Source organism: Ursus arctos, unplaced genomic scaffold (genome assembly GCF_023065955.2).
Source record: "Ursus arctos isolate Adak ecotype North America unplaced genomic scaffold, UrsArc2.0 scaffold_14, whole genome shotgun sequence".
Lineage (NCBI taxonomy): Eukaryota > Metazoa > Chordata > Mammalia > Carnivora > Ursidae > Ursus > Ursus arctos.
The window spans coordinates 18,863,391-18,932,027 of NW_026622808.1; the positions used below are offsets into that span (position 1 = coordinate 18,863,391).

Genomic DNA, 68,637 nt, shown 5'->3' on the forward strand with positions numbered 1-68,637 from the left:
ATACTGAAAACCATTTAATTGTATACTTTAAATGGGTGAATTACATGGTAAGTGAATTACATCTCAATAAATCTATTTAAAAGAAAACCTCAACCCAACATCTAACCCCCAATTCAAGCCACCTCAAACCCAAGTCTCATCTTAACTGATGCCATCTTGACTTACCAAACTGCCAATCCCCACTCCCCATTCATAGCAACCCATACTTACCTCTACTCCATTCATCCTACTTCCCAAGTCAACCCTCGTTCATGTCAATCCAACATCTAATTCCAAATCCCGACCTCAATCCACTGATTGCCCAACCTCCAACTCAGTAGATCCCATCATTAATCCACAACCTCGAACTCTTTCAACTCACTTCAAACCAACCTCCAATCGACTCATCTTCAGTCCGTTTTTAACATAACTCACCCAACCCATACCCCCCAATATCCAGCTCACCTCAAGGCTCCCCTTCTGAGTTCTCCCTACTCCCAATTCATCTCCTGAACTGCCACCCAGAAGTTTCACCTCTAGTCATTTTATCTCAAACCCAAACCATGTCCCATATCACCTCTTGATCCATTCCTTCATCCTCAGCTCAGCCAATGACTCCAGGACTAATCAAGGTCAGCATGGAGATCTAGCTATTCTCTCTCCCTCTTCTTCTCCCTCCCTCCCTCTTTCTTTTTCAAAGTTTGAGGTCTTCCTAAAAGGTTCACAATTTTTTCCAGCTTTATTAACGTAGAATTGACATATGATATCGTGTAAGTCTAAGACATACAACCTGTTGATTTGATACACTTGTATATTGCAAAATGATTACCACCATAGCATTAGCTAACACCTGCATCACATCACATAATTACCATTTCTTTTTTATGGCGAAAACATTTAAGATCTCTCTTAGCGATCTGGTGATTTTCAACTTTTCTTCTAGGGGCCTGAATTGGTTTAAACAGACCCAACGTCTCCAGTGAGTACCATTATAATTGGATGCCCCCACCTCCCAAAGCCACCTCTACCAAAAGACACAATTAAGACAGGTGGTGGCAGATACCTCAGGTGAGACAAGAGCCTGACCTTAAGAAAGATTTAGCCAGCACTAGATGAAAGACACATGGACACAGTTCACTGGTTTATTCTCAGACTTGAGATGCCAAATATGCCCTATGGCCCTGGAGGGGTAGTGATCATGCTAGAATTTCTCTTATCATATCCCAGCCTTCCCTAAGGAGGAAGCAGATTAAATATACAACAGAGGGGATTTTCCCTTTTAATCCAGACCCAGGTATAAATAGGGCAGCACCATTAGGATCCTGATTCACCCCCACCATCTTGGCCCCCATCCCACCTGGCATGGCAAGGTGCATTTGGGGAGATATGGGTGGGAGGCAGTATTCAGAGCTGGGCTGAGGCAGCAGAAGGAGTACACAGCTCAGTCCAGGGAAGTCCCACTTCCCTCTGTAGTCTGACTTCAGTTCCTTCACTGTGAACCCACCTGAAAATAGGAATGAGTGAAGGGGTCCCAGCCTGGGATCAGGAGACATCCAGTGCTTAACTATTGGAAAGGGGAGCACCACAGGGTGCTGAGAGCACTGCCCAGGGAATGGGGAGGCAAGTGTGGGGCCATTCATCAGCTCTGAGTTAGAAGTTCACTGCATGGGGCACCAGGGGTGGGGAGTTGAGGGTTGGGTGGGCATAGAGGGGAGAAAGAGCCAGACTACAGTATGTCAGCTGTGGTGCAATGAGGAGGAAGCCGGACTCTTGGGCCAGGGGTGTGCAGCTCCCAGCCCCCTGGAATGGAGAAGGAATATTGCTTGACCATGAGGAGCAGACTCTCCCCTGGCTCCACAGTCACAGGAGACGATAAATATGATGGCTTCAAAGCCTCAGCACCAAAAGTGCCCCGTCTGGGGCTCCCTCAATGTCCCTCCCACCCCGAGACTCTCAGCTGCTAAAGCAGACAGGGCCCAGTTCAAACCCAAACTTCTGGTTGGTCTGGCCAAAGTCAGTAGCAGCCACGTCCCACAGAGGCAGAAAGCCCACTCGGGAAGAGCTGAACTCCAAGAGGGTCTTCGTCTGTCCCTTCCGGAGCTGACCGCAGGAAGACAGAATGGCGAGTTAGTAGGAGGACAGCCAAGGCCTCTCCCCACTCTGGCCAGCCCGTGCCCCTCCCCTTACCCGGCAGCCATCATAGGGGACAGTGATGGTGGCTGCTGCCATCTGGTTGAAAGACAGCTCTTCTCCGTTGGCCCCAAGGAAGCGGAGGGAGCGGCTGTGGTCCCCTGCAGCTTCGTCCAACCAGGCGGCAGAGTTCTGGCAGGAGTAGGTGAAGCTCTGGCGGGCCGTGGCACTCAGCAACTTCAGGAAGGTCATCTGGACCACACTCACCGGGGACCCATCAGCATCCACGTAGGAGAACTGGGGGTGGAACAAAGCAGGAGATGAGAGTGCCCCATTCACCCCTACTCTCCCAGGCTCTAAATCCCCTGGCGGACCTGCCACCCCTGTCTCGTCCCCTTCTTTGGGTGGCCCCACCAGCCATCCAGCACCCATGGATCCCTTGCGACTCCTAGGCACCCGGGGCTACTGAGCACTTGAAATGCACTCAAGGAGGTAGAAACTGCTTAAAATTTTAATTAATTGTTTAATTTAAAATTATTTGATTATTTTGTTTTACTTTATTTAAGTCATAACTAATAATTGAACCTCAATCCAGTTATCAGGAAACTTAGGTGTGGAACAACTTGTGTGTGTCAATCTACCTTTTCAGCTGCAGATTTTATGAAATCTAAGTATGGATCAAGAACTTCCAATGAAATTTAGTATCCAAATTACGACGTGCTATAAATGTAAAATATGCATCAGACTCTGCAGAATTCGTAGGGAAGAAATTTAAAATGCCTCAGTAACCTTTATATTGCTATGACATTCTTTAAGATGCACTGGGTCAAACGGTCAAATAAAATATATTATTAACATATCATGGGCTTGAGATAACTGGCTGGGTAATACGTCTCTTCTGGCTTTCTTCTCTTCTCTTCTCTGTATCACTTGCATGTTCCCCAATTGATGTTTTCTGGAATCACCTCCCAGATAAAATACCTGCAACTGAGTCTTTGTTGAAGGGTCTGTTTTGGGGGAACCCAAGCCAAGATACCCCCACATGATATTATAGTTTTGTTTCTTTGGTTATTGTCTGCCTGTTTCCTTGGTTATGTTCCTGGTAGAGTATCAACTTCATGAAGTCAGGAGCTGTGTTTTATTTGCTGCTACATTCCCGGTGCTGGGCACATACAAATATGTTACATAAACAAATTCCAAACTGAACCCAAGATACCCCACCCATCAAGGCTGTTCTCATTTACATATCTCAGAATCCCCCCCAGGAACCAGCCCACCAACACTCTCCTCCCTGCGCTCCATCTCATCAATGACTAGGTCCTACTGACTTCGTTCCTAGATATTCCATGCCATGCCCTCCTCCCCACCCCCACAGCACCAGCCCCAACCTGGACCACCTCTTCACTCTCCTGGGCCAACATACCAGTCTCTTCCACCCCACCCCACCTCACCAGTCCTGGAGGCACCTTTCTAACAGAGAAATTAGAATCGGGTCTTTCCCTCACTTAAACACATTCCATGGCTCCCCGCTGCTCACAAGTCTTTCTGTGGGAGGTAGGTCTAGCCCTCACTTAACTCCCCTGCCCCCTTTCTTACCATATTCCCCTTCAACACTTACTAGAGCAGAGCAAGTGGCTTTCTCTTGAAATTCACCAGACCCTCTTTTAACTCTGGGCCTTTGTGTATGCGGTTCCCTCTGCCTGCAACACTTTTCCTTGTCCTCCCTTACTTGCTGACCCAGCTCACTGTTCACACCTCAGCAGATCTGTGACTGCTACCAGGAAGCCTCTGATACAGCCAGCACTGCCTCTGGATTTCCACCAAACCCTGCACCTCCCCCATCACACATCTGATGCTGCACCCTCCCCCCAACCCCCCCCCCCAAGCCTGCAATCACCATGAAGGCAGGGGTGAGTCTCCCCTGTTCCTTTCACCCCTCGGAGCCCCTCCTCCCACTCCCCTGCACCAGTTCCCACCAGTTTTCATACTATCCCCTAACTCAGCTTCCAGCAACTCACCTTCTTCCCTCGGCGAAATGTGCTATACCAGTTTCCTGGCTTTTCCCTGGACCAGGAGGCCATTTTTACCTGGGGATGGGAGGGGGTAGTCAAGCGTGGAAGATGCCTGGGTGCCTGCAAGGTCTTTCCTGCATTTACCTCCCCACACTGGAAGTTGTAGACTGTATACCCAGGACTCTTGGGCTGGTCTCTGGCCATGGAGGTGAGTCCAACGAGGGACTGGGGGTCCCCGCCCTCTGAGGCAGCCCTCAACCAATGACTGACAAGAGTTGGTGGAGAAATGCCCAGCTTCCTCTCCTGCTGGGCGGGACAACTGGGCGGGACAACCGCAGCTCCACACAGTCTCCGGTGTCCTGGATGTCCCCCAGTAGAATTGAGCCTTTAGTGCCCAATGGTGATATTTTAATCCTCATTGGCCACCTCCCCTCTCACCTCCTCCCTCTGCTCTCCTGGTGCCTCATGAGATCACCTCCTAAATCAATGACCTGCCCTCAAATCCTTGTCTCAGGGTCTGTGTCTGGGGAACCCACACCTGGGTCACTCCTCAGTCCCCTCCCCAGGGCCTCTGGGCAGGAGGAAGGTTAGCTGGTGAGAGCAGCTCAGGCTTCGGGTACCAGCAACTGTTTCGAGGTCAAGTCCTCCAAGACTTGGGGGTCTGAGCTTGTTTAAATTCCCATCGGGGCTGGAGGGTTGAGCTCCCACTAAACCAGGGCTCTGACCAGTCAAAAACAACAATCAGCAGCAAGAAGGACATCACCGTGCATTTCTGCAGGCTCTGTGCGGGCAGCAGTCTCACCGGCGGTGGAGGACTTAGCACAGCACCGCACACAGTCAGTGTTTTGTCAGTGCCCCCAACACCCGCATCAATGCCTCCACTGCACAACCATCCCAAGGCAGATACTTTCTTGGGCCCCATTTTACAGATGAGCAAAACTGAGGTGACATCTCTATTCCAACCCAGGGTTCTAGAGCTGGCGCTGTTGGCCCGCTGCCTTCCGCTGCTGAGCCTGGTGCTTGGTGGGGGAGGCTGGGAGGCTTAAGGCCCCCTGACGGAGGACCCCAGTATTCCTGGGAAGCTAGGTGGTCTCACCTCCCAACCTACAGCCTGGAAGGCAATGAGTCCGTGGGCCGATGAGACAGAGGGCAGAGGCTGGTTAAGGGCTGGGTCTCTGGAGCCAGCCGGCCTTGGGGTAATGCCATCACTTCTCTGTGCCTTAGTTTCCCTCTCTGGGGATGACGGCACCTGCACCCCACACCAGGTGGCTGGGACTCAGTGCTAATGCAGCTAAGTGCTTAGAACAGCCTGGCACGCTACACCCTATTTGAAGGTTTGCCACCATTTCCGCTTTCTTTACTAGATTTTTTGGTCCACCTTGCCTCATAGGCTCCACAAAAGCAGAGTTTTGTTTCATTTTGTTTCTCAATTCTCTGCTGGAGTCCTAGCCCTTCACAGGACTTGGCATACAGCAGGTGCTCAACAAATGTTGGTTGAAGGAGGGTAAAGTCCCAGACAAAGCCTGGTGTGTGCATTGTGCGGGGAGGGGAGGCAGGGGATAACCTTTGGTGGCACAGGGGGTGGGGTGGGGTTGAGATGGTTTCGCAAACCCCCTCTCTCCCTCTTCCTCCAGGCACTCACCATCTCAAACTTCTTGTCAGGATAGAGGCAGGTCTCTCCTCCCGCCGTGAAGTTGCAGAAAACCCTGAGCGAGTCCCTCGCACAGCCCTGGTTGGGGTCAATCCAGTACTCCCCTGCGGCAGGGTCAGGTGGGTGAGTGAGCGGGGGCCGGGACTCCACAGGCTTCCTGCCCACCCGGCCAGGGAAGGACCTCACCATCAGGCAGGTGTGGGTGGTTGCGGTGCAGCTCACTGCACACGAGGCCCGGGCGCTCAGCCGTGCCCGGGGGGCGCCGCATCTGCTCCAGCTCAAAGCTCAGCGACGTGAGTGAGGCCAGCACCTCCTCCAGGCCGCCCTCCGGGGCCTCTAGCGCCCCTGGGCCTGGGAGAGAGCGCCGGCGCCTGCGCAGCCCGTGCAGCTCAGTGGAGGGACCCTGAGCAGGGGTGGGGACGGAGGAGAGGAGAGCAGAGATGCAGGAGGAGAGACAGGAAGAGAGACAAGCAAAGATGAGAGAGACATGGGAGGTAAAGAGACACGGGATGGGGGGTGGGAGTGATAAGAAAGGGGAGAGAGAGATACATGAAGGGGCGGGGGAGATAGAGAGGCAGACAGAGACAGAGACACACAGGAGGGAGAGACAGAAAGACCCAGAGATGGGGAAAAGCCGAAGTAATAACACAACGAAAGAGAGATCCACGGGTGAGGCAAGGAAAGCAGAGAGAGAGAGAGAGAGAGAGAAACGGAGACAAAACAGTGGAACAAGTATTTGGAATAGAGACAGCAAAGGGCCAGGAGAGATGAAGAGATGGAGAGAGACAGGGAGAGAGAGAGAGACAGGCAGAGACAGAGACGAACAAGACAAGACCCAGTCAGAGCCCCCTGGGTGTCCCCCTAAACCCCCAACACAGCCCAGACCCTCCTTCAGCTTTCAAGGCACCCCCCACCCCACCTGCATGCCCTGAACACCTACTGTGTGCCCGACCCAGTTCTGGGCACTAGGGGACCCAGTGGGACACTCCAAAATACTCCCTGGGGAACTTACCGGGGGGCCGGGGGGGCCAGGGGGGCCAGCGTCACCACGGGGACCAAAAGATCCCTGTAGGGAGAAGTCACTTGGGAGTGAACTCTGTCTATGGAGACCCCTTCCTGCCAACACACTCACACACTCATACTCTCACACTCAGACACACTCACACACAGCACTGGGGAGAGACATGGACTGTTTAGCACCAAGTATAAAACGCACATTTTCTTTCCATATTTTAACATCTCTGAAATCAACATCTTAACATCTTTGGCAAATCTTAGCTTCCTTGTCAAAACTGCTTTCGTTCATAGTCGTTTCTAAAATAATGGCGCATCTTACAATTGATGGCATCTTAGATTTGATAAAATACAATGGTAGGTGTTGAATAAATATCCATTGAATGTGTGTTGATTGAAAAAATAAACGAATGAGTGCAAAGGCACAGAGGGTGTGGTGAAGTTGAAGGGGGTGGGAAGGCGGGATGTGGGAGCCCAAGGGACAGCATATACTCACCGGGGACCCCTTGGAGCCTTTCTGTCCCAGAGGACCCTGTGGGGTGGAGACAGGGAGGGCTGGAGTCCCAGCTGGCCCAGCACGGTGACCCCACCCCACAAACCCCTCTTACTCACCGCCACACCTGGGGGCCCAGGGTGGCCCAGAGAGCCGATGGGACCGGGGGGACCCTGAAGAAAGGACATCAAGGTCATCATTGATGGGGTTCATTCCCAAACAAGCCTCTAGTCCCCTCAAAAGAACAAGCCACAGACACAGCCTCCAACCTGCAAATCCCCAGATAGAGCCCCCCATTTTCCCCAGACACAATCCCTACCACTCTAGACCCGGGCTTCCCAAATGCACACAGTCTCCAAATAAGCCCCAGTTCTGCCTACCCACCCATCCCTTCCTCTGAACATTCTTCCCACTGGGGATAGAACTCACAGGTTCTCCCTGGGGGCCAGGGGGGCCCTGCACGCCTGGCAACCCCTGATCCCCTTTCTCACCAGCTTCCCCAGGGGGGCCAATGAGGCCAATTAATCCAATGTGGCCCTAGAAGACAAGAGAGGCACATATGGGGAAAGAAATATGGTGGGGGGAATGTTGGTGGACTTCTCTTCTAGAGCCTTGGGGTAATAAGTATGTGAGCAGAGGAAACCCCAACCTGCCAGCCCTCTGGCCAGGGAGGGAGGTAAAGGTGGAGGAGAGGGAGATAATTGGGGGAGAATAATGGAAGGACATATCCTTACCTTTTCCCCCTTGAGGCCAGCATCTCCCTTCAATCCTGGAAGGCCAGAGGGCCCCTGGAAGGAGGGTGAGGCTCAGTGAGTGAGTCTCAAATATGAAATCTCAAGGTTCATGTGGGTGACTTGGGGGATGGTCAAATGGGAAATTACCCAGATTTCAAGTTGGACCTACCAGGGATATGGTCATGGGGATGGTCAGGAGAGAGGAGAGATGACAAGGGATACCAAAGGGGTTGGAGCATGGCCAATAGGAATGGTCAGTGGTCAGGATCAGTGTCGGGGGGGGGTCAGTGTCGACTAGCAAGATAGATGCTCAGTTTGGCCTATCAAGATGGAGGGTCCCTGTGGTCAGTATAAGCCACCAAGAGGGAGGGTCGGTGTGGATGATCAGTGTAGACCATCAGGATGGAGGGTCAGGGTGGTTAGTCAGTGTAGACCATCAGGATAAGCAGTCAGAAGAGATGGGGAGCACAGACGGTCAGGGTGGACTGTCAGATGGACAGTCAGTGAGGGGTCAGCCTGCGCCAGCACCCACGGTCACCAGACAGCCCTGGACGCCCAGTGTGGTTCTCAGTGCCAGGGTATCAGGGACAAAGAAGTCTCTTACCAGGGGTCCAGGAGGGCCCATCTGTCCAGGAGGTCCCAGCAGGCCTGGTTCACCCTAGGACGAGGTAGAGCATGGGGAGGCTGCCCTCAGCCAGAACTCAGTGTGGATACTGCCAACCCCGGCCCCAGGGTCAGCCACTCCAGATTTGGGTGAGAAAGTATAAGGTAGGAGCTCACCGCCAGGGCCTGATCCCACCCCGCCCCGTCCTTGTTCCCACCCCACTCACCACAGGGCCAGGGATCCCTCGAAGACCCTCAGGCCCCACACGTCCAGGGGGTCCTCGAGCCCCCACTGGGCCTGTCATTCCTGGGGGTCCATCAGGACCTGGCTCCCCCTGACAGACCAGGGCAAGGGAAGACCAGAGTCAGAGGGAAGCTTTCTCCTGACCTCCAAGTCAAGAACCATCAGGGAGGGGGAGGGAATTGGGACACCCATTTTGATGGCCCAACTGCTGGTCAAACATCAGCACAGGGACCCTTCCCCGGGCAGGGGGTACTCACTTTAGCCCCTTTCTCCCCTTCTCTGCCTTCTTGACCCATGCGGCCTGAGGGACCCTGAGGAGGGAAAGAGTATGTGTGTGTGTGGGGGGGTCTTTGGGGGTGAGGGGGGTACCTGTTGAGGTGAAGGGGTCTTTGGGGGTTATGGAGGCTTATGGGGGTTAGGGGGGGCCTGTGGGGGTTGGGAGGCCTGTGGAGGTTAGGAGGGCTTGTAGGGTTAGGGAGGCCTGTGGGGGTTGGGGGGCCTATGGAGGTGAATGGGGGCCTGTGGAGATGGGTGGGGCAAGGATGGAGCCAGGACAGCCAGAAGGCAGGTCTCACTTACCCTCTTGCCAGGAGGCCCAGGGGGGCCAGGTTCCCCAGAAGCTCCAGGTGGACCCTATGGATATATAACAGCACCAGGACAGTATTAGTTCGTGTTGGTCGAGCATGACTGTGCTTCAGGATGCCTCTGATCCAGACAGCCTTCCCCAGACATCATGCCAACACCAGCCATCTCCCACCTCCTCACTGAAGCCGCTCACGTTCACGGTGAAGCCCCAGAAGGCAAAGCAAGTGCATCTACGGGGGTCCTGCACACCTCATCCACCAACTCCGCTGGCCCCCCAGCTCCCCCAGTTCACCCACTCACCCGCCCTAACCCCCCTGCCAGCACCGCGTCCTCTGCTCCCCCACTCACCGGTCCCCCCACATCACCAGGGTCTCCCTTCTCTCCTGGGGAGCCATCGATACCCTGTGGGGCGGGCAGGGGTCATGGAGGCACTCGAGAATTTGGGGAGAAACATGGGGAAATGTGCCCACCTTGCCCAAGTCTGTGGAGGGTGGGGAGATGGGGACAGAATTAGGAATATGTGGGGGCTTGTGGAGGGGGTCACACCCACCGAAACTCCAGGATCTCCGGGGGGTCCTAGATCTCCTGGGAGCCCAGTGGGGCCCTGGAAGATAGAATGAGGAATAGTCACCTCTCTGAATTATCGGGCATTCATTCATTTGACAAATGAACTGCCCCAGGGCACAGCTTGGGCTGCTGAGGTTACACTAGTGAACAAAACACAAGATCCGTGCCCTGGGCAAGTGAACGTTCTAGAGTCTGATGTGTACAGGTGCTGAGCTAAGCACAGGACATGCATCATCTCACTTTGTCCTCCAGGCGCCTCCCAGCTCAGGACTCACAGATAGGACTGACCCTCAGAAAAGCGGTCAGATCCAACTTGAGATTCCATAGACCCTGAAGCCCTCCCACCCCACCCCAAGCCCCACCGCGATGGTGGGAGGGTCTCAACCTCCGCCCTAAGGCCAATCCCACATCAGCCCCAACTCTGGGCATCAATCTCAACCACTGCAACATTTTCAGATTGATTCGTGTGGGAGCAAGCTGCACCCCATACAGTGACAGGCCACCATCCACTCGTTCAGTGTTCAGCCACGTTCTGGGTTGCTCGGGGAATCAGCACATTGGAGGAGGAACCCCTCACTAAATGTTGGGGAGCAGGTTCAAGTGGACACAAGTGTCCCTCCCCGATCTCTGCCTCCACTTCTCCTGGGACTCACCACGTTCCCTTTGGCTCCATCCTCTCCAGGGGGGCCTTTCTTGCCCGGGGGTCCAGCAGCCCCAGATGGGCCTGAGTCACCCTTTTCACCAATTTCTCCCTTGGGCCCCTTTGCAGAAACAGAGGTCAGAGGTAAGAATAGCCTGGACTCTTCAAAGGTCAAGAGCTAGTATCCCTGGCCTCAGGAATCTGGGTGGTCTTCTGGGACTTTCCTGGGGTCAGGGGCCAGAGGAGCCTAGACTGTCCAAGGGTCAGAGGTCGAAGGGATCTAGGATTTATTGGAGTCAGGGGCCAGGATGTTCCAGTTGCTCAGAGATCATGACCAAGGTTGGTCTAGCCCAGATACCACACTGGAGTGAATTAGGAAAGGGGATCCCTCTGGGAAATTCATGCCCCACTCCGGGTTCATGGTTTGGATCTGAACCCCCACCTGCACCCTCAGCTGCACACCCTCCTGTAGGGGTACAACCAGAAGAACTCTATGTAGCACCCCTATCTGAGACCTTCCAGGGCTCTGTCATCAAGATAACTGAGGACACCCATAGGTCCTGGGTCAATGGCTTACACAGGCCTGCCCAGAGTCAGGGTGCCCTGAGATGCCCAGGGGTTATGGGTTCCCTGAGATGGGTGCAGGGGTAGGACACAGTCACTCACAGGGATGCCTGGGGTTCCTGGGGGTCCTGGGTCTCCAGCCTCCCCTGGCTCACCCTGCAGGAGGCAAAGTCAGGGTAGGGATAGGTCCAATTATGAAGGACAGGGAGGAGCTCCCAGAACAGCCACCCCCAAGCAGGACTGGCTGTGCCTCCCCCACCCTAGGCAGCCCCCTGCCCCCTTTCTCTCACCTTCTCGCCCACAGCACCCGGCTGACCAACTCCCCCAGGCAGCCCTGGAGGACCCTGGAGAGACAGCAAGGGGTAGAAGTGGGACTGTGTGATCCCAACAGCCCCTTTTTGGGAAATGGAGGTTCCTACCTCTCAGGCATCCTGCCCCACCCCCCACCAAGTCCTCACCTCTGATCCACTGGGGCCATGGGGGCCCCTAGGTCCTGGAGCTCCATGGGGACCCTGTGGGACAGTCAGAATAGCATCCAGTGACCTCATGACTCCCCAAAGGCATCACTAACCACAAACACCATCCTTAATGCTGGTGACCGGCATCACTAAGGACAGTGTGCCCTGTGACACTGCTCCCCCAAAACTGATGTAATGGCCACCATCACTCTGCTATCCTCTTCCCCCTCCCACCTTCCCTAGGTTGTCCATACCATGGACCCTACGTCTCCAACCTCCCCTTTCTCTCCAGGAGGGCCTGGCAGCCCCTGTGGAAAAAAGAAGAAAGATTGGCGCACAGAGTGAAGGGAAAGAGGCCAACCCCCAAACTCAGGCACCCACCTGCAGGCCAGGAGGGCCAATCACCCCCACGAAGCCTCTCACTCCGTCATCTCCTTTCTGCCCAAAGAGGCCTGGTGGTCCCCGGCGTCCCTGAGCCCCGTCTGCTCCCTGGGAGAAGGACAGAAGCGGGGCACAGTTAGGGTCTGGGTCAAGGGTTGGAGATAGGCTCAGGGTCAAAGTCAGGACTGAGGTTAAGGATTACAGTCAGGGTTGGGATTAAATTTGGAAAGGGTCAGGGTTGGACTTGGCACTGGGGGTGCAGGTTAAGGGTCAGAGTTTGGGAATTAAGTCAAGGGTTGAGTCAAAATTTTCATATGGGCATTGGGTGGTGAGTTGAGGTCAAGGTCATGATGGGGTTCAGATGGAATTTTGGGTTGAGTTTGAGGTTGGGACCAAGGTCATATTCAAAGTTTGAGTTCAGGTTTGGGGTCAGCACTGGAGGGTGAGTCAGAGTTGGGGTTAGGGTAGGATGGGGTCAAGGTTCAGATTTGAAGATAAAGTTTGAATTGGGATTAAGGTTAAGGTCATGAGTAGGGTTAAGACTGGGCCTGTGAGGGCATTCAAGATTCAGAATGAGATTGGGATTGAGTCAGATTCTGGGGTGAGTTCCCGTTGGATGCCAGCATGGAGGGGTAGATCAGGGTTGGGGTTGAGTTTGGGTCTGGGTCATGGTGGAGAACACTGTCCCTTCCCATCTGGGATCTAGGGGATGGTCACAAAGCCAGGAGCACTCACCGGGGAGCCTGGGTGTCCCACAGGACCCCGTATGCCTGTTGGTCCAGGTGGGCCCTGGGGGAGGGAGCACAGCCAAAAAACACCTCAAGCTCAAGATTAGGAGGGCACTCAAGATGACAATCACTGCCTCCCACTCCACCCACCAGGAGGCAACAGCTGCTTTCCCCACAACCCTGTCTTCCTAGCAACCAACTGATGGGATCAGACACAGACATCGTCCTGAGCTTGGCTCGTCAGGACTTTTCCCCAGAAGTCCCTCCAGGGACTGAGCTGGCTGACAGACACTAGGCACTGTGGCTGAAGTCCTAGGGGGGAGCTGGGGATGTGATGCCTCAGAGCCATGCAGAGTCACAGACAGAGAAAATGATGCCACCAGGGAAAGGGAGAGAAGGGTGTAACCACCTCAGGACCCTCCCCATTTTCTCGGGGCCCCAGCTACCCACCCCATCCTTCACATCCTTCTGCCTTCCCCAGGACCACCTCCCTCCCTGGGGCCCCACACTCACCGCATCCCCTTTGTCGCCCTTGCTCCCTTTGTTACCAGGGGCACCCACTTCCCCCTGCAGAGGAAATAGGATGAGGGAGGACCAACTTGGACTCTCCTTACCCTGTGCCCCCCGAGTCCCTCTCTCTCCATGAACGCTCACCTTGTCCCCATCCTCGCCAGAAGGCCCAACAGCTCCAGGGGGTCCAGGAAGCCCCAGGGGCCCTGGGATCCCATCTTTGCCTGTGGGGCCAGGGGAGCCACGTTCGCCCTGATGGGGGAGTAGAAGGGGGGATGTCAGGGGCCAGGGCAGAGGGAAGGTCCTGGTATGGGGGTCCTAAGGATGCTTGAGGAATGTAGTGGGCAGGCACTCACCGGGGACCCCTTCTCGCCTGCAGGGCCAACAGGGCCTTGGCCTCCACTTTGGCCAGGAAGCCCAATGCCTCCTGCCGGGCCCAGTGGACCCCGCTCCCCAGGGGAGCCCTGAAAACAGGGGTGAAGGGTCAGGAAAAATAGCAGAAGTAGTTCTCACTGATAGAGGCCTTTCAAGCTGCCAGGCACTGAGCTGGGCAGATACCGGCATCTTATCCACTCTATTCCCTTCCCCACAGCAGCCGGAGGGAGACCTGAGTCAGGACACACACGTCCCCCTGCTCACAGCCTTCCATTCCAGCTCACTCAGGAAATGGGAAATCCTCCTGGTAGCCCACAGGCCCTGCACGACCTGCCCCATTACTTTCTGCCCTCTCTGCCTCCCACTCATACCCTTGCTCCCTTCCTTCCAGCCACAGAGGTCTCACTGCTTCCTCCAACATGCAGTGTACACTCCAGCCCCAGGGCCTTTGCACATGCTATCCCTCTGCCTGAAACAATCTTCCCCTATATATCCACATGGCTCCTTCTTCGGCTCCCTCGGGTCTCAGCTCAAATGTCACCTTCTCAGGAGGCCTTCCTTGACCAGCTCATTTCAACGGCTCTCTCCCTACTCTTCCTTCTCTGTGCTATTCATCACCACTGATTCCTTATCTCCCCAGCTAGAACATAAGCACCAGGAGAAAGAAGACATCATGCCATGATGTCTGGCATGCAGGTAAGTAAGTGTGGGACAGATCATCTCACAGATGGGGCCATGTTACAGATGAGAAAACAGGTCATGGGTGTGACCCAGGCCTGTTTGACACCCAAAATAGTGGACTTAATTATGGCAATGCCTAGCTTCCCAGATGCCCCAAGGCCCCTCCACCCTGCTTCCCACCCAGCAGATGGGGTTACACTTACGTTGGCTCCAACAGGGCCCAGGGGGCCTTTGTCACCCTTTAAACCAATAGGTCCCTGAGGGAGGAGATAATTCAGTCAAGAGATACCCAAGGGTGTGCCCAGGTCCTATCTTCCTCCTGGGGGCTCACAGTTCCCCCTTCTTCCTGGGCATTGAGAGTCAGGGGTCTATCTCCTCCAGGTCCCTCCTGCTGTCATTCCTTTACTTTCACGGTTGTCCCCACCCAGGATGCCAACACCATGTCCCTTCCCAGAGCCCCCCCCCCTCCTTCTCTGCTTCACAGCCCAGACAGGTACATTGCTCCAAAGGATACTCACTGGGTCCCCAGGGGCTCCTTGGGGGCCAGGGAATCCCCTGGGTCCAGGTGGTCCTTCCTTTCCAAGGGGTCCCGGTGGTCCCAGGTCCCCCTGTAGGAGTGCAGAGGAGGAAGGTCAGGCTCCAGAGAAGGGGTGTTTCCTCCTAGTCTGTGAATCTGGGCCCCCTCCCCCATGGGGCTGATTCTGAGCCTCGGGGTAGCATGGGGTCATTGAGGAACCTTTAGGGCCACTCAGCTGAGATTTCCGAGGGGTCAGGGTCTCACCTTGACACCCTCTCTGCCTTCCAGGCCTGGAAGACCTTGTTCACCAGGAGGTCCAGGAGGGCCTGGGGGGCCCCTCTCACCCAGAGGTCCTGCTTCTCCTGTCTTTCCCTGAAGAGGAAGGAAGCTTATCTTGAATGGAGGTGGCCCTTTTGGCGGGGGGGGGGGGGGGGGGGGGCGCTATCTGAGATGCGCTTCCCTCCAAATATCTCCCAACTGGTGCAAAACTGGGAAGACCTGTGGGGTCCACTCTGACCTGAGGACCCACAACGCCAGCTGGTCCAGGTGGGCCTGTCTGACCTTGGAAGCCCTGGGGAGAAAAATTAAAAAGGGTGTCACACGAGAGGAAGAACTAGAGAGCCTAATGGGGTCAGGGGTCAGAAGTCAAGAGGCCACTCACCAATTCTCCTCTCTGTCCAGGGTGCCCAGGACGCCCGTCTTTCCCCTGGGGGCCCTGGGGGACAAGGTGGGAGAGAGATGAGGCATGACTAAGAAATCTCCCCACTCCCTGGCTTCCCTCCAGGCCACCCCAAATCAGGGTGCACTCACTTACAGGGGGACCCTTCGGCCCAGGAAATCCAGGAGGGCCTTGCAGACCTCCAAGGCCCTGAAATGGGACCAGAAACCATGGCTTCATCGCTCCTGCCTGGCCGCCTGAGCCCCACATAAGGACAAGCGTACTGAGCACTTTCTGCACCCCGGGCGTGGGGCCAGACACATGACACACAGTCAGTCATTTCCTGTGTCACTGCAGCCCTCTGTGGCAGGGACTGTGGTTATTCCCATCACATAAAGGGGGAAAACGAGGCCCAGAGAGGTTGAGTGACTTGCCCAAGCTTACACAGCAGGCAAGTGGCAGAGCTGGGACTTGAACTCACTCACAGCTCCTGACTTTAGAGGCTGTGTTCCTTCTACCACATCATAATGCCTCCCTACCTCCTGGGTTTGTCTCCCATCCAGAAACACACACACTCACCTTTTCTCCAGGGATCCCAGCGGCCCCATCCTGGCCCACATCGCCCTAAGACACAGTGGATAAGATTCAGGCTGCAGGACAAACCCAACTGGGAGGGCTTCCGGAAGGCCCTGGGGAGCCTGGGCCGGGGCAGGGGGGCTTCATGGGGGCCTGATCACCCACCCAGCCCGTACCTTGGGGCCTGGTTGCCCAGTGGCACCTGGCTGCCCCCTCTCTCCACGGGAGCCCTGAGTAGAAAAGAAGCAAAGATTAGAAGTGAGAGGGTAGGAGAAGCTAGGAGATGAGCCCGAGTCCTCTGGCCCCCTCCCTCTGTGATGCCTCTTTGCCCTACCAGGGACACCTACGTAACCCAAACCCTCTGCCCTCCCCACGCACGACCTCCCCCCTGCCTCTCCTCCTGCAGCCCCTCCTTCCAGCCCTGCTCCCCCCCTCCAGTCCCGGCAGAATGGGGGAACCATCTTCTTACTGGTGGTCCCCGCTCTCCTTCCAGGCCTGGCTGCCCCGCCTTCCCCTGGAAAATAAGTCAGATGAGGGGGAAGCAGAAGAAAGTTCTGATGCAAAGATCTGACACACACAAACGCATCCAGACGCAGACCCAGAAAGATGTCTGCTGCACATTTATTCACAAGCTTTCCCCTCTCTCTCTCTCTCTCTCTCACACACACACACACACACACACACCGTGCAAAGATCACAGACACCCCATTACACCTATGATTGCACCTACAGGGTCCAAACACAAGTGTGTTTGCCCACACGGATGCCCACTTACGCACACTGCAGGCTACAGCAGCACACATTGGGTGACCCGCAGCCTCAGGCCCACACCCGGAGCTCCACATGCAGTCTGTCCCTTGCACGCATGCACACTCAACGCAAACACACACACGCATGGACTCACAGGAGGACACGGTCCTCATAAGCACAGCAGTGCACAGACTTGTGTGTGTATACACCGCGTCCACTGACCCGGCGACAGTGCAGCACGCACAAGCACACACTCCTGGACACAGACACACACGCACCTGTGTGCCTATCCGCACCCTTCCACACACACGTTTACATCCACAGTCACACACTGCACGCAGGCCCGTGTCCTTGCTTACCACAGGCCCACAGGGGGCAGCACCCAGACCCCACCCAATCTATACTGAGAGGCACGTGCACACTTGCACGCACAGGCACACGTGCACGCACAGGCACACATGTAGGAATGCCAGCTGGGGACACCTACATGGGCTCTGTGCTGTGTCTGGGGGTATGTGCGCAGACAAGTGTTTCCAGGCTTAGACACAGCCACCCAGGGGCCTCCCCACTGTCCTGCAGAGCCGTACATGTCATTCTCCCAGCCAAGCTCCACCCTCTCCCCAACCTCTGGATCATGACTCACCCGCTTCCCTTTTTCTCCTAATGGTCCCGGGGGCCCGGGAAAGCCAGTAGATCCCTGAATTCAGAGAATCAGAGAGAAAAGATAGGGGTGAGAAGTGGGTGGTGAGTAAAGTTGACCCCTCACCCTTCAGCCACTCCATCCTTTCCAGAAGCTTCTTTGGTCCCTCCAGCCCCATCCTCCTCCAAGGCAGCCGTCTGTCCTCTTCCCCCTCCCTCAGCCCTTGCTCACTCCAGTCCAGCCACACTGGCCCCTCAACGCTACTCAGGCACACTGTTCACTCCTGCCTCAGGGCCTTTGCACTGGCTGCTTCCTTTGCCTAAACTGCTCTTCTCTCAGGTCCCCACAGAGGCAGCTATTCCTCATCCTTTGGGTCTCACTTAGATGTCAACTCCTTAGAGAAGTCTTCTGCCACCATCCTGACCACCACATCCTCCAAGTCACTCTCCGTCTATCACATTGTCCTATTTTGTTTTCCCAAAATATTTATCTTGAAATGACCTAGTTCATTTGCTTACTTATTCATTGTCTGTTTTCTCTGCTAGGACATGGTGCTCTGGTCTTATTCCCTTATTCCCCTCAACCTGGTATACAGTTGGAGGTTACTTGATATTTGCTAACTACCTAACTCCAGTCCATGCTGTCCTGCCTATCTTGGAGGCAACCTCCCTTCACCCAGGGGAAGACATCACCGGCTCAGCTATCCCCTCCCACCCCTCACCATGTTTTGAATCCCAGACCTACCACTAGACTAGCTGTGTGACCCTGGACAAGTGGCTTACTCTCTCTGAGCATCAGTTTCCTTATTTGTAGCCTGGGAATACCAACAATACCCCCCTCACAAGCTTTTGGTGAGGATTAAATAGGATAATGTATAGAAGGTATTTTATACAGTGTGTCACACATAGTAAGTGCTTATGACTTGTTAGCTGTCATTATTCATTCTGATAATTACTGACTGCTATGGACCAAATGTTTGTGTCCCCTCAGATTCATATGTTGAAGAATGGTATTTGGAGGTAGGACCTTTGGGAGGTAAGTAGGTCATAATGGTGGAGCCTTCACAAAGGGGATCAATGCCTTTATAAGACAGGGAGACTAGATCTCTCTCCTTCCTGTCCCTGTCTCTCTCTCCCTCCCTGTCTTCTCTCTCTCTGTCCCCCCTCCCCCGCACCCCGCCATGTGAGGACACAGAGAGAAGACAGATGTCTGCAAACCAGAGAGTCCTTACCAGAATCCAACCATGCTAGCACTCTGATCTCAGACTTCCAGCATCCAAAACAGTGAGAAATAAATTTCTGTTGTCTAGGCCACCCTGTCTAAAGTGTTTTTGTTATAACAGCTAAGACACAAACCTCAACTTAACCAACACACCATGTTTTCTGTCGTGTATTGCTTGCTGCCCAAAACACATGGACTAGTCTTGGCTAAGAGGCTTTGCTCTAACTCCCGTGAGCTCCTGCTCCAATCGACTGCGTTCTATTCTTAGGTATGGTGCCTTGAGTTTATTCCCAAATCTGTTTATGTCAGTTGCCCTCGCTATTGGAGTCATGTGATTTAATGAAAGTTTACAACAACTGATGGAATGCAGAAAGGAAAAGAAAGACGTCTACCAAACCTTAGTTAAATGGAAAAGACTCAATAAAAAGGGAAGTCACTAAAAAAAGTCACGTCAAATGAAGCATGCACAAGATAACTGCCAGATGGAGATGACAAAAGTGTGGGACTCTGGAAGGATTCTGCACTCCAATTTCTTCCCAAGTGTCTAAGTTTCTGTTCCACTTATATAAACCCAAACTATAAATCTTCAGTGATGTAATGTGGGTGTGGTTTAGGCAGAAAGACATATCTAATCAGCAGCTTCATCCACCAAAAAATTGGCAAATAAATGTACATTTTTATATAAGTACATTTTATTGTAAGTTATAATTCAAGATATGTAAGATATGCATTTTTTGTGATTCTCCTCCTTACTTGGCTTGATCTGAACCACCTCAATCACACCAAATAAGAAGGATCCTATAGTTTTATTATCAAAATTATCCATGTTATTATAATCAAATTGATGAGATAAAGACTACTGGTATCTCCACTTTACAACAAAGCAAGAGAGCTCACGAGACTTGTCCAAGGTTACTTAGCAGGTAAGGAGTGGGTATTTGAACCCAAGTCTGATACCAAAGCTCACATCTTATGCTGTTTCTTAGTGACCAGGGGGTGGACAGCTCACTCCCCTAGACCACAACCTGGACTTCCAGATGTTAATCAATCTCTGAATGCTGACTTTGCCCACCCCCAACCCCTTAGCTTCTTACCTTAGGGCCTGGACGTCCTGGGTAACCTGGGAGACCTGGCACCCCAAGCTTGCCCTGCAGAGAAATTATGGGACAGACATCAGAAATTACAACCTGAAGAACAGAAAAGAAAGGGCAGGATGACTGGGGCATGATGACGGGGGCAACAGGGTGAGATTCAGGGAAACACGAGTTTAAGTCTTGGCTTTTGCCTGCTAGGGGTATGTCTCTGGGCAACTCGTTCTATTTTATTCTGTCCCAAATCTCAGTTTCCTTGTCTGTAAAATGGGGATAAAAATGCCTGCTGCCTGTGGTGGTTATGGGGATAAAAATCAGATACTGTGTGTGAGATTGCTCCATAATGCTGAGTTAAGGAATTAGAGATGCTAAGTGTGGTAGCAGCCTCCTGAGGTTGGAGATTAAAGAGCCAAGGGCAGAAGGCAAAGGGCCAGGGAACATCTTGGCTGCAGGATGGGAAGTTGTAGAGTTGACTGGAGAGGGTGACCAAGGTCCATTCACCTTCTCCCCAGCTGAGCCTGGGGGACCCTCCTTGCCAGCCAGCCCCTCCTGCCCCTTCAGCCCTTCCGGACCATCCTCTCCCCGGGGACCGGGGGGGCCGGGGAGCCCCTGGAATAGAAAGGAGGTATCAGACCCTGTGTCACTCCTGTTCCCTCCAGCTCCCTGTCTTAGCCCCGGCGCCCTCCCCTCCCCCACTGCCTTCCCCAAGCGCCCCAGAACCACTAGATCCCTCATCTGGAAGTTATCTTACCCGATCTCCTTTAAGCCCCCCATCGCCCTTGAAGCCAGGGAAGCCATCCTCTCCCTGCGTGGGAGAGAGTGCAGAGGTCAGAGGTCAGGGCTTCTGGGAAGGGATACAAAGTCCCATTACTAGGGTTCCCCCTAACCAGGAACCTCCGCCCTTCTCACCTTCTCTCCTTTCTCCCCCTGGTGGCCCCGGTTGCCAGAGGTGCCCTGAAAAATAAAAAAGATCTCAAGTCCCTCCCCTGCTTAAGGAGAGCCCTCTGAATCAGTCCCCTGCCTCGAAACAGTCAGGACAGTCCCAAAAGGATACTGAACAAGAGTGGAAGGGGACAGCCTTAGAGGAAATGACCTTTCTCCAAAGCCTGCTAGAGTGGTGTGCAAGAGGCTGCCTCCCCACCCCTCTTCCCACTGGCAGCCTCCCAGGGTCATCTGTGTGGGGGTGTGCAGGGAAGGCCAAATTTCCGAGTAATTGATTCCAATCTCCCGGGGACACTGTGTCCACAGTTCCTTCTGGCAGGAGAAAGTGGATGAACATTCCAGGCCCCAGTCTCATTCTAAAGGCAAAGGAATGTTCCCCATTGTGCTGGCTACAATGCGACTCTGTGCCTGGCAACAAGGCGAGTCTGTGCTTAGCTACAGCAAGGCTGCTCAGTCCAAGCCCAGGTGCCCAAACCCTGCGCTTGGTTGCAATGAAAAGTGCACTTGGCTACAATGTGACTGAGCCCAGAGACGATAATGAAATTGCATTTGGATACAACATAACTGTGTTTTGAGAATCGCACAACTGTCTCCAGCCACAGAGAGACACAATGTAACTGAGCTCAATGACTATAATGAAGTTGTACTTAAATACAACATAACTGTTTTGACAATAGCATGACTATCTCCAGCCACAAGGGGATTCACTTGACCACAATGTAACCAAGCGAGGGCTACCATGATTCTCTGACCCTGGATACAATGCTACAATGTAACAGGACTCAGTTACAACATAGGCTTCAACTATATAACTATGCCTGGTTACAACGTAACTCTGAGTTTGGCCACCCCCAGGACTCAGTGGCCAACCACAAGATAGCCACCTCCTTGGTTATAGTATAACTGAGCTTGCCCGCAATGCAAAATGTGACGAGCTGCCTCTTGGATACCACCAAACTCTGTTCTTAGACCACAGGTACCATTCTTGGCTACAATGTAACTGGACTCATATTAGATGTGAATTCCAATGTCCCTGCCCTTGGTCAACAGTATAGCTCTTGGCTTATCCCAGCATTTCTGTGCTTAAGGATCACAGGGCTCTGGGTTTGGGTGAAAACCCAACTGTCTGCTTCACCATGGTGTGCTGACCTGGACTGTGTTTACAATGAAATGGGTCCAGCCTCTGATGGGCCTAACCATTCTCAACTACAGGCGACAATTACACTGCAATACTTCCCTTTGGCTGATCAGCTCCAAGTAACGCACACACGTCTACATATTGTCACTCAGATTGAAACCCCATTCCCACCACACCTCTCCTGGCAGACTGATACCTCTCACCACACATGCACACGTTTCTCACAAATCTGGTTCCCCAGATCCAATGCCAAAGACTCATCCTATTTGAAGGCTCCAAGCATCACGTACCTTCACACCCCGAGGTCCAGGATAGCCCGGAGGTCCTGCTGACCCTTGTGGACCCTGAGACGGAGATCAGATCAGTGCCATCCTGTTCTTCCCCCTCCGTGTTCCCAGTGCCCTCATCTCTCTCTTCATGAACCCTGACTATCAACCCTCATCCCCAACCCAGTCTCTCTGCAGGCCACTCACCTGGGCCCCCTTCTCCCCCGTGGGGCCCTCATGGCCTGGGTGACCCTGGGGAAAGAAGTTGTCAGAGACTGAGATTTGCCATCCAAATTCCCAAGCCTCCCACTTCTCCTTCCTCCTTCTGCCGGCACCCAGCTCTCACCGGAGGGCCATCAGATCCTGGAATGCCTGGAATTCCTGGGTTTCCAGGGGGACCCTGAAAGAAGATGAACAGTAGGCAGAGACGGAGGGTCTCAGAGTCTAGTATCCCACCAGGAACAGCCTTACTTAGACAAGCAGCTACTCAAGGTCACAGGACAAGCATATCCCACAGGCTAGGAAATCTTTCCCTATTTCTGCCCAGACTTGCTGTGTGACCCTGGGCAAGCCCCCTTCCCTCTCTGAGCCTCAGAAATCCTCCATCTCTGGGAGATTTGAGACAAGGGAGTGTGTGGGACAACTCCCCAGCCACATTCTTTTCTTCAGAAGTGCCTTGTCTTCATCTGAAGAGAGGTGGGCCCAGGCAGGCATGAGGTGACCCCCTATGTTCTACAAATAGTGGATAGGTCTGGAAGTGGGCACTGTGACTCAACTAAGCCAATCAGATTTCCTTCCGAAATTCTGAGGTAAGCAACAACTCACTTTGTAGAAACTATGATCAGATGAATTTGGGTAAAGAAACTATAAGGTCAAGAGGAGCTGGGGACTGAAATTGTGATTAAAGCAGCACAAAATCATGTAGAAATGGAACTTGGGGGTGAGGACAGACTAGGATATGTGCAGAAAGAAGCCTATCTGCTGGGGAGATGGAACAGATGTGCCCAGGAATAAAGATGTCACCACAGGGCCCCAGAGAAAGGGCTTTCCTGGACCATGGGTCCTGCTAATATTTCCGATGACTGGCACCTGTGGGTTCCCCTACATCCTGAGAATATCCCCTTATGTGATCTAGCTTCGGAGGATTTCGGTTTCTCCCAACCAACCCTTCCCCAACAATGATATTTTTTAAACTCTGGGCTTATTTAAGGAATGTTGCAATTTACTATTACCCAGGGCTAATAAAAGGGTCCTGGTGGGAAGCTTTTCCTGCAGACAGAGTTGAAGGAAGAAGACAGGAGAGGGTGGTGGTACGTGGGGCTGTCACTCACCTTCTCCCCAGGAGTGCCAATGGGTCCCTGAGGGCCAGGGATTCCCTGGGGACATAAAAAAGAAGGTGAAGGTGGGGCGTCCGGGTGGCTCAGTTGGTTAGGCGACCAACTCTTGACTTTGGTTCAGGTCATGATCTCAGGGTTATGGGATTGAGTCCTGCATCAGGCTCCATGCTACTTAAGATTGTCTCTCTCTCTCTCTCTCTCCCTCTCTGCCCCTCCCCTGCTTGCTCTCTCTCTTTAAGGAAAGGGATGGAGAAAGGCATGAGAAATGGGTAGTGAGCTGGGAAGTGGAAAGGCTGGGAGTGGTCTATGACCTTGGCTGACTACTGCCACCCCCCCAGTTATTGAAAATGATAGCTCAAACCTGGGACCCGGGATTTCCCTGCTGTCCTGGAGGGCCTGGTTCTCCTGGAGGACCCTGGGGAGAAAGGGGAGGTGCTGTGAAGCTGGAAGGGATCACGGTGTTGAAGTGTCAGCGAAGTTGAAATGGGGGTCATGGGAGTGGACAGGGACGTGGATGGATGATCAGAGGGTCAGGGCACCAGAAAGCGTTAGGGGTCAGAAGGCAGAACACGTACCACATTTCCTTTGGCCCCTGGAGCACCATCAATTCCAACTACACCCTGGGGGAGGAGAGGGTGTGAGACCCGGGCAGAGACCACACAGGAGCCTGAGTCTGAGACACCGAGAGGCACAGGTGGAAAGATGAGGGGGCAGAGAAACCAGGTAACGGAAATGGACACGCAGAGGGGACAGAGGTGAGAAAAGGACAAGTAGGGATGTGGACAGATAGTGACATTCTCACCGGACGTCCCAGGGGACCAGGGGAGCCTCTAGGGCCGATCAGTCCTCGGGGGCCCTGCAAGGAGGTAGGAGCATTATTCCAGCATCGCTGTTCTGAGGCCCCATGAATTGTGACTCCCTCCCCTGTTCCAGGTAAATGGTCCAGAGGTCCCTGATACTCACTGGCTCCCCAGCCTGGCCAGTGGGCCCCGGAGGTCCTTCTGCTCCCTGTGGGAAAGCGTTCATCACTTGGTGAGGGGGGAGAAGAAACACGCAGGAAACCACCTTCCCTCATCTGGACAGACTCTTCCAGGGGATCCCAGAGTCAGAGCTTGAGGCAGTAACCAACAGACTGAGCACACGTGATTCAGTCCAGGCCCCTGACCCCAATCCTGGGCCTGCAATCCTGAGTCTCACCTACTAATTCTGGTATGAGCCCCCAGCTCTCAGTCTATCTTTTGGAGCCCCACCGAGGTTCCTGACCCTCCAGCACAGACTCTCGCCTCTCATCCTGTCCCCTGAATACTCTATTCCTCTCTAACCCTCATTCTGGCTTTCTAGCTTCTAGACCATTCTCTCTCTTCCAAACTTACCTTCTCACCATCCTCTCCTGGGGGGCCAGGTTGCCCCACATGGCCAAAGTCACCCTGGAGTTGGGAACAGAGGGGAGTTCAGAGTGGAAATGTGGGGATAGAGACCAGCCCCCAAGGAAAGGAAATGAGTCACAAGGGATGAGGGCTCACACAGGGATGGAGGCTCTGATGCTGGGGGTGGAGAGGGTGCTATGAATATCAGGAGGCTTGATGTGGGGGAGAGGCCTCACACACTCACCCTTTGGCCCTTCTCTCCAGGCAGTCCTGGCAGGCCATCAAAACCCCGATCACCCTGCACAAAGAGACACCACCTGAGCCCTGAATCCTTGACCTAACAGTCCCTCCAAGTCCCAATCCTGACCCTATCACCTACCTTAGGTCCTGTGTCCCCTGGGAGGCCCCGAGCCCCATCTGCTCCAGAGCGGCCCTATCAGGGAGGTGACAGCATCAAGATACCTATTACTATTTGTTGAGTACTTTTCTCATGCAGAATCCTGGGGGATTCTCTGTGTACCAGTTTAATCTCCCAAATACATCTGAAACCTCTCCGTTATTCTTTATCTCCAGGCCCTTTGTTCTAGTCCATGTCACCACCATCACAAAAATCAAAATCCTCAGTCTCCATTAAACGTCCAGCTTGTGTTCCTCATTGCATTTAGAACTGTCCGGAATTATCTTGTTCATCATCTCCCTCAGTGCACCAGTCTTTTCTTCTGCACGTGCTGTTCCCTCTACTTAGAATACCATTCCTCTCCTGTTTACCCGGTTATACCTCAAATCTCAGCTCAAGCATCATTCCATCTAGAAAGTCCTCCTTGACTCTGTGACCTAGCCAGATACTTTTGTGCGACTCTCAGTAGAGCTGCCATTCTCTGTCCTCAGTGCTCTTATTCCACCAATGACACCAGCAGACCCTGGGGGCATGGAGCCAAGGCTCATGGTGCATGTTGAGGGATGGATGAGAGATGACCTAAAGACCTACAACTTACTTACCATCTTTCCTTCCCGGCCAGGGGGCCCAAGAGGTCCCTGAAGGCCTCGGGGACCCTAAAAGAGAAAAAAAAAGGAGGAAGAAAAAGGAGAATAAGAAGGAGGAAGGACTTATTTTAAATCATTCTCTAGGGAGAGCAGTAATTGCAAAGGTATCCTCAGCCCCTTTGTCATTGTCCTCAAATAGCACTTTATCCTGTGGCTCTGGGAGAAGACCCTTCCCATCCAATCCCGTCCCCATCCCCACCAGTCTCACCTGTGGCCCCATTTCTCCCATCTCTCCTTTCTGACCCGGATACCCAGGAAGACCCTTGGAGGAAAGAGAGATGAGGTAATGGAGTTGGAGGGAGGTTCCCCCCTCCACTGAGGTATCGCCCCTCCTCCATACAGACTCCTTACTCACCACAGGGCCTGGGCGCCCAGTGAGCCCTACTGGGCCAGGGGGACCTTTCATAGACAGCTGGAAAGATGGAGGGGAACAGAACTTCAGGTCTCCCAAAAATCCCAACACCCTCCCAAAAGGCATCTTCAGGAGACAAATATCCACTGCCACCTGACTAGCCTTCATTATCTCCCACCTCTGTCTCTCTCTCAATGTCCTCCCATTACCCCCTGTTGGTTCTTGATTATCCTCTACTTACCTGAGCCTGTTGCAGTACTGCCTGAGCCTGGGCTTGCTGGAAGGAGACTGGGGGTCCTTTGAGGGAGCTGCTTGCAAACTGGAACTAGGGGGCAGCTACTCATGAGAGGAGTCCAAGGAGAGGCCCCCTCCTGGGTCAGGACTGAACCCCCAAGGATATGCCACCCTATCTCCCTCTTACCGGCATCATGATTACAGTGCCTGGTAGACCCCGGATCCCATCGATGCCAGGGACTCCTGGAAGGCCAGCAGGACCCTGAGAGAGGCAAAGACATAGAGGGGGATGGACACAGAGAGATAGACAGAGACAGAGATGAGAGAGATAGAGAGGGAGAGGGGAGAGAGACACAGAAAGATGGAGGCAGGGAGAGTGAGAAAGAGAGTAGGCAAAAGAAAGACAGAAAGAGGGAGGGAGAGTCATAAAAAGTGGCAGAAATGGAAAGACAGAGAAGACAGAGGTAGAGAGATGGAGAGAAAAAGGCAGGGAAAGACAGACAGAGAGAAGAAAGAAAGATGGGGAGGTAGAGGAATGGCAGCAGGTGAAAGAGAGAGAGACAGAGACAGAGGGAGAAAGACAGAAATTAAAGACACTCAGGGACAGAGACAGATGGAAGAGAAAACCAGGTGAAGGCCCCCAGAGAAAGAAGACAGGTGACAATTCACAGATGGGGAGAGAGATGAGCAGGTAAGGTCAATGCCAGCTTCAGCATGATGTCCTCAGTCCCTGCCTCTCAGATCCATGTTCAGACATACAAGTTCCCAACTTCCGCTTCACAGCCTGAAACCTCACACCCCCAGAAGGATATAACCCAGAGGGAGTTTCTTACCGGTAGGCCAGGGTCTCCAGGGAATCCTGGGGGGCCAGGAGGGCCTGAGGGGCCAACCACCCCCTGTTGGGGACAGAGGAACAGAAGTCATAAGACGTGCAAAGCTTGAGCCAAGACAACTTCTAACCCACCACTGACCCTGACCCCATACAGATCTCCTTACCCATCACTGAGCCATCCCTGGCCCCTCAATACCATACTGACCCACATCAACCCTCCCACCTTACATCCCCACCCCCATTTTGACTCATCCTATGAGCTGCAAACCATATCTAATGATATGACAACGTTATACCCCAACCCTCCACCAGGGGTTCAAACACCCCAACTAGAAGAGAAAGGAAGAGAGGGAATGCAACCATGACTCACTCGGGGTCCTGGGGCTCCTGGAGGTCCCTCAAACTGCTGTCCCTGAGGGAGAAATGAGTGTGACCCCCATCCTAGCCCACACTCCTCCACCTCCTCCTAGCCCCAAGCCCCTCACCTGTTCAATCACTGCTGGTTCTCCTTTTGCTCCCTTCTCTCCAGCACCCTGGGACAGGGGAACGAAGAGAAAAGAGATGTGAGTCCTGGCCACGGTCAAGGAGGAGAGTGTGGACTTTGGAGCGTGCTGTAAGGTCCTAATCCTGGAGCTGCCTCTCACTAGTTGAGTGATAGGGAGCAACTTATTCAACTCCTATGGCCTCACCTGCAGAGGTGAATGATAATTGTATATAATTGTATATAATATCCCATGGGAAGAAGAATAAATTAAAACAATGGTTAGTACAAAACAAGCACTCAGGGTAAGTTGGCTATGATTATTCCCCTCCTCCCTTGTCCAACACCAAGGCTAGAACTTGGGCCCCTTCCCTGTATGCACTATTTTCCTAAGCAATCTTATCCAATCCCTTGGCTAAAGGCAGCACCACTCTGCTGTTGATTTCCAAGTCTTTATCGCCAGCCTAGACCATGTCCCTTGAACTCCAGAATCTTCTAACCAGTCACCCACTTGACATCTCCATTTGGATGCCCAGCAGGGGTTGCCAATTAAGCACATACAAAATGAGATCCTTGAGACTTTCCACCTGCTCTTCCTTTAGGCTTCCCCATTTTCCTCAAAGGCGTCACCATGCATCTACCAAGACATCTTTGCATCTTTCTCCATGTCCAGTAGCAAGAGCAAAATGGAGCATGGTCCAAATCGGTCCACTTCTCTCTATCCCCACTGCCACCACCCTCATCCAGGTCACCAGGCTGTTGTTGCACAGACCACTGGTTTCCCTGCTGCCCCTCTGGCTCCCCCTACAGTCCAAATGCTGTTCAGCAGCCAGACGGAGCTTTTAAAGCTTCAAATCAAGACCATGCTCCATTTCAAGTGGCTTCTCACCATGCTTGGACTAAAAGCCAAACGCACCATCCTACCCACAGAGCCATCCATTAGCACAGTTCCTGTCACATTAGCATCCTGCTAATATTTGTCAACTACAGTGGGGTAGTGGGAAGGCATTCTAGGCAAGATCAAAAGAAGGCAAAAGAAAATGTGGTATGTGGCTCCAGGCAGAAGTCCCTGCCACCCCGCACCCCCCCCCCCTATAATCCAAACCCTCATACTCACAGGAAAGATCTGAAATTGAGTCTGTGATGGCAGTTCTGCTGCCCAGAAGTCAGGGCCCATGGTGGGGCCACTTCCTTCTTTGTCCTCGTTGGCTAACTTAGTCTCCAGGGTCCTTAGTTCGGTTCCATTGTCAGGGTCCAGGCCTGCCTGAGGACATTGGGACAGACCAAAGTTTGCTCCTGGCCTCCACATTGTCTGCCACCACCATTGCTCCAGGACTTTCCCTTCCAGCCCCAGCCACTTTCCACTGACCTCTAGCATGGTGACATTGCGGCCAATGGTCACAGTAGTGGTGATGACCAAAGGTGTAGGAGTCGGAGTCGGAGGCAGAGTTGAAGCTGGCGTCTCTGTTTTGGGGATGTCGGTGGAGGTCTGCAACAGGGACAGGAGTATCGGGTCTGGGTCATTCCAATAAAGACAAAAAGAGAAGACAGGCTCTGCCCCCCAGGAGTGCCTAGTCTGGGGAGGGGAACAAAGGAGGATTCCCAAAAAACACCAGGGGAGTGTAAGGTAGGGAGCTCGCCAGTGGATGCAAACGTGTGCTGGCTAGACCAGAACAGCCAGCAGGGGGAGGCCTCTTGCATGGAAGAGGAGAAAGTCTGGGCCAGGTCTGGGAGACCTGGAAGGCAGAGCGGGGCTGGGGCCAGAGCCCAGGGATCAGAGTCAAGGTCCAGAACTCAGGGCCAGACTTCTGGAAGCCTATCCTATGTGTCTTCTCCCAAGGCAGAGCTCAGCGGTCAGCCAGGCAGGCCACAATCAGAAAGACTTGGACAGCTGCAGAGGAATTTGGTCAAGGGCACAAAGAGGGTTGGTAGAGGCCCAGGTGAGGGGCTGGGGCTGAGGGGTTCTTTTTCTGGGCCTGGTGATCACTTCTTTCTCTCCACTGATCCTGAGAACAGATGTAGTGCAACCAATGACTCTCCACCAACCAGGGACCTCAGCCAATGGCCTGCACCAAGGATGCCTACCCAGTGACCCACCAGCTAATGATCCCCTATTAATGGCCTCCAATTATTCCTACAACCAGTGACCCATTAGTAACTCCAGTAACCCCAATTAATGATCCCCATCAATAACCCCTGACTAATGATCCCCACTAAGGGACTTAACCAATGACCCCTCCAACTAATAACTCATATCACTGGCCTCACAGCAGTTATTCCCATAACCAGTGACAAATCAGTTGTCCCCTAGTCAATGACTCCAACTAGTTATTCTTCCATCCAGTGACCTCCCCAACCAATGACCCTAACCCATGACCTCCTCTGCAATAAGCACTAGCTAGTGGTCCCTCAACTAATAAGCCCTACCAGTGACCCTTAATCAATTATTCCCCTAACCAGTGATCCTCCAACAATGAATAACCATGAGTGAGCCCAATTATTGCTCCCCAACCAATGACCCCCAAACAGTAATTTCACTAACCAATGACCCATCAATGACTTCCCAACTAATAACCCATCAGGGACTCCCAAACCAATTATCTTATCCATGACCCCTTGAAAGTCATTCCTTCAACTGGTGATTCCAGTTGGTGACCCCGATGCCTTTTAATCAGTGGTCCCCCACTGATGACCTACCTTCCCAACTGATGATCCCCAGCAATGACCTCCCACCATTAACCCAGTAACAGCAACAGTGGTCTCTATCAATGACTTCCAACATGATCTCCACCTAGGAACCTCCCAAACATCGACCTCAATCAATATCTCCCTATAGTGACCCCCAACTAGCAATCTCTCAGGAAAGCCAAATAATACCCCCCAAGTAGACTCCTCCAATGAATAACCCTCACCAATGACCCCAACGAGTCAACCCCAAACAATGACACTCTAATGAACCATTATTCACCCCAGCTAATGGCTGTCCTTAACAGTATCCCTCATCAAGTGCCCCCTAATAATAAGGTAGTCATCTGGGTATGCCCCCTTCCTCTAGCCCCTAAAACTGGATGTTGGGGGGCAGAGATGGGAAAACTCTTAAGACAGTTCCAGCCCCCCTCCACACATATACACACAGTTATCAGTCAGCTGAGAGAGGTCAAAGGTCAGGGATTGGAAACCAAAGGCAGAAAGCTTGGATGAGGCACCAGCAATCAGTGGGAATCAGAGACCAGAGGTCAGACAAAGAGCAGAGGTGAGTGGCCGCAGATCCCTTACCTGGTTCTCCAGGGAGCCAGGAGGTGGGCTTGGCGTCAAAGTTTCCTTGTTCTTCTTCTTCCTTCCCTTCCCTTTACGACCTCGCCCTTTTTTCCTCCCTTTTCCCTTCCCCTTTCGTCGAGGGGGAGGAGTTTCTGGCTCACTCTGGGGGACCTGGGAAGAGGACCCCCATCAGGTCCAGAGCCCCTCAATGGAGGCCCCATTGCTCAGTCATCTGGACCATGCTGGCACATGGCCCAGTGGTCCTATGTTTTGAAACCAGGGCTCACTCAGCCCTGTGACCTAAGGTCAGTCATGATCTGGGCTAGGAATCACTCAGTTATGTGACCTAGATCAAGGTCACTCATGCCTAGGATCTTTTTGAGGGCAGGAGTCACTCCGTCCCATGGATAGGGGTCAGTATTCACTCATTCCTGAGACCTGGAGCCAGGGATTAATCAGCCTGTGACCTCAGGACAAGTCCTTCACTCACCCCTGTTGTTATAGGGTCCAGGTTGTCACAGCCAGGAAGGTATCGTTCACAGGCCTGGAAGGCAGCCTGAGGATCTGGGCTTATCAGCAACTCCTGAATATCTCCCTGGGGAGAGGATGGGGGTCAGGGAAGGGAGCCACAGGCTGACTCTGACACCCCATCCCATGCACCAAGACTCCCTCTACCCAAAGCACCCTGAGTATAAGGAGGGGGTGGCCCCACCACAGCCCCAGCAATCCCTCTGCCCCTCAAAATTCAGAGGAGGAAGATTCTGTCATGGTCACACCAGATCACAACCACACAAACCATACCCCACAACACCTGTCCTATCAGAGGCACATTTATTCCTTTGCTCTCAGGCACATGGTCACGCCTAATCTGTGCCAGGTGCCCTTCCGGGCTTTGGGGATAAGGAGGGGAACAAGAGGGATGTGGTCCCTGGCCCATGGAGGGGACACATCTCACAACCACACACAGTACAGCCACCACACCAAAAATACATCTGCCACCAGCCACACAATGCCAGGCCTTGCCAGCACCCAACATCACAACTGCCTGCACACAGTCACACACCATCATAACAACCGGTGTGGTCCTGCGTCACCAGCTTATTCTCCCACAAGTCAAGCGTGTGCCATCATGCACGACTGTTCTGTGGCTCTACTCTCACACACCACGGAGATGCACAGTGATGCATGCCGCTCCCTCTTCTCAGCTTCCTGGCACAAAGGTGAAGCTGGACATCTCCCTTTTCCTATCTCTTCTCCCTATTCAGGCTCCCATCCTCTGCCTCAGTTTCCCCTATCACCGAACCCCTACCTCAAAAGTCTCCTCCCCGAGGTCCTGGGTCCCCAACACAGTGAGTCCAGCTGTGCTGATGAATCGAGGCCCCTGGCCCAACGTGGGGGACTGAGGCTCACAGTCAGCCACCAGAGTCACCATGCTGCCATCCACACTGACTGCCACACGGTGCCACCTGCAAGGGGACAGTCTCAGTGGGGGGTGCTTCTCACCCCACTTCTCTCTGGACCCCAACTTTCCCTGTACTCACCTGCCGTCCATGAGATTGACTTGCTGGGGGAAGGGGCTGAAGGAGTCACCTAGGAGGCCCAGAGCTGGCCCCAGAGCCAGGCCCAGCTGCCGAGTACCATTCTCATCATAAATGGATAGAAGGACAGATTGGTTGGCTGGCTGGCCCCGCAGAGTGATCAGCACAGAAAAGTTCTCAGGAAAGTGCCCGTCTGAAAGGGCAGAGGGAATGGGGCAGCTTAGATGGCCTATCAGGGACCCATGCTCCCAGAACGACCCTCTCCAAGCCCTCCTGCACTGACTCACCTGGAAAGAGCTCCCATGTGGGGATGCCAAGTGTGCTGGCCTTGCCAACCCTGAATGCCCGGTCACCCTCTGGGACCCGCTGGGGGCAGAGGCCAGGCCCCTCAAGGACCCCAGCCTGGCCCCCTCGCACACCCAGGGCCTTCAGCACATCCACAGGGCCTGCTGTAGAGAGAAGCCAAGGTGAAGGCAGTTAAGACAAACCCAGGACTCCAAGTGAGTAGCTCAGATTTAGGGAATTTGGCCTCCCGCTGTGTTTGTGGGTCAGGGAGAAGGAGCAGGCCTGGGACCTGCACCCACCTCACCACCCCACAGCTGTTCCAGCTTCATCAGCCTGTTGACTCCTGTTTTTTATTCCCCCCGCTTGGTCTTCTGGTGAGGGAAAAAAAAAAAAGAAAAAAGAAAAAGAAAAGCTGACCTACTTCTGGGATGAATCAAGGCTTCCTGGCCTGAGCCCCAGAGCCAGACTGTCCCCTTCTCTGCACTCCCCCGCACCAACTCCCTGGGGCTGCTTCCCCAGCCTGAAGCCCCCTGCCAGGGGAAACCCACTTGGAGAGGAGGGGCTCGTTGTGTGTCTTTTTCCTCCACCTCCACCCTCTGACCTCCTCCTTCAACCACCACTTCCTCTGAACTCCTCCTCCCCGACCATCATCACTCATGATCTGCTCCCTTTCACCACTACCTCTCCTGAATTCTTCCTTCTGACCTCCTTCTTGATCACCATCACCCATGACCTCCTCCCTCTGCCTATACCAGTCTCCTCCATCTGACCCGTGACCTCCCCATTTTATCACCCTCTCTGACCTCCTCCTTATGACTACCTCTCTCTAATAACCTCCTGACCTCCTCCCTCTGACCCTATCCCTCTTATCCCAGGAAAGGAAGGAACTGGTCTGGCCCAACCAGATCCGAATCCAGGCCATCCTACCAGCCCCACCCCGCACAGCAGGCCAGTGCTAAGTGGAACCACATGGCTTGGGCAGGAGAGGGTGGGGGCTTCCCCTGGGCCCAAAGCCCCTGCCTGCTCTCCCCTCCCCCCAGCAGACTGTCCCACTGACCCCCTGACCCAGCCTCTTGGCAGGAGCTGGTTCTGTCAAATCTGCCCATGACCTCACCCTGGGGGCGGTTCTGCTGACCTCACCACTGGGAGTCAGGGTGGGGGGCCAGACTTGGGGGAGATAGGGTTGTGGATGAGGGACCCCCATCCCTCAGCTCCTCCTGGGTCAGACCCTCCTGGGTCAGACCCTTCATTCTCCAGACCTTACAGACCCTTATTCCAGCCTCAGCTCACTCTTGCCCCCAACCTCTTGTTCTTTCTTTCTTCTCTCCCCCTCCCTGTCCTCTCTCTCTGTCCCACTTTCTGTGCTGGTCTTTCCAGGTCCCTCTCGGCATCCAACTCTGAATCAGTGTCTCTCTCTCTCTCTCTCTCTTACTTCCTAGCTCTCTCTCTTTCTCTCTCTGTCTATTGGTATTTCATAGATATATATCTGTGTGGATTACTCTCCCCAGCCCTCTCTCACTCTCTCTCCATCCACGCCCCCCAATTCTGCTGCCACCACCAGCCCCCGCTCTAATTGCCTGTTCTCTGGCTGAGCTGTCATTAAGAGGTATTTGGGTTACAGTCCCCTGGGACTAAGATCTGGGCTCCCAGGCTCTGTCAACCACAAGGGTCACTCCCCCATGGAATGATCATCCCAGCTGCACCCCCCCCAGGCTGGGGCCCAGTGGAGGGCTGAGATCTATGACCCCATACAGTGTGGCTCTCCTCTCACCCAGACCCCTGTCTCTATGCTGTGGGAAGGGGTGTCCTGTTGACCAGCTGCTCATTCACATTGAAAAAGTCCTTCCCAGCACCTAACCCAAATGTCTCCTGCTCCAATCCTGCATCTCCTCTGTAATGACCTTTCAGAAACTGACTGCCCTTTCTTTTCGTGGCTGGCTTTGTGACAAGGAGACACACAAGAGGCATTGAGTCCTGCCTGCAGGGCCAGAGGGTGGGGGTCTGTCAGGGACCCAGCCTGACCTTCCCCCACACTCTCCCCTGTGCTGATCAGGGCCCCAGGGAGACGTTGGTTGGGGTCTAGGATATGAAGGGAGGCAGGCAAGGACTAGGCTGTGACATGGCTGGGATCTCCTCAGAAAGGTAGGAGAGCACAGGTGTGAGTGTGTGTGCCATTGTATACATGCATGAGATTGTGCAAGCGTGTGCGTAACTCCATAGAGACCAGGGAATGGCTGAGCATGTGATTTGTGGATGTGTCAGTGTGCGCCAAGTATCTGGCCTCCGATGGAGACTGGGTGCAGTTGTCTGGTGTGTGGCTGGACGTCCATTGAGTTGTGGTCCTGGCAGTGCGCAGGTGATGCAGGTGAGTCTGTGACTGTAATAGATCAGACTCGAGATGGGGGAATGTGGTTATACGTGGGAGTATGGCCAAGTCGGGGAGTAGGTGACTGGGTGTGAACGCTGACCGGGTTGCGTGGATACCAGTGGAAGCACGTGCCAGAGCTGCAAGGCGTAGGAGGGTGACAAAGGCTGTGACCCTGTGGCGGGTGGCTGCTGGGGTTGCCCGGGGCGTGGGCACCGGTGTTTAACATTCCTGGTGTCCCAGAAGGTTATATTCTGAATGGATGCCTGAGATTGCACGACTGTGTGGATGTGTGAGCATGGGAATGGGACATGCGCCAATTTGGGATGATCCACGTGAGCAGGCACCTCCCTGGACTCCAGAGAAAGTGAGAAAGTATAGGACGGGGTGTGTGTGTGCGTGTGTGTGTGTGTGTGTGTGTGTGTGTGTGTGTTGGAGGGCTGAGTTCACATTAGGGAGGGATTTCCAGAAGGGCCTAGCCCAGGCTCTCTGAAACCAGGGATGCCACTTGAGGGACCCCGACCTTCCCAACCCCTGGGCGCCCCCAACCCCGAACCCTGCGGGCGGAGCGCGGCGTCCAGCCAGAAGCGCGCAGCTGGGCGTGCGTCAGCGCTGACTCACTCGTCCGGCGGCCCCCGGGACCCCTTGAGGCCCCTGAGAAATTCCTCAGGAAAAACACCCGGGGCTGGCTCAGCGGGGGGGAGCAACTTCCACTTCCGCCCCCGCCCGCGCTCCGCCCCGCCCCGCCCCGCGCCCCGCCCCGCCTCGCCCCTCACCGCGGCCCTCCCGAGGCCCTGTCCATGGTGCTGATCCCGGCTCTGGGGAGCGCGGGGTGGGGGGAGGGGAGAGAAGTGGGAGCAGAGAAGGTGGGGGCGCGCCAATTGGAGGCAGAGTAGGGAGAGGAAGAATAGGATGAAGCCATTAGGGCAAAGGAAACTCTGAATTCCCGATTAGCCCACTCCCATACTCGTCCCCACTCACCATCACCCTCAGAATCATCCACTCAAGTCCTCCTGGGCCATTACTTACACCCCCAAACACAACCGAACTCCTCATTGGGTCACCCAAAGACAATCACACGCGTAACACACGATTACTCTCTAAGTTAGCCCCACACAGACACACCCACAACACAATCACACACTTGGCCATCGCACATATTCATACAATAATCGTCAACTCCCACACCCAATTTCCCACACCCAATTTCACTTCAAATGGCCTCACACACATTGCTACACACACACCTATAAATTGCATTCATTCCAACGCATCCACCAGTAAAACTCGGTCACACGTTTCCCGCCTCCCCTCAGCTGTCACACCCACAAATCGCCCAGAGTCTGATACGCGCGCCGAAACACAGCACCCCCGCCACGCGCAACACTCACGCCCGCCTCTCACTCCCCCCATTCCTGACTCCACCCCATCTTTTGGGACCTCGCTAGATCCTGCACTCCAGATCCGATTCCTATCTCCTCCTTTCCGGCTCACCGGCCTGTGTCCGGAGCAGAAGCTGCAGCGAGGCCAGAAGCAGACAGAGGCTGGCCCGCGGCTGGCCCAGGCCTCGGCGACTCCCCATCCCGGCGGGGCCCACACGCAAGGCGGGGACCGGCCGGGGCGTCCACGGGGCGCGGCGACTCCTAAGGCTCCGGGCACTCACTAGCCGCGGCCCGCTGCACTCGGGCTCGGCAGGAGACTGCAGGAGACCCCGCCCTGGCCTCGCCCTGCGCTCCAGCGCCCGGCCGGGCGGGGCTCGCTGGAGGAGGGGGGTGGCTGACAGCTGGTGGGGGAGTTGGGAAAGTTTGTGTGGAGTGCTGATTGGCCGGCTAGGGCTGGAGCCCTGGGCCGGGAGCCGGGCCCTTCTTGCCCCACCCCACAGTGGAGGAAAAGGGTCACTCCCACCCAGCCTTAGAATTCGGGGTCCCAGACTTACCCCAAACCCTTTCCTCCTAACAGGCTCCCTCAAAAGAGATCTTAGCCTCATTCAAACCTTCAGCCTCATCCAGGCCCTAGAATTAAGGCCTTATACAGCTTTATTCCAAATCTTTTCTGTCTCACCCAGGCCCCCAGATGGGGTCCCAGCCTGATGCCAAATTTTCACCGACTTGCTTTACCCCAGTGGCTTAGCCGCACAATGGGAGGTACCAGCTTCATCCCAGGCCTTCCCTTCGTCTCTAAATAAAAAATCCTCATCCCACCTCCAACGTCACACCCGATTACAAGATGGTGTTCCCAGCCTTACCCCAAACCCTCATTTCTCCTCCCAAATTCCAGAATTGGATGTCCTGGCCTCACCCCCAAACGTTTGACCCAGATTCCAAGCACAGTTTTCAATTTCCCCCAAACCCATTTCCATCCCTAGCCCTGATTCAGGTCCCCACATGGATGCCCCAGCCCCAATTCCAAATCTTCACATACGCCCCCATTAAACGGGAGTCTACCCCCATCTTCTGACATATCTATGCCCATTCTCCTCTTTGAAAGGAACCTTCTGGAACCACACTCTTTGTCCTTCAAAACAGGGCACTGCCTGAGGGAGAGGTGGATACCTGCCATTCCTGGGGTGAGGTAGAGCTGCCCCTCACCCTACTGGGACCCCCCACTGTGAAGCTCGCTCCCCCCAGGGGGTCACATGGAGCTGTGTGTGCAATTGAACCGAACGAGTGCAGACTTGTGGGATCTGAGGGAGCTTCTGCAGGGAGGAACCTAAGGGGCGTATCCTGGGCCCTGAACTGCCCTGCCCTGGTGAAGAGGGAGAAGCCGGCAATGTCTCCCTCCCAGCCTCTGGCTCCACGGACAAAGAGTGTCTGTGTCCCTGGAGAGGAGGGGCGGGGCCCCATCTGGCCTGAGGGTGAAATGGGGGCTGTGGGGTGGGGAGAAGAGAGGGAATCTCCCCAAGCTGCTCCTCCTCCCTCCTCAGGGACCTCAGAGGCTAAGACTTCTCCTGCTAAAAGATTCTCCTAAAGAGAGTGCCCTGCCCTGCCTTGCTGGGAAGTTCTTCATAGTCTACCCCCATCTTCTGACATATCTATGCCCATTCTCCTCTTTGAAAGGAACCTTCTGGAACCACACTCTTTGTCCTTTTATTTCACTCTTGCCCTCTCACCAGAGATTCTTTCCCCAGAATAGACAGGGAGAGAATGCCCCTGCTAATTCCCCCAGCCCTGATGATTTACAGTCATATAAAAAGACCCTAGTTGTCAGTGTAGCAGTGAGAAGAAATTTTTGACAGATAAAGGGAAGAGGCTATTATGAGGTTAAAAGATTCCCCCCCTCCGCAGCTGCCTGCCCAGGGTCAGTTCAGAATTGGTGTCTTCCGGGGCCCCTTCACCTTGCAGGGGATTGATAGGAGGGTGTCTAGGAGGTGGGGGGATGAAGCAAGGATGGGTGATGGGAGTCAGGTGCTGGCCAGCAGAGGTCACCCATCCAGGGAGAGATCAACATGGCTGACGCACCCCGGACTGTACTGATCTCAGGCTGCTCCTCGGGAATTGGCCTGGAGCTCGCAGTGCAGCTGGCTCATGACCACAGGCAGCGCTACCAAGGTTAGAGGCCCAGGGTGGGGCCGGGAGGGGCAGGGGTGGGCATGGCTTCTGAGGACCTTCAGCCTTCCTGGCACCATTTCCACTAGCCCATCCCATCAGCTGTATGTGTGGGCTTGAGGAGGACCCAGGACACATGGAGGCCCTCTTCCCACCTCTGTTCATGAATCATCCCCTCATCCCACAAATATTTCTTGTGCACCTACGGGGTGTCAGGCACTGTTCTAGGTGCTGGAAACACAGCTGTGAATAAAACAGACAAAAATCTCTGCCCTGAGCAATGGTGTAGTGAGGGAGGGGAGGGACGACAGAAAATAAACAGATTTTTAAAATTGTATAATATGTCTAGTGCTAAGAAGTGCTAAGAAGCAAAGTAAAGTAAGTGTGTGGTATAGTAGGAGGTGGGGGGAGGTGATATTTTTTAAAGGGCTGGTGGGGAGGGCTTCCCTATGGTTCCACTTGGGCATTCCCTAGTACTCCCCTCCCCCACCCCTCCCCAGATTACTGCTCCAAGATAAGGCTCTTAAGTGACCCTGACCTTGCGGGCTTAAGGGGGGCCTCTAAATCTAGAGCCTTAGCCTCCTGCAACTGTGGAGTAAATTGCCTCAGTCTGCACTACACCCATGCAAGCCTCTGACCCAGAGCAGGACAGAGCTGAAGTGGGCAAAGGGCCGCTACTTAAGAGGAGGCTGCAGAGGGCAAGGGCATTGTCCCAGTTGGCAGAGTGGCTTCTCCCAGCCCTCTGCCCTCTGTCTTAGAGACACACCAGCTTTGGATGTGACAGACTGAGTGCCAGTGTGCAGGGAAGTGGTTGTGCTGTGTGTGTCCCTGTGGACAGGCAGATGAGTGTATTAAACTGAAGGATGTTTATTGAGTGTTTACAAAGTGCCAGGTTTGATCTAAATGTTGTGCATCTAGTAAGCCATTTAATTCCCATATCACTCCTATGAGGTGGCCACCAATGTTAGCCCCATCTTAGAAATGAGGAAATTGAGGCACAGAGTGCCCAAGATCCTTGCCCAAGGTCTCCCCACTGGAAAGTGGCAGAACCTGGATTTGAACCCAGGCAACCCAGCCCCTGGGGCCACACTTGTCACTGTATGTAGACGCGTGTGGTCCCATTCATCTGTGCAACCCCCGTGATTCACACAGGCCCACAGACTATATGAACATGCCCCCCAAGGCTGTGCATGTATGACTGTGGGTACATGCATGAAGGGTACAAACATGTATACAGGGGTTTAAGCTCAGCACTCCAACAAACCCAGGTTCAAATCCCAGTTCTAACACTTATTAGTGGTGGGACAGGCAAGGAACTTCATTTTGTTAAGCCTCAGTGTGTTAATCTCTATGATAGAGATAATAACTTTACCTACTTATTCTGGCTACTATTGCTAAAGTACAAATCATTCTAAAATTTCTGGTGTAATAGAACAATGGTAATCATCTATCTCTCATGGTTTACAAAAGTCATAAATTTGGAAGGGTGCAGCTAGGCAGTTCTCGCTCAGGGTCAAAGGCTACAACTAGAACAGTGGGGGCTAGTCACAGGCTGGGGCAGGCATCTCTCCTCCTTCTAACAATCTCAGGTCTTCTCCATGTGGTCCCTCTATCTGGCTAGCTTGGGCTTCCTCCCAGCATGGTGGCCTCAGGATAGCTGGGCTGCTACAATGTGGCTGAAGAGTGAACATTACAGAGGCACCTGGGTGGCTCAGTCAGTTGAGCATCCGGCTCTTGGTTCCAGCTCACCTCATGGTTTCAGGGTCCTGAGATCAAGCCCCGCATCCGGCTCCACATTCAGAGTGGAGTCAGCTTGGGATTCTCTCTCTTCTTCTCCCTCTGCCCCTCCCCTACTCCTGCTCTTTCCCTCTCTCAAATAAATAAATAAACAAAATCTTAAAAGAAAAGAAAAGATGTGAACGTTACAGCAAACAAGGCAGAAACTGCAATACCTTTTCCTTTTTCAACCTAATCCCAGAAGCCACACGATGTTACTTTCACCACATTCTATTAATTCCCAGCTAGTCACAAGATTCAAAGAAAGGGAGATGAGATACATGGCTTCAGGAGGAGCAGCAAAGTTCTCAAGGAGCATATGCGATGAAAGCTGTTGTGGCCATCTTTGGAAATAAGTCCGTTTCCTAATCATAGGGTTCTCGTGAGATTAGAGACAACACTTATAAAAGTGTTCAGCACAGTGTTTGGCACATAGTAGATACTCAGTAAATTGACAGTTCTGTGGATGATGTAGACATGGCTATTTGTATTTGCACACACACACAAGGCACATATATTGACCCTAAATGTGTATGCATTCTTTTTCTCAAGGCAGTATGTCTTATATTTATTTTATTGTCTTACTTACTGGACTATAGATTCTGTGAAGGCAGGGACTTTGCCTCTTATTTCATGCAGTAGTCTCAGCACCTAGAATAGGGCATAAGGTATACTAGGTAGATGCTCGGTAAATGTTGGATGGAGGGATGGAGGGATGGATGAAAGTACATGTAAATGTATGTACACAGTATGCATTTGTGGTTGTGTACTGAACGTAAGTATGTAAACCTGTGGGTCTCCATCCCTCTGTGACTGCTCATGCCAGATCATGGAGATATGTAAGTGAATGCACAGGGGAAGGGAACCCAGTGCTTGTCCCAACTCTGCTTTCTGTCCTCAGTGGTGGCCACCATGAGGGACCTGGGAAAGAAGGGGACACTGGAGGCAGCTGCTGGGGAAGCTCTGGGGCAGACCCTCACCGTGGCCCAGCTGGACGTGTGCAGTGACGAGTCAGTGGCCCAGTGTCTCAGCTGCATCCATGGAGGGGAAGTGGATGTGCTGGGTGAGACTGAACAGCCCCTGGGGTCACCCCCCCTTCCCTGACCTAAGCACAGATCCTCCTTACAGTGAATCCTCTCCCACGTCTGAGCACCAGCCTTCTTGCTTCACCAGCAACCTCTAGCCCTGGACAGAAGGGGTAGACAAGCTGGCTAAAAGCCCAGGGTACCAGTGTATTAGGGTTACAAGAAATAAACTGAGTCCTGGGGGTAGGGTGAATTTTATTGAATAGAACATCTCACATTTGGGGAAAACCATATGTAGTTGGAAAAGTTATTTGGTTAGTCATTTGGGGAAGGGAGCATGATGAAGAAGCAACATATGATCCCTCAACGACCTTCTAAGGAGGGTGGGTGTGGCTGTTTTGATGCAAATTGGGGTCAGAGCTGAATTGCTCTTGCATTACGGGTAGGCAGCTCCCAGCAGCCCTTCCCCCAACCCAGGGTTCGGAGTCCCCATAGCAAATGCTAAACTATATGTAAAGATCATCAGGGCTCCACATTTGTCCTCTCAAGATACTCAGGACTGGCCCTGAATTTGGAGTAGGGGGTGGGATAATTCAGGGAGTGTCCCTAGAGGAGTGACACTAGAAGGGTTGGGGGGACCTCAAGGTAACTTTCAGTCCCCTCCTTAGTGAATAATGCTGGAGTGGGCCTGGTGGGGCCCCTGGAGGGGCTCAGCCTAGCTGCCATGCAGAACGTCTTTGATACCAACTTTTTCGGGGCTGTCCGTCTGGTCAGAGCTGTCCTTCCTGGCATGAAGAGAAGGAGAAAGGGCCACATTGTGGTGGTCAGCAGTGTCATGGGGCTGCAGGGTAAGCCCTGGGGACCCATCCCTGGGAAACTTCCTAGTATCTGACCCTCCCCAGGCTGGAAGAATGGCAAATAGGTTTTAGCTCATATTCCAAATGAGCCTGTGTTGAGAAGGATTCTGAAGCTCTCTAGGAAACATTTCTGGATTAGATTATGTCTGCCATGCTGCAAGAATAGGCAGTAGTGTTATAAATGCTGCCAATGGCCATCCACATTCAGCATCGACCCTACTTCTGGATACCCCTAAAAATCTCTCCTGACCATCTCCCCAAAACCAAAGGAACCATCCGTACTCCTTTTTATTTATTTATTTTTTTAAAGTAGGGGCCACGGGTGTGGAGCCCAGTGCAGGGCTTGAACTCACAACCCTGAGATCAAGACTTTTCTGAGATCAAGAGTCGGACGCTTAACCGACTGAGCCACCCAGGCGCCCCAGAACTCCTTTCCTGTGACATTTTCCAGCCAAATACCTCTAACCAAGCCCCCAGAGACGTCTAGCTGTGGGGCTCTGAGGTTCTGCAGTAAGAGAGAGCAGTGATTGTTTAGCAATGTCTGCTTTTAGGCTACTATGGAGACCACCTATTTGCCATCCATGCTCCTGGGTCTTTCCTCCTCGAACCCCTCTAGACTCCCTTCCTCCCCCTGGAAATGCTCTGGGGTCTGCCCCCACCTCCTCAACAGCCCCCTGAAGAATCCACCTTATTTGTTTGTTTGTTTGTTTGTTTGTTTGTTTAAGAATCCGCCTTATTTATTATCCCGTCATGGGGAATCCGTAACTACTACTCAGTCCCATGTCGTTGGCTCCTCTTTCAGCTGTACCTCCTGACCTCAGGGGTCACATTCATTCTCAATGAGGACAGATAAGAACCCTGCTGAATAAGACTTGCCCTCAGGGACCCTGGCAATTCTATGCTCAAGTGGCCCAGAGGTTTAGAAGATGGAGGGAAGTAGGGTTTTCCAGGGCTAAGGGCAAATGGAGCACTGGGAAGAGGCAGCACGTGGCACCCCAAGACAACCTCACTCTGAGCGCACGGGCTCATCCTTCAGCCTATGCTCCCATCACACATACATACACTCATCATGTTGGCCCTAGATATCCCCCCATTCTGATCTTTAAGCCCTCTTTGCTCTGTCTCCTAAAGACCCCATGTCCCTCTGGACCCACAAGCCCATCGCCCAGACCCCAAAGGGCCCAACCTCCTCCAATCCTCTCAGGTGTCGTGTTCAATGAAGCCTATGCAGCCTCCAAGTTCGCCCTGGAGGGGTTCTTCGAAAGTCTGGCGGTCCAGCTGCTGCAGTTCAACATCTTGTGAGGCGGGCATTTGTGTAGTGATGGGGGGGAATGGGAGACGGTGGTGGACCAAAATGAAGGAAGGGGAGGTGGTGAGGGGAAGTGGGCTGGGAAGGCAGTGATGGTGGGAAGAACAAGGCAGTGGTGAGAAAGTGGAATCAGGAATGAGGGAAATGGAGTTATCAGAAGAGGATGGGGCAGTACTGGGGATGGGCAGTAGAGGGGTTGGGGGAGTCAGGAAGGATGAAGTAATGATGAGAGAAATGGGGGGAGAGAGGGGGAGAGGGACAGTAATGGGGCAGCGAGTGGGTTGAGGTACCAGACCCCCTACCCCTCCCGATGTCCCCAGCATCACCCTAGTGGAACCTGGCCCGGTGGTCACTGACTTTGAGGGGAAGCTCCTGGAGCAGGTTTCCACAACCGAGTTCCCGGACACTGACCCTGACACTCTGCACTACTTCCGGGATTTCTACCTCCCTGCCTCCAGGGAGCTCTTCCGCTCTGTAGGACAGAGCCCACAAGATGTGGCCCAGGTGAGTGGGGAACCCAGAGCCCCAAGAAATGGCTCAGGTATGTGAGGGTGCCCCACCCTGCAAACCGCCCTCCCCAAATCCAAGAGCTCAGGGCTCCACCCCATAGGTCATTGTCAAGGTGATCAGCTCCGCCAGACCACCCCTGCGCCGACAGACCAACGCCCGATACGCTCCGCTGGCTGCGCTCAAGGCCGTGGACCCCTCAGGCAGCCTGTACGTGCGCACCACACACTGTCTGCTCTTCCGCTGGACACACCTTCTCAACCTTGGCCTTCGATGTCTGGCCTGCGGCTGCCTCCGCTTCCGAATATGGCCCCGGTGAGCAGAGCCTCACCCAGCCCTCCCCACCTCTGAACAGCCAGGCCTCCTCAGTTTACACCCATCTCAGAGGCCAGGACAGACCCTTCCTTCCTTCCTTCCTTCCTTCCTTCCTTCCTTCTTTCCTTCTTTCCTTCCTTCTTTCCTTCAGCAAACTCTGCCTGACCTACTCTGTGCCTGGGCATTGCCGGGACCCCAGAAATTCCTCAGCATTCATGCACACACCCCTCCATGGTCAGGGCTGGGGCAGAGAGAGGGACCCTTGGACCCTGGGCTGAAGAGCCCAGACAGAGCAAGGACCTGGAGCTGTGTCTGGGAAGGCAAGGGAGGCGTCCTGGAGGAGGGGACATTGTTGCTGGACCTTGAAAGATGAGATAGACTGCCTCATTCAACCTCTGGACTTTATTATCTTGGGCCTGGGAATACAAGGATGATCTAAAACCCCCTCCACATAGAACTGAGTTGACAAAGGGGTCTTCAGACTTTTCCGGTCACACACTCCGTCAGCAAAATGTTTGTGCACTCACCAGCAGTGCATGTATATTTTTTCATAAAATACATATTTGTAACCACTAGCAATCACTATATTAAATATTTAATAAAGCTCAATTCCTTATGTCTAAATAAAAAATTTAAAAAGCAGTAAGGTTCACTTCACACACATTAGAATGGCAGCTATAAGTAAACCAAGCAAGCAGACAAAAACTCCAGAAAGTAACAAGTGTTGGTGAGGATGAGGAGAAATTGCAGCCCTTGGGCACTGCTGGTGAGAATGTAAAATGCTGCAGTCACCATGGAAAATAGTGTAGTAGTTCCTCAAAAAATGAAACAGAATTAGCATGTGACCCAGCAAGTCCATTTCTGGGTATTAACCAAAAGAATTGAAAGCTAGGTCTCAAAGAGATATTTGCACACCTGTGTTCATAGCAGCATTATTCACAGTGGCCAAAAGGTGGAAGCAACCTTGTGTCCATCAGCAGAAGCCTGGATAAACTCAACGAGGTATATCCATACGATGGAATATTTTTTAGCCTTTAAAAGGAAGTGAATTCCGACACCTGCTACAACATGAATAAACATTGAGGACATTATGCTCAGTGAAATAAGCCAGACAGAAAAAAGACAACTACTGTCTGATTCCATTTAGATGATGTCCCTAGAGGAGTGAAATCCACAGAGACAGGAAGTAGATGGGGGGGGGGGGTCAATGCTTAGTGGGAAGAGAGTTGCAATTTTGCAAGATAAAGAGTTCTGTGGATGGATGGTGGTCGTGGCTGCACGACAGTGCGAATGGACTTGATCCTAATGAATTGTGCACTCAAAAATGGCGAAGATGGTAAATTTTGTGTTGTGTATATTTCGTCACAATTAAAAATTTTTAAAAAGCAATAGGGGTCCAAGTTTCTTGGCCCTCGTGTGGAGAGTTTGGAAGCAAATGGACTCTGGGTGTAAATGCAGACCCAGCCTCTTGTTCACTGGGTGACCCTGGGCAGGTGACTTCCTGGTGTCATCTTCCGGAAAGCAGAGCTGACAATAACGGCACTGAAATGATAGGAAAAGCACCCTGCACTGTTTTTCCATTTCACTTGGAGTTTTTGGTGTGGTTCATGTTTCGCTACCACCTTGGAATGCCAGGCTCCAGGCGAAGGTGTTTTAATTAATGTTTGCTCTTGCAGCCTTATCAGATAGAGGCACTCAGAACCTGCCCAGTTCATAAATGAGGAAACTGAGGTTGTCCCGAGCAGAGGGGAGGGGCAGGAATCCAGCCTAGGTCTGTCCAACTCAGTCTATGCTGGTCCTCAGGGGTCTCTAGGAACCTCTTCTAGGAAAAGAGAAACTGAGTTCAGGGCTCGTGAAAGAGTCAGTGCAGAGATAATGGGGTTACTTAATATTTTTGGTCAAATGAATCCCTCCTTTCCCCTCCCGGACACTGGATTTTTTTTTTTAAAGATTTTATTTATTTATTCGACAGAGATAGAGACAGCCAGCGAGAGAGGGAACACAAGCAGGGGGAGTGGGAGAGGAAGAAGCAGGCTCATAGCAGAGGAGCCTGATGTGGGGCTCGATCCCATAACGCCGGGATCACGCCCTGAGCGAAGGCAGATGCTTAACCGCTGTGCCATCCAGGCGCCCCAGGACACTGGATTTTTGAAGCGATGTTGGAATACCTGCAAAAGAGTATATGAAATTAGATCATGACGATGGTTGCACAGCCTTGTGACTATACCAAAGACACTGAATCTTGCACTTTATTTTTTTTTTAAGATTCTATTTATTTATTCGACAGAGATAGAGATAGCCAGTGAGAGAGGAAACACAAGCAGGGGGAGTGGGAGAGGAAGAAGCAGGCTCACAGGGAGAAGCCTGATGTGGGGCTCGATCCCGTAACGCGGGGATCACGCCCTGAGCCAAAGGCAGACGCTTAACCGCTGTGCCACCCAGGCGCCCCTGAATCTTGCACTTTAAAACGGCAAATTTTATGGTATATGAATTTTATCTTGATTTAAAAATTAAATACATTTTTTAAAGATTTTATTTATTTATTTGACAGAGACAGCCAGCGAGAGATGGAACACAAGCAGGGGGAGTGGGAGAGGAAGAAGCAGGCTCATAGCGGAGGAGCCTGATGTGGGGCTCGATCCCAGAACGCCGGGATCACGCCCTGAGCCAAAGGCAGACGCTTAACGACTACGCCACCCAGGCGCCCCTAAATACATTTTTTAAAAAGAATATATGAAGCCCGCATGTGCAAGAGGTCTTTGGATTGTTGATAGGAGGCATCAGCGGGAGATGAGAGGCTGGGAAGAGTGTAAGACCAGAGTATTTCTCCCCCAAGCTCCCTCCATGGGGGTCACTGTGCATTAGCAGCATTTCTCCATCCACTGGAGGCCCCAGCTCCAGTTTCTGAGAACCACTCCCTCCCTTTGCCCCTTCCAGCTAAAGATGGTGATGGGACCCCACAATTGCCAGCAAGATGACATGACACTATCCTCCTTAGGGCTATGCACCTTCTGTCCTCACCTTTACAATCGTCCTTGTCTTCATTGGTCCCCAAATTACCCACTTTGAGTGTGCTCTTTCCATCCGGGACTCTGAATGCATACACACTAGCCCACCAGCAGACTCCACCATTAGAACACGATTGATACTTGCTGCCTGCCTTACCCCAAGGGTCTCCACCATCCTGATTTCCGTGTTCAACATTCTCTTGCTTTTCAAGAAAGTCCCTTCAATAAATTATTTCAAAAGACAAATTTGGGGTGCCTGGGTGGCTCAGTTGGTTGTGTCTGCCTTCTGCTCAGGTCATGATCCCAGGGCCCTGGGATTAAGCTTCTCTGGGTGTCATCATTCGGCTCAGCAGGGAAGTTGGCTTCTCTCTCTCCCCCCCCTACCCGCCCCCACTGCTCGTGCTCTCTCACTCTCTCTCAAATAAATAAATAAATAAATAAATAAATAAATAAAGTCTTTAAAAAAAAAAGACAGGGGCACCTGGGTGGTTCAGCCAGTTAAGCATCTGCCTTCGGCTCAGGTCACGATCCCAGGGTCCTGGGGTCGAGCCCCGCATCAGGTTCTCTGCTCGGTGGGGAGCCTGCTTCTCCCTCTGCCTCTGCTCTGCCTACTTGTGCTCTCTCTCTGTCAAATAAATAAAATCTTTAAAACAATTTTTAAAAAGACAAATATATCTTCTTGCCAAGAAGGAAAGCCAACATAGTCACCATAAGTGAAGCCAAACTCACTTATTTACAGGTGGGGCATCCAATATTCCAAGCCCCATACTCATAGACTCCTGGTGTGCGAAAATGCCAGACCTTCTCTCTCAGATTCTCTTGCAGCTAGGGAGTGAGCACGTGACCCTGATTCCACTCGGCAGATGTACAGATTTAGATTTGAGAACCCACCACCCAAAGGAGGAGGACTCAGGAAAGGGAGGCAGCAGAAGGGACATTGTGAGTGCCCAGGGTTGTCAGCAGAAGCCAGAGCTGCAGCTGGTTTCAGGAGAATGATTTAAGCTGTGGCCTTAGCTGCTGGCCTGCACCCTTATTTTGTCCCTTTCCATCTTCAAAGGCTGGTGATTTCATTAGCCACCAATATCCACCGGATAAATTCCTTTGCAGCTTAAATCACCCTAAGTCAGCTTCTGTTGCATAAGGAAGAATCACCACCAATCCAGATGGCAACATAAAAGCAAAAATGCAGTGGAGGAGGGGGGACTGTTATTATAGTCTAGCTGGATGCCATTGCCAAACAACAGAAATTGGCCAACGTTCAGAAGGGGTTGAAGACACACTAACCCTTGTTCTTGATTTCTACACTCCCACCTGCCCCTCTGTCTTCCCCATCTTAGCAAAGATAAGTCTGTTCGAGTTGCTCATGCCAAAAATCGTGGAGTCATCTCTACTTCCTCTCTCTCATACCTCACAGCTAATCAGATCTTGTTCACTTGACCTGCAAAATATATTTAGAACCAACCATTTCGCAACACCTTCTGGGTCCCCACCTTAATCCAACCACCAACACTTTTCAGCTGGAGTATTGCACCAGTCCCCTCTCTGCTCCCACCTTCTGCTCTTGCTGCCCCCTACAATCCATTCTCCACACCACAGCCCAGAAGATCCTTTAAAAGCAGCTTTTGAATTGATAAAATGCCCAGTGTTTTTAAAAATCAATATATATGTGTATGTATATATAAAAGAATATTTTAAAAGCAATTCTCCCAGCTTCCTCTTTCCCTCAACTGCCCAATTCCTGACACCCCCATCTCGAGTTATCTACCCAGATTTTCTTTCTAATTATACTAGAAAAAAAAAACTGATAAATGGATAAGCAAACTGTAGTATATACATACAAAGGAATGTTATTCAACCTTCAAAAGGAAGAAAATTCTGGCACATGCTACACCATGGATGAACCTTGAAGGCATTATGCCAAGTGATATAAGCCAGACACAAAAGGACAAATACATTATATGATCCCATTTATGTAAAGTACACAGCATCTGCAAATTCATAGACAAAAAGTAAAACAATGGTTAACAGAGGCTGAGGGGAGTGGAAATGGGAAGTTAGTGTTTAATGGGGACAGAGTTTCAGTTGGGGAAGACGGGACGTTCTAGAGATGGATGGTGGGGATAGTGGCACAGTGATATGAGTGTGCTTGATAGCATTCAACTGCACACTTGAAAATGGTTAATGGTAAGTTTTGTGGTGTTTAGATTTTATCACAATTTTAAAAATAAACATGGGGAACTTACATGGAAAAACAGACTATATATGTACATACACGTGTGCATATACGTATATATATATTTATTTAACTTTCACAAAAAGCTGCATACTATACACCTAAACACAAACTTTAGTTCTTTCCTTGAATAATATGTCTTAGAAGTGTTTGCATATCGGCCCAAGCAGACGTCCTCATTCTTTTGCACAGCTGCAATATATATTCCATTGTGTAGATGGACAATAATTTATGCAACTGGTCCTGTACTGATGAGTCTTTGGGCTCGCTCCAATCCTTTCCTATTATATAAACGACTGCAATGAATAACTTCATGTGCATACGTCATTTCACACATGTGCAAGTGTTTCTGTCACGGGATTACTTGGCCGAAAAAACTATGCACTTGTCATCTTTATGAACATTATCAAATTCATCTCTATTGGGAAGGACTGATGTCCATATGTTAGCACGGTCGCTTCCGCACAGCCTCACCACACTGCACATGATTTGTCTTCTACATTTTGGCCATTCTAATGGGTAAAAATTACTATCTCATATTTCTCTTATTTTAACTTGCATTTCTCTTATTATGAGTGAGGTTGACTGTCTTTTCATATGTCAAAGAACCTTTTGTATTTCATTTTTTTAAAAATACTTTATTTATTTATTGGACAGAGAGAGACACAACAAGAGAGGGAACACCAGCAGGGGGAGTGGGAGAGGGAGACGCAGGCCTCCCGCTGAGCAGGGAGCCTGATGCGGGACTCAATCCCCCTGATGCGGGACTCAATCCCCGGACCCTGGGATCATGAGCTGACCTGAAGGCAGATGTTTAACGACTGAGCCACCCAGGCGCCCCTTTTGTATTTCGTTTTTTTGTGAACATTCTGACCACACGTTTTGCTCAAGTTTTTCTACTGGATTGTTTATATTTTGTATTATTAATTCCTAGAAACGCTTTACATATTATGGAGATTAGGGAGACTGTAATATGAAGTGGACTTTCCCCCCAATTTTTTAACTTTTCTGTGGTGTCATTGGACCTTATTTTTATGTCATGGAATTATTCGTCCTTCTTATTGTTGTTACCTTTGGATTTCAAGTCAGAGTAACAAAGGACCTACCCAGACTGACTCTGTTAAAACAGAAAAATAATGTCACTCTTCTTTTCAAATTCTCCAATGGTTCCCCCTCTTACTTAGACTCAAATCTACAACTATGAGGTCTCCTACAGGATCTCATCCTTGAATATTAATCTCAAACTATCTCCTACTCTCTCTGTTTTACCCACTTCATTCTAGGAACGCTGACCTCCTTATTATTTCTTAAATACTCCATGCACATTCCTACATCAGGGCCTTTGTACTTGCTGCTCCATCTGCGACAAGGTAGATATCCAAATATCTGACAAATGAAAGAATGAGTGGGTAAAGTAATGCATCAAAATGAGACTCTCCATGGCCTAAGAAGAATTTCAAGACCCTTTCTTACTACTCCCCAAATCACCACGCTCCACCTCCCCTTCCAGGTCTTTGCATGGGCTCTTCCCTCCCCCTGCTCTCTCACACCCCTAATCCTTCATCTGATTACCCTTCCTTTCCTGAGACTTTCAGGTCTCAGCCTAAACACAGCTTCCTCCAGGATGCCTTCTTTGACTCCCCAGCCTGGATGGGTTAGGAGGTTTCTCTGGGCCCTCATAGCTCCTTATTATGGGGTAGTTTTCCCTGATCAGGCTGTCAGTGCTGTTGCGGGGCGTATCACACCGCTTTCAGACCCAATAATCAACCCCATACGTGACTGCTGAATTATTCTCCTTCCTCCCATAGCAAGCAACAAGCTTCCCCTGGAAATTCTCACTGCGAGCCAGACCTCCTTGGACCAGGAGGAGAGGCACGTGATGGATGCCCTTAGGGACCAGCAAGCAAGGCCAGTTCCCGAAGCCTTGGGGAAAATAAGTGCGTGATCAGAAGCCCTCAGAGACCAAGAAATGGCCTGAGGAGCCTGGGCTGAGACAGGAAGTGACCAACAGGGCACACACTGGCGATTTCGTCCAGGCTAGGACGCTCCTGATACCTCCTACCGGAGCAAGAAACGTCACCTTTCTGAGCTTCGGTTTCCTCACCTGTAAAATGGGAGGGTTGCTGGGCAGAAAGTCCCTACTAAGTGCCGGAACTTAGGTGTTTCATATATGACAGCCATTCACGGAAATGTTGCTGTGGGTATAACTCCTTGCCTCCTGGATCCTGCCCGGCCTTTCCCGGGAAGCGAAGGGCTGGAAGCCTGGAGGAGGAGGGAGCGAAAACAGAGGCCACACATCCCTCCAAAGCCGTCCCTCCCGCCCTGGCTTCCTTGCTGCAAACCCTGGGTCCCGGGGAGGGGAAGGCGGGCGGGATCTGAGCGGCAGTAGCAGCTGCTCTGGGCGTGCGGCCAACGTCCCCTCCCTCCACCACCCGCATTCCAGTGGGAGGAGGCCGAGCGCTCCTCAGTCTGGCTGGAGGCTCGCTGGCGCCCTCTCGCGGCCAAGTGCGAAGGTTGACCGTGACCATTAACTGCTGTAGCGGACCAGGGTGGATCCCACAGCTGGGCTGCGACCCCCTGCCCTCCTCCGGCTCCCTCTCAAGCACAGGTTCGCTTAACTTGCTGTGTGATCTGAGGCAAGTCACTTAACCTCCCTGTGCTTCAGTTTCATAGCTGCACAGTTTCGGGCAGGACACTTCACCTTCTGGTGCTTAGGTTTTTCCATTTGCAAAGTGGGTCAGTGGGTCCTTAGAATGCTGAGAGGATGAAAAGAGACAGTCTAGGTGAAGGCAGCTACAGCAAACACCCACTCCCCAGGGGAAGGGGTTTCCGTCCTGTTCACTGCTGTGTCCTCAGCACCCACAACAAGGCCAGACATGCAGCGGGTGCTTACATTTATTTTATGTATTAGTTATTGAACAAATGCTTATTCTTCATTTAAGGGACCTGAGGCTGGGGTGGGGAGGAGGGGACAGATGTATGAGATGTGAGGTCCTGTCACTCATTCACCCAGCCCTCACTTTCGCCTCCATCCATTTGTTCATCGGATGATAAAGCTATATCACCTTGTTTTCAAGGTGTTTCCCACCTCCTCTGTTTTTCCCTTCCTGGGCCCAACCCCCAGACAAAAACTGAAACTCAAAGAAGCTGCAGGCCTGAGAATGTTTCAAAAGCCCCAGATGTGCTTACTTGACCAGGATTCCACTGGGGAGACAGAGATACTGGCATGGCGAGAGGGAGCCCAGACTGGACAGAAGGTAGGAGGGACTGAGACTAGAACCCCTGCCATCCCTCACCTTTGGACCATACCTTGTTCTGGACACCTAGGAGTCCCTGGGACAGAGGAGGGGGATGTGGACACCAGGTGTGGGGACAAAGATCTGAAGGAGAGAGCTCACACTCAGCTGAGGGAGGGCTGAACAGAACCAGCGGAGATTCCCTGACAGCACGGAACAGCAGTGGAATACACCACCCCAAGTGGACACCAATGTTCTAGAACCTTCCAAATTAGGTCTCATCTGTTTCCCTGATCCAGCTCTTAATTTGATTCTGTTGCTTCTTTGCTTCACAAGAGGTTGTTTACCACGGACCCAAGAGCATCCCCTGGAGCTTCACGGCACCTGCCTGACCCAGGGCAAGCTGCCCTCACTCACCAGGCCTCAGTTTCCTTATCTGTACGAGAGGTGGGAATTCTTACTTCAGTATAAATGCAGGACGTTTATGGTTCTTCTGCCTGTGCACAGACAGCATGTAGAACAGCATCTGGCACACAGTAGGTGCTCAATAAATGCCTGAGGAAGAAATGACTAGACCCCACCGTCCCCTTTTGTTTCTAACACACCTGGTTTTCCAGCTGTCTACAAAGGTAGAGTCTGGAAAGCGGGCACAGTTTCAACCTAATTAACAAGAGGCTGTGAGATTTGAGGAGGAAATGCACCTTAAGCCCTTAGTAAGTCCTCATTAAATGTCCGCTCCACAGGGACAGGGATTTTGTCTATTGTGGTCACTGCTGTGTTCCCAGCATGCTAAGGAGGGCTGAGCTCATAGCAAATACTTATTGAATCTTTCTGGGATAAATGTATATTATCATTGTTTGGGGGAGATCTGGGGCTTTCCAATAAGCAAGACTCTCCAAGCTGGCAGTATCGGCTCCACTGAAAAACAGAAGAACCAGACAAACTTGTCTGCAGCCCGTCAGCTTCTAAGAGGCAGACACCACAAAGTGGGTCCAACATCTTTAAAGGGCATATTAAACAAGCAGTGAAAATTATTTCGGGACAGAGAAAGCCTTCTTCCAGGAATGCCTCAAGCATGATGTGTTTTTGTCCCTGGTTTAATATGTATAATTTGCCTTCTGGAAAAGGAGCCCAGAGAGCTTGGCATGATTTAAGAACAATGGACAATGGTCACAATTTACCAAGCATAATTATGCAGAAAGATCTGAAGCTCAGCAAGAGGATTTGACCTGTGACTTTCTGAGAAGGTTCCATTATGGTGGGTTCTGGGGCCGAATGGCTAAATGCCATGGCTTCTCATGTTCTGTGATTGGGAAAAGAAGATATAATGCCTGTCCTGCCCCTGTTTGAGCAGTTTCCTCAGAAACTCACCAATTTCACAAGGGCAGAGGTGGGGACAATCCTGTTTCTTCCTGCACCTACCCGTCAGTCCTAAACCAAGCTCTGAGCCCAGTCTCCCGATCCTAGGCTCCTTGCTGGTGGAGGGGAAGGCTCTGGGTCATGGAAAGGACAACCCCACCACCACCACTCTGGCCTCCAAGGCGGAGCTGGAATATTTCCTAGTGCAGCTGTCCCCAGCCTCCCGTGGAGGATGGGCTGAGAAGGGAGGAGCAGCCCCCTCTTCCCCCATTGGATTTATAGGGATTCCCTCCCCACGTCTGTTTAGATATTAACTCAGCCAGGACAGGCCAAGGCAAACAGAGCAGACAAGAGGACAGGTGTCTGTGGCCTGTGGCTGCACATCACCCCCTCACCGCCATGGACTTGCCCTGGCCCGTGGAGTTGATTCTACTCCTCTTGGGGACCTCTCTTGCCCATGCTGAGCCACTGTGAGTCTGGGAAACGGAGGGCACTCCACCGCTGCCTGCATGATTCCCTGTATATGACCCTGCCTCTCAGCTGCTGCTTCCCCCACTTGAGCACCCCCCCCCCCAACGCATGCTCCTGTGTTTGTCTACTGGCAGGTACGTCCTGGTGACCCCCCGAGCCCTGCGGGTTGGCAGCCCTGAGACCATCCATGTACAGGCTCACTCGGACTCCCAGCAGTCCCTCAAAGGGACCCTGGAGGTGAACCTCACCATATGGGACTTCCCCATGAAGAAGGCTGTGGTGGCTAAGAGCCACCTCATTCTCTCAAAAGAAAACGACTTTATGAAACAGGCCTCCATGACGGTAGGTGACAGGCCAGGACGGGTGGCCACAAAGGGAGGCTCTGGGTCAACAGCAAGGACGGAGAGGGGCAGACTCTAGAGAAACTTCCCACGAGGGACACTGGAAGATAGATGTAGGATTTGGATATGCTTACTGCTCCTCTTATGTCCGGTGCAGTTAGAAATCCAAAGTCCTCTGCGTCTGGGCTCTGCGAAGGCAGTGACGAGCCCATACGATGTCTCTGTGAGCATTAATAAAAGGCGCCCTCTGCTGGTGGCTTGGGAAGCTGACTGTGGACTGGATTGCATTCCCACTTGGGCTGGATGCCCTCGTGCAGGAGCAACTTGCAAAGAAGGCAACCTTGCTCCCAACCACAGAGCCAGAGGGTCCCCATTCGATTGTTTCTCCCAAGATCTGGCTCAGGGCTTTGCTCCCAGGGATGGAGACCTCAGCAGAGCCTGAGGAGTGTCGGCGTCTCTCCCCAGATTCCCGAGAGCCTGGTATACCCCCCACAACCAGGACAGCAGTATGTCATCATCCGGGCCACATGGGCACCCATCTCGACCACTTCATTCATGGAGAAGATAGTACCGGTGGCACCCCATGCTGGCTACATCTTCATCCAGACAGACAAGCCTATCTACACCCCTGAGCACTTGGGTACAGCCTCCAGGCACTTGGCCTAAGGCAGATGCTGACTCTCATGCCCCGTCTCCCCCATTGCCTGTTGTATTCCACCTCCCAAGGTCACCCTCTGTCCAAAGACCCCTCATGGCCCAAGATCCTAAAGACGACCTCCCTCTCCAGATCCTATCCAGAACTCAAGAGTCTTCCCTCTCCCTCCAGTTCAATACCGGGTGTTTGTTGTGGACCACAAGATGGATCCTGTGACCAGGATATTCACTGTGGACATCAAGGTGGCCTCTCCTGATAGGAGGGTGGATCCCAGACACTGAGGTTCTATCATGTGCTGAAGGCCTGGGGCCTGAACCACCCACCCCCTCTCCCCTCAGAACCCGGAGGGAATCACTGTGATCAGCCAGAATCTGCTGGCCGAGGACGGTTTCTTCACAAGATCCTTTAAACTCCCACAGATTGTCAGGTGCCCTGCTGGGAGCCCTGTGGATGGAGGGATGGAGGCTCTCCTCAATCTCCATTTCTCCTAATTCTCTGTGTCTCAGTTTTGGGACCTGGAGCATCGAAGCCAGTTACCAAAGTGCAGCCAAGCAGAAGTTCAAGGCAGCCTTTGATGTCAGGGATTATGGTGAGCAGGGTGCGATGGTCAGGGCAAGGTGGGACATGCAAGGAACAGGGCTGGAAGTGGAAAAGAGGTATCATGGTGCACCTACTGTATGCCAGGGCCTAAGCCGGGTGCTGGTGAACAGGACTATGTGTTCCAATCCTTGGGGGTTGCCAGAGTCACTGAGGAAGGAGTGAACAGGGAGGGGACAAGGGGGGAGACAGCAAAATACTGAAGTTGCCCACCGCCATTACTCCACCCAGTGCTCCCATCATTTGAGGTCCAGCTGAAGCCAAACAAGACTTTCTTCTACCTCAACGATGAGGCTCTGGGTGTGGACATCGAGGCTTGGTGAGTCCCCTTGTCCCCAGCCTGGCCAGAGGACCAGGAATGCCAAGAAACTGAATGGGTAGAGAAGCAGGACACTTCTGTGGCACTTAAGGTATGGTAGAGGTACTCTTTGCCACCCATGAGATATTCTTGGCCACCTACATTGTTTTGTGAGGTTGTCCAGACCACGTCTGCCACGTGTAGGTAGTACAGGCCCTCCCTTCAGGTCTCTGGCATTGTATAGGATACTTTGCCCACCTAATGAAGTCATGCCATGTCTCACGGCTCAGACCATCTCTGAAGGCCCACAAGGTTGCACAGGCACATTTGCCATCTTATGAAATTGTCCAGACTGTCTCCACAGCACTATGAGGTTGGACAGACCATTTGTCCACCTAAGGTTGTAAGGGCCATATCTGCCACTTCTCGACACTATGCAGACCATTCCTACAGCTCTATCATGCTATCTATGCCACCTAGTCTGCCTGATGAGGTTTTATGGGCTATGTCCACCATCTTGTGAGGTTACACAGGCCACATCTGCAACCCAACAAAAGCTTTATGAGACGCATTATCACTTCCCAGGGTTGCGTAAGTGAGCAATGAAACCATCTAAGTTTTCAGGGAATACCTCTGTCCCTCCCAAAGATTGACCACCATCCCTGCAGCCTCAGGAGCTCATACAGGACATCTCTGCAACCACATGAGGTTGTGTGGGTGCTTCAGAGCCAATGGAATGACCCTCACCCACCCCCAGGTATGTATTCAAAGAGCCAGTGGATGGACATGCTCTGGCCATCTTTGGGGTAAAGCTGCATTCCAACCGGATGCCCATCCAGAGCTCCCTGCAGAAAGTGGAGGTGACTGAGTCTTGACCTCTCCCCACCCCAACTTCCCCCCCATCAACTCTCCTCTGCTCCCCAAGAAACCATCTCTTCTTCTCTCTCTCACCCTGAGAGCAGATCTCTGAAGGCCTGGGCCACGTCTCCCTCCAGAAGGACACACTGATGTCCACATTCCAAGGCCCTGAAGAGGACTTCATTGGGGCCTCAATCTTTGTCAACATCACTGTGTTCTCTTCAGGTGCCACCCTCACCCAAGCTCCTGGCTGAGGTCAGGACAGTGCCCTTACCCAATCTAGACATTCCACCTATGTGACCACAGGCCACCTCCTAGCCTGTTTCCTCATCAGACAAATGCAAAAATGCCAGAAAGGCTGGAAGGAGCTGAGATTGTGTTACTGTCTTTCCCTGTGTTCACCAAGACCAGCCTCCCATACCAGCAGCCCTACCAAGAAACTGAACCTCCTCCACAGACCTTACAGTCCCCTGTCTCTCCAGGGGGTGAGATGGTCCAGGCTGAGACCTCTGGGGTGAAGATTGTCCGGAGCCCATACAACATCAAGTTCATCAGGACACCCCAGTATTTCAAGCCTGGGATGCCCTTCCACGTTAAGGTCAGAGTCTGACTTCACTCCACCCAGGCGCTTGCGGCTCCCTTCCCCTAACAGATCCCTCTCAGGAGAAAAAAGCCCACATTGGACTCACCTGTCCCCCACAATTCATCTGTTTGAGAACTGAATCCATCATGCCTCTCAGACCAATACCAAACCTCTCTCAAGTCTCAACCCAGGTCCCCCCAGTGCACTGTGATGGCTCCATAATTTCTCTGTGGGGGGCTTAGTGGTCACAGTCAGGCTAGAAGGTGGTGCTCAGGGGGTTATCTTGAGGCTACATTTGCACAGCAAGCATGCTGTTTTTACATGCATTCATTCCGGGTGCCTTTGAGATGTCTGATGGACATTAGGAAAACTAGAGACATCCTTTGGTGCCAGTTCTACTAAAGATTTCCCCAAGCCCTCCACATCTTTCCACTCCAATTCCCTCCACCTCCACCCCACCAGGACACCAAAACCCAGGACCACCACATACGATTGCACACTGCAAAACTTGAAGGGGTGCTGTTCATAAAGACTGTAATATGAATGGTGCCCCCAGTGTAGTTCAGTGCACAACTTGTACAGCTATACAAGGCACTCCTGTCCGGATCAGATTCCCAGTACCCACTTCTCATGCCAGGCCACCGCCAGGCCCGTCTTTTAGCTCACCCCTGATTCCACCTCAGGTCTTCGTCTCAAATCCTGATGGGTCCCCAGCCTCTAGAGTCCTTGTCCGATGCCAAGACAAACGAGACCGCACCTCAGCCAGTGGAGTGGCCATCTTGACCATCAACACAAATAATCAGGAGAAGCTTCCTATCCTGGTACCTAATGGGTAATTAGTGCCTAATGGGAGAGGGATGTTGGAGCTGTGTGAGCTAGAAGAGCTGGAAGTTTACTTGCCCATCACTCTCCCCAGGTAGAAACTGATGAGCCTCTCCGGCCAGAAGAACAGGCTTCAGCCACAATGACAGCTTGGCCTTACTCGACTCAGGGTGGGTCAGGGAACTTCTTGCACATTGAGGTGAAGACAGACGCAGAGGTTGGCAGCAGCATCTACCTGAGCCTTGTCACAGGACATCAGAATTCTGAAACCAAGAAACAGATCACTCACTTCACCATCCTGGTGAGTGACTAGGACTAAAGCCTAAGCCAAGGAATTATTTCCCTGGAACATCCCTGGGTAGCTGGTTTGGAGAAATTGTAAACAGTGGTGTGAAGGTGGGAACCATTTGGGGTGGCCTCAGACTAATGGGCTGAAGCAAAGAACTTTGGGTCTCCCTTGTGAGCTGAGATGTCCTCAGGAAAAGGTTGACTCTACCCTTCTCATTCTTGTCCTCCTTTGTCTCCAAGGTCCTGAGTAAGGGCCGGATTGTGCATGCCAAACGTCAGTCAAAAAGTGACCACACAATAGCCACTATTGATGTGACTTCAGAGATGCTGCCCTCCTTCCGCATCCTGGCCTTTTATTTACTGCCTAGGGGAACAGGTCAGGATCCTGAACTGGTGGCCGACTCCGTATGGGTTGATGTGAATGACAGATGCATGGGGACGGTAAGCCAAATTCCTTGAAGTTGTACATTACCATCATAAAGCTTGGATGGGCAGAAAGTCTGTCCAAGTTGAAGGGCTCCAAGTCTGGGGGCAGGGAAGAGGAAGAGGAGATGTGCCCTTAAAAGCTCAACCTAGGGCATGGAGAACATGCAAGCAAATGTGTGGAGTTGGGATTGGCCTGGTGAAGTTCCTGGATGCTCCATCAGAGCCATGAGGAGCATAAACTTAAAAGTGGACTTGGGGAAGTCCCCTGGTAGCTTACAAGCCCCTTTTCCTGACATCTCTCTTTTTCCTGGCTCAGCTGAAGGTTGGTTTGAAGAAAGAAAGACCCTTCCAGACTTTGAAGCCCAACAGCCAAGTGGAAGTGAAGGTGACAGGTGATGAAGAGGCCACAGTGGGGTTGGTGGCCGTGGACAAGGCTGTCTATGTCTTGAACAGCAAATACAAACTCACACAGGAGAAGGTGAGAATACATGGGTTTGGGGCCGGGAGATTGCCTGGAGGTTCTACTAACTGTGGCCTCAGCTTCTTTAGCTGTAAAATGGGCAACACTGATGGTTGCAAGGATTCAAGGAGCTAGCGCACAGCTAGATTGGCAGGTGATAAGAGCTCAATAACTGGGAGGTGGTGTGAGAGTTATTATTTGAGGCAACAATTTCAGTGCACCATTGCTCCTTCCCTGAAAAGGTCATACAGGCTCCAAATTCAGGTTCCTATCTTATCCCCAGGTCTGGGATGTGGTGGAAGAACATGACATTGGCTGTACAGCAGGCAGTGGGAGAGACGGACTTGCTGTGTTCAAGGATGCTGGAATGGACCTGAAATTGAGCACAGGGATGCACACCCTGGCAAGCTCAGGTACAGGAAGGGACATGCCAGGGTGGGTGGGCAGTGCTGTCTACTGGTTAAGAACATGCGGTTTTGGTGTCAGACAAGCTAAAATCTAGGACCCTCCTACTTACCATGAGTCAGTTACATTTCCTCTCTGAGGCTCAATTTCTCTGTCCATAAAACGGGGATAATAATAATAATAATAATAATAATAATAATAATAATAATAGAAGTGACATCTTAGTTAAGATATAGGTTTGGCCATGGGTATCAGAGATACAAACTAACAGTGGCTTAAACAAGGTATAAGTTTATTTCTCACTCAGTAACAGTTCTGAGGTCATTCTGGGACTCAAGCTCCTTCTAGCTTGTTGCTCTGCTATATTCCAAGCTGGCACCTCATCAGGACCTCATGCCAGGCAAGAGTATGAAGGGAAGTGGGAAGGGGAGACACTTTCTCAAATCTCATTTGCTGGAACTCAGTCATGTAGCCCTACCTAGTTGCAAGGGAGGCTGGGAAATGTAGTCTTCATTCTGTGTGATATGCAAAAGAAGGAGGTTTAGCTGCCACGGATGAAGGGGGAGAATGGATACTAGGGACAACTAAGAGTGTCTTCTTTCAGCTATAAATAATGATATCAATAACAGTTTCTATTTACTACAAGCTGGACACTGTGCTAAGTACTTTTATATGCATGATCTCATTGATAGAACTATGATTGTACCAATTTACATAGCTGGAAAAATTAATGCCCAGAGAGGTTAAGTGACTTGCTGAAGACTGTACAGCTTTTAAGTGGTGAATCATGAATATGAGGAGGCTACAGGATTAAGTGAAATGATGTTTAGAAAGCACTGGGCATTCTGTAAGCACCCAATAAATATCAAGGATGTTGATAATGATCTTGACCATGGCCCCCTCATTCTTCTCTCTGACCCTCAGACTGGCAGTGCCCTCAGAGCCCCCCTGCCAGCCGCCACCCGCCGCTCCCTGAAGAGGCTGGAGACCAAGAGGAATGCAGGTCAGAGCTAAAGCTGGACATGTCCCTCCTGGCTCCCTAACCTACTGTACTCATCAGAGCTTAGAGAAGAAAACTGAAACCACTCTAGGTACTTCAAGCAAAAAGAGAGGGATTTAATGGTGGGAGTTTGGTGCTTTCAAAATCATTAGATGGTCTGCAGAGTGGATATCAAAAGGCTGCTTGCTGGGACTCAAGATCACCTCACTGCAGTTCTTGCAATGTCTGAAATCTCAGGAAACCACTGCCAATATGTCTTGCAATGCTGGTGGGTAGATAATGAAATGCAGAAATGTGCCCATTATAAAAACGCACATAGACTGGGGTTTGCTCGTCAGCTACCAGTGCCACTTCTTCCACCCTCCAAATCTTACACAAGATTGTCTCAGTGGCAGAATCTTAGCCCATCTAGAACCCTAGAAGAGAGTCTGGGAAATACACCTTCTAGATGTCTAGGCTCTGTGACACAAAAGGAGAGCTGGGTGCTGGGTGCCAGTTGATACTAGCAAACCTGCCATCCCCAAGGACAGAGTGCAGACTGGAATAAGAAGCTCTGACAATGGGAGGCAGTACTGAGTGGTGTTGGAAGCATGGGTTCTATGAATATTCGATTTTTCAGTCTCTTTGAGCAATGCTCATGACTTTGTGGACCTAAATAAAGAGAAAGTAAGTGAAACCTAACAGAAATTGAGGTAAAACCTTAACTCTAATTTTGGTATTAAAAAAAATTATGCTAACCTCCTGGGAAAAGTTTAGAATATAAGCTGTTGTTTTATTTATGGTAATGATAAGTTATATCATTTAACTATAATTATAGTTAATGGTAAACAATAAGATTTTTGAATTGCTATATATTTTTATTATTAATTAATTAATTAATTTTAAAGAGAGAGAGAGTGTGTGAGCAAGGGGAGGAGCAGAGGGAGAGGGAAAGGAAGAGAATTTCAAGCAGACTCCATGCTGAGTGTGGAGCCCGACCTGAGATCATGACCTGAGCTGAAACCAGGAGTCAGACATTTGACCAACTGAGCCACCCAGGTGCCCCTGAATTGCTATATTTTTATCTTTAAGTGCGTTCCTTCAGTTTGCTAACTTAGAAGCATTCCACTTAACATCATGCTTTACAACAAGTTTTACGTTTCGATTTTTTAAAAACACATGATGAAAATCAGAAGTTGAAATGATGAAGCACCTGGGTGGTTCAGTCGGTTAAATGTCTGCCTTCAGCTCAGGTCATGAACCCAGGGTCCCAGGATTGAGCCCCACATCAGGCTCCTTGCTCAGTGGGGAATTTGCTTCTCCCTCTTCCTCTGCCCCACTCCCTGCTGTATGCTCTCTCTCTCAAATAAATAAAATCTTAAAAAAAAAAAAAAAGAAGTTGAAATGGTATCTCTAATATGTAAACATGGCATTACCAATGCCTGTCAAGAAGGGAAAGGACGAGGAGGGGGAGGATGAGAAGCAGTAGCACGGATTCTAATCCCAGCTCTGCTGCTTGGGAGCTGTGTGACCATGGGCCAGTGAATTAGCCTCTCTGTTGCTTAGCTTCCACATCAGAACCCACCATATGGGTTTGATGTGAGACTTCAGGGGATGATACAGGAAAAGTGCTAGGACAAGCATCTGCCAGACTTATGGATAAATAGAGACCAGGTGTACATGGCTTTGAGGTAGATGGGTCCCAGCTTCCTCCAGTCCTACTCAGCCCCTCCTCTGTCCCTCTAATTCTGGCCCACAGTGAACAAGTTCAAGACAGAGCTGGAGCGAAAGTGCTGTGAGGCTGGGCTCCGGGAGAGCCCAGTGGGGCTGTCGTGTGAGGAGAGGACCCGGCACGTCCGTCATGGGCCAACCTGTGTTGCTGCTTTCCTGAGCTGCTGTCATCTGTCTGAGGCCCTGACTGAGGAGGCCCGGGAGGAGGAGCTGCTTTTGGGGACATGTGAGGAGGCCATGGCAGGAGGCAGGGGGTTGGGGCTTGCCTGAGGGGCGTGAAGAGCCATGGGAACAAGTCAAGGGGAGATACGGGCCATGAAGGGACGGGGTGGGAGGACTGTGGGAGAGATGCAAGGAGACACTGGCCCACATCCCCTCCCTGCAGCGGATGAAGATGAGGACTTAGATGACATCTTCCTGGAGGACCAGCCTATCCGAACCTTGTTCCCTGAGAGTTGGCTCTGGATGAAGTTTAAACTGCCGAAAAGTAAATCAGGGTAGGATCACAGCCCCCGTGGCAACATCTGGTCCCTGGCCCTTCCGGGCATCAATGGATGTCAATCATAGCCAGTGCCCCCACTGGTGACACTGAGCTCTCAGTATGGTCAGTATAACCACCCTGGATGGGGATACGCATCCCAGTGGTTCCCCCAAAAGGACGACCCTCTAGTGACCCACTGACCCCTGGACAGTGACCCCCAGTGCAGAGGCTCTGTCCAGGCAGCACAAAGTCACTAAAGCTCCCCCTTCCTCCCCACTTCCAGAGGCATCTCCCACTACAGCACTCTTGTGAATGTGCCAGATTCCATCACCACGTGGCAGTTAGTGGCTGTCAGCCTCAAGCCTGGACAAGGTGACCCCACAAGCCCAGGGCTGAAGAGATGGGAGAATGGTGGTCCTGCCCAGCTGGGACAGCTGGCCTCTGCTTAACGCCAGCACCCTCCCCTGGCTCTAGGTCTCTGCATCTCAGACCCCTTTGAGCTGACAGTTATGAAATCACTTTTTGTGGATCTCAAGTTGCCCTCCTCCGTGGTCAGGAATGAGCAGGTCCAGATCCAAGCTGTGCTGTACAATTTCAGGACAGAGCAAGTCAAGGTGAAGCCTGAGCTCTCCCCTCCTCTCAAACCATCCATCAATGTGTTTTATAAAGGGGTTGGAGTGTGGCCATTATTCTAAGGGGCCAGTGAAGTGGTTGCCCTTTTGAAAGCTTCTGGGGTATTTTCTCATTTAAAACGTACAGTAATCCCAGCAGATGGCTGCTCTTACTGCTTTTGGGGTAGATGTGAGGAAATTGAGGCACGAAGAGATTAAGGGGCTTTCCTGAGGTCGCACAGCACATCAGTGGCAGGCGAGGTCTTTGCTCTCAACTACTATGCTGTGCTGTCACCTATTTGGGATTTTCAGGGTGGGGAGAGGGAGGGAATTGTGACTAGGGTCCTAGACCAGCCCATGCATCAGGACCCCTTAACTGCCCACCCTGCCCCAGGTCCGTGTGGAGTTTCCCTACAAGGAGCCGCTATGCAGTGCGTCAAAGCCAGACGCCCCATCCCGCCGGGTGGTGGTTGTGCCCCCCACCTCCACCAAGATGGTGCCCTTTGTGCTTCTCCCACTTGAGATAGGCAAAGTGGACGTGGAAGTCAGGATTAGGACAACTGAGGTTGAGGACCACATAAGGAAAACACTTCTTGTCAAGGTAATGGGTTGCCCCCACCTCTTGTTAGTGGGCAGACAGTGGGGCTTCCCCAGGGCTCCCAGGCTGGGATCCCAGGATGGACAGGTATGCCCAGGATCAACAAAGAGGCCTCTCAGATGGGAGTGAGGTGCAAGAGAATGGATTTGAAAGTTTAATCACAGAGCCCCCACTATGGGACTTTGTTGTCAGGGTGGGTTCAAGCCTTGTCTCTGCTGTGTGACCTTGGACAATTTACTTAACTTTTCTGAGCCTTTGTTTCTTTATTTGCAAGGTGTGATAATCATCATACCTAGAGCTGTGAATAATAATCAGAGAGCTGTGAAAATTATATCTCATATCTGGTTGTGTGCAACCCATCAATAATACTTTATTTACTTCTCTTATGTACTTAATTTATTTACTTACCAAACACGTGTTCAGCACTTACGGTATAAACACTTTAAGAAAAGTAACTCACTGAGCCATCAGAACAATCATATGAAGTAGGAACCTTTTATGGTTGAGAAAACTGAGGCACAGAGAGGTTAAGTAATTTGCCCAAGGTCACACAGCTAGCACGTAGAAGGGTTGGGATTTGAACCCAGATATTTAGGATCCAGAGTCTGTGCTCTTTATAGCTAACCAACGCCTCCTCCTACTGTCATTGTGATTGTCATTATTACTATTATTGCTGTTTTTTTTAACTTGCTTCATCATTGCATCTCACAGGCAGGAGGGCAGATACAGCAAATATCCCATAGCATCCTCCTGAACCCCCAAGGTTTGTGGGGTCTGCAGGGAGCATGTGGGATCCTAGCACCATGTCATGATGGAGGGAGGAGCTGAAATGAGGGGGTCCAGCCAGGTGGGCAGTCCGAGCTTCTCCTGGCTCTGCACACCTTGACCTCCCCAGCCCCAGAATCATCTGTTTGTCACAGAAGCTCGTGCCTGCTCAACCTAGGTCAAACCCAGACGGAGGTGCTGCCAAGGCAGAACTTTTTGAACATGGTGCCCAATACAGAGGCAGAAGTGTTTGTCAGTGTCCAAGGTGCGTAGGACAGAGAGGACTCCTGGGAGGAGGGATTGGGAGACTGGGGAGCTGGTTCCTCCCACGCTTGCCTGGGTACAGGAGCAGGAGGGGCTGGGGTGCCCATGGGGGGTGATCAGAGAGCCATGGTGGCTTAGGCCATTCCTGAGATGACTCTGCTCATCTGATAGGTGACATCCTTGGCGAGACTATCCTGGGCACCCTGACACCTGGAGAAAAATGGCAGCTACTGAGGGTCCCGACTGGTTGCCCTGAGCAGACGCTGAGCAAATTGGCACCTGTGATCATCCTGACCCGCTATTTGGATGCTGCTGGCCAGTGGGGCAAGGTTGGAGTGGAGCTCAGGGACCAGGTGATACAGAACATTGTCAGAGGTGAGTGGGGGGGGTCCCTCCTGCGACCTCAAGGAGGGTGTCTGGGACTCTCTGGAAGGGTGTCTGAGGTACCCCCAGGGTTGAGTGTGGTCCCCACGGGACTCTCCCTAACATTAACATTCATATTCTGACTCATCTCCAGGTTACAACCTGGTACCAAGTCCCCCAGGTACTCCTTCATCTGGACCCCTCTCCCAGGCTACAGTCTGACAACAGACACCCTGGTTTACCCCCAAAGCAGCAGCCCCCAGGTTCTCTTATACCCAGACACTTTCCTAGGTTACACCCAGTCAGTGCCGTGCCTTGGGTCATACCCCTAGAGAACTCCCAAGCAGAAAACTCCAGAATCCCAGGTGGTGGCCTCCCCACTACACCTTTCCAGGTTATATCTACGCCTCCCATAAAACCAGAGACACACACTCCTGGTTATACCCAGACAGAGACCCTCAAGTCAATCTGGGCACTGACCCCTCTTTCCAGTTACACTCCGACACCAACTCTCCATCCAGGTGCTTTCAACAAGAACCCTCAGGTAACACCTTGACACTATCACCCCCAAAGTTACCCCCAAACAGTAAGCTCCCAGGCAGCCTTCACTTAAGCAGCAACATTCAGAATACACCTGAGAGATACCCCTGCAAGATTACACCCAGCGGTAGCCTCCCCTAGACTACACAGACACAGTGACACCCCTAATTTATAACCAAGAAACAACCCCCAAGAAAACTCCTAGGTAGTGGTCCCCAGAGTACCCCCTTTCCTGAGTTCCACCTTCCACAATCCCTCCGAGCAGAAATTCCCAGTCACACCCTTCAATTTCCAAGGTTACTCCCAGATGACACTGGACACTGGCTCCCACGGTCACACCTGGGCCCTGCAGCCACCTCCTGATACACCTAGACAAGACCCCTCCTATGGTTACACCTAGATATGATGCACTCCCAAGTCCACCCACATCTTGCTCCCAGATTGTGCCTGATAACTGACTCCCCTTCATAGCCACACCCAAATGCCAAATCTCCCTGGAAGTTCTCCTCCACCCATTTCCCCAGGTTACACCCACATGCTGACCCACCGGAGTGCACACGGCACCTACCACATCAGCAACGGACACCCGGGAAGCACCTGGTAAGGACGAGGATGTTGGCAGTCCTGCCACCACCACCCTGAATGAAGCCCAAGGGCCAGCCTGTGGCTTGATGACCCCAGGAGCACCATGCAGCAGGGGTTTGGGGCAGGCAGCCTCTGGGCCAGAAGTATTGCTACTTGGATTTTCCCTGAGGGTTACCTGGGAGTTTATGGTGTGGGGGTAACTTTGCGGGTGATAGTGTCTGGGTGTTACCTAGGGGTTATTGTTGGGAGTACCTGAATAGAGAGTTGGTGTCTGAAAGTTGGAGAAAGGGGTTAGTGTCCATGCTGGCAGACCTGGAGAGCAGCAAATGAAGGGTCAGTCTGGAGCAGTCTGGAGCAGCAGGTGTAGACTCCCCCTAGTGTGGATGCCCCTGTCCTAGAATCCCCTTGGCTACTATTCCCAGTCATCGCCCACCCCGTCTCCCTCCTGACAGGCTCACGAGCTACGTGTTCCGGGTCTTTGCCCTGGCCTACTCTATCATGACAACCAGCAAGCTTGATCTGCAGTCTCTCTGTGCCACTGCCAACTGGATCATCACTGAGAGGCAGGCAGAGGATGGGCACTTCTTGGAGAATGGCCCTGTGATCATGGCATCGATGCAGGTGCCCACCGTCCTCCCCCCTCCTGGGCTGTTCAAACCCAGGGCTCTGTGCATTGATAGGATGAATCTGAGGCCCCTGACCTGTTGATAGGTAAAATGAGAACAGGAAAAAGCCAGGGCCTGGCACCCAGCATCACATCCCCCTGCTCTGGACCACCCTGCACTCTGTTACAATGTCAGAGATGCTGGGAACTTCTGGGACCCCGCGATGTGCCCCCTTCACTTCGAGTGGCTCCTGTCCTGGTTCTCTTCCCTCTGGGCTGAGTCTTCTCAACCCCCCAGCCAACACAGCCATCCCTACCAAATACTCCTCCACATCAGCCACCAGAAATAGCTTTCAAGCAGTTTGGGATGTCTCTCCCCTGTTCAAACCCCTTCCATGGCTCACAGTTGTCTATGACGGTATCTTTCTATTATGTCCCTCACTTCTCTATCTCCCCCCAAGCCTTACCCCTCACTACTCCCTGATCACAGATCCCTCCAAC

General features: G+C 52.1%; 4 protein-coding genes across 5 annotated transcripts in view; 3 read left to right on the top strand and 1 right to left on the bottom strand.

The window, feature by feature from the left end:
• Positions 1-694: 694 nt before the first annotated feature.
• On the bottom strand, positions 695-36,983 carry COL5A3 (collagen type V alpha 3 chain). 2 transcript variants are annotated; one of them, XM_057311512.1, is made up of 67 exons: positions 36,736-36,983; positions 32,879-33,037; positions 32,595-32,784; positions 32,363-32,519; positions 31,544-31,648; positions 31,072-31,224; positions 29,165-29,284; positions 28,913-29,059; positions 27,800-27,847; positions 27,685-27,726; positions 27,316-27,378; positions 26,670-26,744; positions 26,490-26,573; positions 26,252-26,308; positions 26,105-26,158; positions 25,852-25,905; positions 25,232-25,285; positions 25,097-25,150; positions 24,859-24,912; positions 24,449-24,493; positions 24,288-24,341; positions 24,061-24,105; positions 23,847-23,900; positions 23,480-23,524; positions 22,495-22,548; positions 22,356-22,400; positions 22,173-22,226; positions 20,712-20,756; positions 20,554-20,607; positions 20,304-20,411; positions 19,806-19,859; positions 17,494-17,547; positions 16,570-16,614; positions 16,277-16,330; positions 16,104-16,148; positions 15,681-15,734; positions 15,528-15,581; positions 15,384-15,437; positions 15,131-15,238; positions 14,868-14,957; positions 14,553-14,606; positions 13,650-13,757; positions 13,438-13,545; positions 13,297-13,350; positions 12,791-12,844; positions 12,056-12,163; positions 11,929-11,982; positions 11,675-11,728; positions 11,507-11,560; positions 11,319-11,372; positions 10,666-10,773; positions 9,996-10,049; positions 9,794-9,847; positions 9,440-9,493; positions 9,118-9,171; positions 8,844-8,951; positions 8,618-8,671; positions 8,014-8,067; positions 7,709-7,816; positions 7,399-7,452; positions 7,283-7,318; positions 6,785-6,838; positions 5,959-6,175; positions 5,764-5,876; positions 4,128-4,196; positions 2,167-2,406; positions 695-2,079 (listed from the first exon to the last, which is right to left on the bottom strand). In XM_057311512.1, exons 1-67 carry the CDS (start codon positions 36,821-36,823, stop codon positions 1,933-1,935), a joined length of 5,253 nt encoding a protein of 1,750 aa, XP_057167495.1. In that variant the 5' UTR covers positions 36,824-36,983; the 3' UTR covers positions 695-1,932. The 2 variants fall into 2 exon arrangements, with proteins under 2 accessions (XP_057167495.1, XP_026336596.2); XM_026480811.4 differs by having other exon boundaries at positions 32,879-33,040.
• A 1,634-nt stretch (positions 36,984-38,617) lies between these two features.
• Positions 38,618-45,963, top strand: RDH8 (retinol dehydrogenase 8). The gene is made up of 6 exons (XM_026480779.3): positions 38,618-38,789; positions 41,464-41,625; positions 42,256-42,435; positions 43,649-43,742; positions 44,074-44,257; positions 44,364-45,963. The coding sequence occupies exons 1-6, from the start codon at positions 38,687-38,689 to the stop codon at positions 44,577-44,579; spliced, it is 939 nt and encodes a 312-aa protein (XP_026336564.1). The 5' UTR covers positions 38,618-38,686; the 3' UTR covers positions 44,580-45,963.
• Positions 45,964-54,739: 8,776 nt separating this feature from the next.
• Positions 54,740-62,989, top strand: LOC113242684 (complement C3-like). Its single transcript, XM_044377902.3, has 16 exons — positions 54,740-54,881; positions 55,017-55,224; positions 55,689-55,863; positions 56,011-56,120; positions 56,217-56,305; positions 56,385-56,467; positions 56,707-56,794; positions 57,531-57,633; positions 57,736-57,856; positions 58,114-58,229; positions 58,898-59,035; positions 59,131-59,337; positions 59,565-59,765; positions 60,067-60,228; positions 60,494-60,623; positions 61,540-62,989. The coding sequence occupies exons 1-16, from the start codon at positions 54,811-54,813 to the stop codon at positions 61,656-61,658; spliced, it is 2,121 nt and encodes a 706-aa protein (XP_044233837.3). The 5' UTR covers positions 54,740-54,810; the 3' UTR covers positions 61,659-62,989.
• LOC130541837 (complement C3-like) overlaps positions 61,624-68,637 on the top strand; it is an 18,894-nt gene continuing 11,880 nt past the window's right edge. Inside the window, exons 1-11 of the mRNA XM_057311513.1 lie at positions 61,624-61,706; positions 63,354-63,551; positions 63,711-63,822; positions 64,090-64,178; positions 64,281-64,420; positions 64,812-65,018; positions 65,727-65,778; positions 65,959-66,045; positions 66,216-66,419; positions 67,472-67,547; positions 67,985-68,153. Coding sequence (XP_057167496.1) covers positions 63,791-63,822; positions 64,090-64,178; positions 64,281-64,420; positions 64,812-65,018; positions 65,727-65,778; positions 65,959-66,045; positions 66,216-66,419; positions 67,472-67,547; positions 67,985-68,153 — 1,056 coding nt within the window. The 5' untranslated portion in view covers positions 61,624-61,706; positions 63,354-63,551; positions 63,711-63,790. The remainder of the gene's footprint in view (positions 61,707-63,353; positions 63,552-63,710; positions 63,823-64,089; positions 64,179-64,280; positions 64,421-64,811; positions 65,019-65,726; positions 65,779-65,958; positions 66,046-66,215; positions 66,420-67,471; positions 67,548-67,984; positions 68,154-68,637) is intronic.

Bases quoted from the DNA above. Each gene is read 5' to 3' on its own strand.
- COL5A3 (XM_026480811.4), bottom strand. From the start codon at position 36,823: ATGGGGAGTCGCCGAGGCCTGGGCCAGCCGCGGGCCAGCCTCTGTCTG. The intron at 32,520-32,594 runs GTGAGTACAGGG...GTCCCCTTGCAG, and splicing joins GTCAATCTCATGGACGGCAG to GTGGCACCGTGTGGCAGTCA. The intron at 10,050-10,665 runs GTGAGTCCCAGG...TCTATCTTCCAG, and splicing joins ATGGAGCCAAAGGGAACGTG to GGCCCCACTGGGCTCCCAGG.
- RDH8 (XM_026480779.3), top strand. From the start codon at position 38,687: ATGGCTGACGCACCCCGGACTGTACTGATCTCAGGCTGCTCCTCGGGA. The intron at 41,626-42,255 runs GTGAGACTGAAC...TCCCCTCCTTAG, and splicing joins AGGGGAAGTGGATGTGCTGG to TGAATAATGCTGGAGTGGGC. The intron at 42,436-43,648 runs GTAAGCCCTGGG...CAATCCTCTCAG, and splicing joins CAGTGTCATGGGGCTGCAGG to GTGTCGTGTTCAATGAAGCC.
- LOC113242684 (XM_044377902.3), top strand. From the start codon at position 54,811: ATGGACTTGCCCTGGCCCGTGGAGTTGATTCTACTCCTCTTGGGGACC. The intron at 59,338-59,564 runs GTGAGTGACTAG...TTTGTCTCCAAG, and splicing joins TCACTCACTTCACCATCCTG to GTCCTGAGTAAGGGCCGGAT. The intron at 59,766-60,066 runs GTAAGCCAAATT...TTCCTGGCTCAG, and splicing joins ATGACAGATGCATGGGGACG to CTGAAGGTTGGTTTGAAGAA.